The sequence below is a fragment of the Apostichopus japonicus genome, chromosome 9 (genome assembly GCF_037975245.1).
Source record: "Apostichopus japonicus isolate 1M-3 chromosome 9, ASM3797524v1, whole genome shotgun sequence".
Lineage (NCBI taxonomy): Eukaryota > Metazoa > Echinodermata > Holothuroidea > Aspidochirotida > Stichopodidae > Apostichopus > Apostichopus japonicus.
Genome location: NC_092569.1, coordinates 20,720,092 through 20,792,180, shown reverse-complemented (window position 1 = coordinate 20,792,180; position 72,089 = coordinate 20,720,092). Strand labels below are relative to the sequence as shown.

Sequence of the window (72,089 nt, the reverse complement as noted above, 5' to 3'; positions counted from 1 at the left end):
AATGACAAATATACTGTCTATGACAAACATTTTATATCGTCATCATTCTTATTGAAATTCTACTATTGGGGAGAAACTCGACATTTTCTTGTACCTGATAGCAACTAGCTTAAAGAAAGGCAATATCTCTTAATATGAACACTTTTGACGATTAACTATTTAACGAATTAACGAAATATTCCATTGCGTAGAACAAAATTAACAATGATAATGATTATACGTTGTCCGATGGTGCAAAGAAGTTTATTTACAAATTTCACGCTGGAAATTCGGGTAATATAGTAAAGAATGTAGAAAACGTAGGCACATGCACGTTTGTCCGCACTGGACAAGCCTTATAGAAAAAGGTGATGGTCTGTCCCCAGTAATTTATTTGTGAGCAAATCCATTGTTTTATTGACACCTATCTGAGGGTGGTAGAAACGTCACAAGTATTATTGATATTTCAAAATCTATCAACATATGTGGTTAACATGCTAACTGAGAAGAAAGTGTGCGAGGTCAAATGTTACTTCTATATAATGCAATATGTATCAATCTCATTGATAAATGCTCTGTATATCTATAGGAATAGTTTGCCGGTTTGCTTATTGCATTCTCATAACGTTGTTACGTTGGAATGCGAGAGGTCTCGATAATTATTTTTTAACGAGACACCATCCTGGTTCGTTTCTGGGAGGAACACAGACAAATTGACGAGTCTAGAGAATTTGAATGAGAACGTAAACTATATTGAACAATGGAGTTTGAACCAACAACAACAAGTGGTAATTACAAATATATATAGAAAATTACTCACAAACTTAACAAGATAGGATACACTTTAAAACACGCTGGTCTCTTCCAACGGCGATATCCCTCAGCGGCCACGACCTTGATGACGACGATTCTCGGTCCTTTGTACCGCGAAATTCACTGGTCCTCGACGAAGTCTCTCGCGATCCCAGAAACAGCAGTCACCTTCTTTCCGGCGATGTTCCAAAATAGAAGACGGACTTCCAGCCACAATCGAGTGAAGCACAAGTCGAACTTCTCGCCGACTAAATATTACCAGAGTCAGTCCAAAATCAGCTTTATAGCTACCAACTCCTGGCGTAACGAACTTCCTCAACGGAGACAAAAATTCTTCACCTTCTCCGAAATAAAGACTGGAAAACTGTAGTTTTACAGAAAAGTCCTCTTCAAACTTTTGAATGGAAGTGTAGAATCAATCTTGGTATCTATATCTCAATCCCTCAGAAACTACTGGCAATTGATACGATAGTAGAATGGTACAATATGTGTGGTCGCTTGTATTTGTTCAGAAACTGAGAAACTTTCCGATCTGGGGCGGGTTTTTATACGATTCGCCATGTCAAGAATCATCTAGATCTTTCTTGATACACCTGAGTAACAATTGGACCCAGTGTTCCGTTCCCGGAAGTCCCTTGCATATCTCGCGAACATTCCAGAGAATCCACGAAGATACGTGCACAGCGTACAACGGGATTTCACGTAAACCGACGGGAAACGAGACCAGCGTGCAATCATAAGGAATATACTAGAACAATCGTGTATTGCTCATTACATAAATAACATTCTGGCACTGTAACCCGACCTAATTTTTCAAATATTGATTTGTCACGTAGGCCATTTCAAATACTTTCTATATTATAACATTGGGTTCCTCACTATCAGTAACTAGCGTTAGGCTACAATGGGCCATCGTGACAACGTATAAACTCCGAGATACTGCAAATGCTAATTGTTTCATCATATGAGGGTATCAACGCCTGATCATACTGTGTTGGATGTGAGAAGGGGAGCGTTGGGTGTATGTTTTTGTTGGGGTGGGGTGTTGGTTGGGTGTGGGAGGGGGCCTTGGTTGTGGGTGGGTGGGTTGAATGGAATGGGTTAGGAGAAGAATGTGAATCTGTCCGTCTAATTACTTGATCCGATCTCCTAATCGACAATTTGAAACAGAGTAAGTCTAAAAGAAGAGAAAGAACCAGTACAAATAGTTCTTGTGTTTAGTTTTTTTAAGAATGACTTTTCTTAGAGTGGACTGGACTATTTATGATAAGGAATATATCGGACGAAATTTACAGTAACATGTTTAGTACTTTATTTTCGTTCATAATTATGAACGAATAACCAGAAAAATAGACTTGACTCAGATGATACGTGTACCGATCAATGTCATTGATAGATTCGTTGGTACACGGTTCAATCGGGCAGTGGGGGGGGGGGGCGGGGGGCGTCACACATTCAATTGCAGATTTGGAGAAGCAAACAGCAAAATTATCTCAAAACGTTCTCATAACATGGACGCTTTTATATTCTATATCGCAAATTCCAGTATTGATTTTTCCCCCACAAAACGGCACCCTTTAATTAATGTTATATTTTTTTAATTTCTTTCTAAAGTTCTTTACGTTTCAAATACTACAAGGATAATATTCATTACCAAAAATGTAATTAATTTATTTATGGAATGAGGCTACTTGAAGCTACTGATTATTTAACAAGCTTTGCTCTATTTCCGGTAATAGTTTGACTGCTTTTGTAAATATAAATATTTTGACAATGTTTCGTACAGGTAGTTGCTTGGACACAAGACTTAAAGTGACCAAATTGTACAAAAAGAATATCCAAACAATAGGGAAAGTTTGCAAGATTCTTCAAAATATATATTATTTCGCAAAGACTCAATTCGAGAGTCAATATTCATTTCCGCAGTTACATTTTACGTAAAACCGTTTTGTAAATATTCAATACCAAGGAACCACAACACCACGGAATGGTAACGATAGTTACACATATGAGAAAAGGGGTTAATATTTATAATATCAGAATCATCTCAAAAGTTCAATTTACATATGTAATCGCAGTGTTCATACATGCAGAGAATAAAGTTATTTTAGAAATTCCAATAACATATCATTATATGTATTATATTTGCTTAACATATAAACTACTTCAATCCTGAAGTACCTTCAACCTACCGTGGAGAAGTGAAGCCTAAAAGATAGCAGTATCAAAGTATGAAAACCGTCACTAATAATTATACCATACCTTGACCAGTGTTATTAAATCCAGATAAATCTTTGAGACATGTGAAAGTTCCAACACTCTCTAAATTACAGATATTCACCATGTTTTCGTCATTTACCTTTAACCAATAAAACAATTAAAGACCACAACGTTTTCTTAAGTAATAATATACATGATATAAATGCTGTGCAATAAATGTCTATATATCAAGAGGAAATTCAAGGATATTATAAAAAAAAGTAGGTATTGCGCGCTATAAGGTCGTTTAAGCCGACTCCCGTGTAAGGGTGCAGGGAACTTCGTCAGAAGAAATGTTTAGAAGTTTTCAGAAGAAAGTTAGACACATTTTAAGCCATTTCTATACACTATACATTAGCCCTTTGATACGGTGTAAAGGCAAGGTTGTGTTAATAATCATGTACGTGATATTGTATGGACAAATTGATATGGGGAATATTATCCGTGATGTCATCTTTCCTGAATTGGATCAGTTTTCATTCTACACTAAATTGTGCAGAAGCGATGCGTTTTTAGAAAACTATATCGCTGTTTTTTTTCTTTCTACAACACCAAACTTGAAATGAATATTGCAAGTGTGTGTTCATGATTAAGTCATCCATTGACTAAGTGACCATTCTTAACCACGGTTAATTATGAATGTTATTATTACTAATGTGTTAATCAACCAAACAGTTGACATTGCAAGCAACAAAGCTGAGCCATTATACCAGTTTGAACAGAGAATAGAGAGCACTTGAAGGTGATAGTAAGTTGTAATAAATCTCTGAAATGCTGATACTACACTATACCATACTGAAGAGCTTTATTATTTATTGATGACGTATGGCGTGATTATATATTCACCCTCAGCATGTACTCTTTTATCCATTACACTGCATAAACCGTTAGGTGATATTAATACCATGTATGACATCCTTATTAAATCCCTCTGGTTAAACTGTTCCGTTCGTGTTTATTCTTGCCCATAGACTAGCTGACTCGACGTTGAGTAGTGTATACATAATGGATATTTAGTGTCAAAGATAACTTATACAGACATGAAGACCAAGATGATGATTATAATAATAAAGAAGTATTAAGCACGATGTGTATTGTTGAGAGCAGATATATAATATCATGCTTTTGTCACATTTATTACTACATTTAATTTGACTTGAAAAGTCCTGAAAAAGTATTTTGCTTATTAACTGATTCATAGATTCGGGCAGTGACTTTTAATGATGGTTGGTTATAATGAGACCTATTTGTCACATTTTGCAACGAAAAATTGCCTCAGTCAACAAATCACACGTATTTATGGACGTATAATTTAGAGAGGTTTAATTTTCATTTCAGTTGTAGCAATATCGCAGTCAGAAATCCTTCGTTCCCTGTCGTAAATGCACACTCCATGATCCCAGCCATAGCCATAATTTCCATTGAAATTCGCTGTAGTACATGTTAAATCATCATTATACCCATTGTACCACCAGCCACCGAGATGATCACCCACGCAATCTCGTGATGTATTGTTATCGTTGTCAGAGTCATATGTTGAAAACTCACTACCACGATGATATCCCATGTAGTCATATTCTGTGTACAATGAGAAGGAAAAGGAAACCAGCAAAAAAAAAACATCTTTCTTCTAAATTTACTTTTTTTCTCAAGAAAAATCGAAACTAAAATAACTCTCATCATCGTCTACTGTGACGATGGGGATGACAATGACGATGAAAATGTCAATTGAACACGAAGACGAAAACGAAGATGACGATGATAACGATGGGGACAATGATGACGATGAAGATTTTGAGAAATTTTGAGAAAATTGAAGTTTGTTTTATAAATGATGCTAATGCTCCTTAAAAATCGAAAGTGCCAGTCGATCAGTTACCACAATAAACCAGGTTCCACACTGTATCATATAGGTTTACAAATATCGTTCATGGCATAAACTGTGCATTGCATTATAGGCTACGATAAAAATGTTTTACCCACCCAAGCTGCCTGTATAACTGCCGAGCTCTTCTAGTGCATAGTTGTTGACTTCTGAACCAATTCGAAAGAGATCATACTGAAGATAGTGGGTAATGTTATTACTCCGTTTTTTAAATTCCATTCTCATTGTGTAGTTCCGTTGAGCAGTTAAGTTGGTTAATCGGTCGTTTCCAAGCCAATGTGAATTAGTTCCGCGTCTAAATAAGCCAGATCTGTAACGATCCCAGTTATCGTAAAAACCCTTGTTATCGACGCGGAGCTGAAAGAACTAAACAATAACAGCAAAACAAAAATAGGTTTATATCAGTATGCTAGTTAGTTGAGGCTCATTAAGGAAATATTCACGGTCCACTTGAAGCCAGATTAGTCAAGAAAAGTACTTCTGTGATGTTTTTTTATGGAATATATAAATGGTCTATATATTAACAGAAAAAGACACTATCCCCTCACATTTCTAGGTGGATATTTGCAGCCCAGCCATATTATCAACGTTTTTTCTGCTCCTTTGAAATATATAGTTTCACTTCGTTTATATTATGTTTAGCACAAAATCACAAAATAATACTTGTTCTTCAACACTCTGTTCTTTAACGTTGAAGTAGGTAGGTTACGTAGTCCTGCGTAGTAAATTTCAGGGGCGGAGTATAGAAGTACAATGTGTAGTATGGTACATGTTATTTCTCGTACATAAAACGACAACTATCATGGACATAAACTCAAAAGAAAGACTTCTTACAGTCCATCCGTCTTTGCAATAAGCTTCAAAAGGTTCCCCTGGCCATGCAAGCGGATATATCAAGTGAAAACCTTCACTGATTACGCCATTGTCGTAAAGATCTTGGCAATCCTGTACACGTTTACATACTGTCCCATTTCCCATATAGTTCACGTTGCAATCGCACGACATATTGCCATCGTGGTTCTGGCACGTCGCATGTTCACTGCATGTATAGTTTATGCACACAAGAACGTCATTCTCACATGAGCATGTTTCCGTGCAGTCCATGGTCACGTACGATCCGCCATTCTTAATACAGAGAAAAAGTGAATAAATATGAATATAGTGTTGCCACTCTGATGATATTACGTATATTACATCTCTGGAATAGTGTTCTAGTCTGTTCTCAAGGAAAAAAATTCAACTTTAAGGAATTGTTTTCATATGACCTTTATTTAGTCCGTCCATACATATTTGAGGGCACAGGTGTTCGATTAAGTCAGGCCGGGCGTGGACGGAGTACTACTTGGAAATGTCTTCGCTTCACTTTTGATTGGCTCTGGGGAGCAATATGCTTGTTATAGTTTTTTTTTTATTGGAGGTGTGTTCCACAAAACAGTACGCTAAAATGATCCCGTCATCGCATAGTCTCCCTTGCACACACTTTCGTCAAACTTGGAATGATTATTGAATAAGAAGGGTCTCACCATGGTTTGTTTTATTGCACATAAACAGCCATTAATAATATCGCTTGACTCAACCTACTTTTTATGTTTTTAATTCAACTTCAAGATCTAAGAACAGAAGGAGAAAATGAATCATCATAAGATCAACAGGTATTTTGTGTCGTCCACTGTAGCCGTCAATGAATTTCAAATATGTGACATTGGCAACTGAAGAAACTTTCCTTTTATCTGTGTTTTGTAAAACTCTACAACTGATACTTTGTTGGGATAGAGCAGACTGGTTTTGGCGGATACGATTGTTAAGGAACGCACATGAAAAATATACTAATAACAGTTTAAGAATACCGGTATGACTCCTCCCGTGTCGTGATAACACCCACAAGCACTCTCCGGTATGCAATTCTGTCCGAGTAATGAAAAGCCAGCTGGACAAACGCATGTTCTTCCTCCAGTACAGTTTATATGGCAGCCAAACCACCCATGAGGGTCTTCACATGTACCTTGGCATACACAGTCAGCAAAGACTTGATTCAAAGGGCATGGTTGCGTAGTGGTCGCCACTGAAAATGGAATATGTCATATGTCATCAGGATGTTAAGGCAAGTTTCCCTTTGGTGTCAACTGCTTCAATCGTTCACATATTGTGGTAGTGTTATGTTGTACACGTATACTAGTAGTAACGGTGAAAATGGATTTAAGTCTCACCTCCTGAGTTTATACAGGAGGATAAGAAATGAGCTTAAAATAAAACACAGAATTTGGCCCTTCCGTCAACCGCACATCATATCCAACTCGAGATTTATCACGACGATACTTCTTATTACTAAAAAAAAAGTGGTGCCATATACTAACGACAATAGAGTTAATTTCTGCAGTTCTGAATTTAAGGTAATATTCACCAAAATTCAGTCCATTTATGCTTATCAATTAAACTTACTTTTCTATTGTATGTGCTCTATTGTACAAGACATTTTTTTATAGCTCTGTAAACGTATGTTATGCAAAGTTGATTAATTTTAGTCATACATAACTGAGGAGAACGAAGCAGAACAATGAATACAGAAATATACAATAGTGTGAAATGAAATAAATTTGTATGTCGATTAATTTTTATCCATGTAGGAAATGTAAGATGTGTGCAACTTTGGCCATACCTTCTGTAGTTATTGCTGTGGTTACCGGTGAACTCGTGGAATGCAGGAAATTCTCAGTCGACATTCGTCCTAACAGTCAAGAATATAAAGAGAGCATTATGTTAAAATGAACGGTGAATTTATTTACCAAGAACATATTAAAAGGCTTTAAGAGTAAATGGTAAGGTATGATTTTATATTGTTAGGATGTAACTTGAGAGTCCTGATGCGGAAACGGACGTATACATTCCTTCCGATTAAACCCCTCTGACTAGAATTTTCCACAGTCGGTTAAAGAATTTATATAAAACAAGAGTTTGGTAAAATAACAGTTTAATACAATGGCGAAAAGAGACAATGCCGATATTATAAAACTAATAAAAACTGTTTGGTATATTAAATGACCTTTTTCCAGACACATGATACCAAAGCTAAAGCCCTATATACCAATACATAGGTCAATCTAACTATAATCATAGTACTAAGAAAATGGTCTTCGAATAGTTGAACAAAAAGGAAAATTCTTAGTAAAGCCAGTAACTCGTGAATAAAGACTGATTCTAAATGTAATGTCTCTCGTATAGCTACATGCTAACAGTAAATCGGATATTTCAGAATGAATTTGAACTTTTTCCTTTCATTCTTTGAATAGAAACTCTACCAATGAAGCTGATAAATATAGCATTTCTAACGGATGCACTTTCAAGTAGTATCAGCATGTTACAACATTAACACATATATATGCTTTACAAATTGTAAAATGTTAATTTATTTACGCTATATAAAGTAACGGCTGTATCCTACTATAGGGATAGCTTGGATCAATGTATTACTCAGATTGCCTTAAAATACTAAACAATGCTCAAATTGAAGAGTCAAAAGAAACTGTTCTGTAACGATTGTCAGGAACAGAACAACATAAAATCCCAAAAATACATAGCTCTGATAACACAGCACCGCCTTTGGTATATGTGATTTGCACAGCGTATTATAAAACTAAATACCAACCTGTTGTGGTTATTGATTTCGTTGAGGACTGTAAAGTCGACTTGGGTGATGTCGAATCTGTAATCGAGTGTAAAATTATCTATAGTAATTTTTAGTAACGAAAGGAATAGTTCATTTGCTCCGACCTCCATCTACTACAATGTTTTATATGGACATAATGTAGAATAGCTCGTCCCGCAGCAATGCTGGTGAGTAATTTTTAGTTTTCTATCCGATTCCTTAATAGGTCCATTCATATGGGCTTGGCTAGCTTATATTTGTCCATAAATGCTGTAGGACTAAATCTAGGTGTCCAAAATTGTATACATTTGTTCTGATTCTTCTATTAAGCTCACCAAAATACTACTGAAAAACTGTTGTGTATATGAACTAAGTGATTTTGCTACAAAATCCATTAAATTAGAGTGACTTATATACGGATACCGAAACGGAACAACGCTTTATAATTGCCTCTCATACACACTATTGACACTTTGTATTATCTTTTGTAGACAACAAATAATGAGATTGTTTTGTTTGCAAAGCGGCATTTCGGTTTGTGAAATATATGTTGCAAATCGGTCACATTAAATGTTTGACTTTTTGTTCATCTTAAAATAAATTTTTGATTTTGTTTGTAATGTATTCAAATGAGAGTTTTCTGCTTTCATAGCATTCCACTTTGTTGTGAATTAAGAAAATGTCAATATTTGGCTTCTGCCGTCTTGTTTTAAATTCAGAATAATAGGATTCTGATCGACATTAACAATAATGCATAGTGTTATATACGTTTCATAGCTGACTTGTCACTGCCAGCACCGCCTTGAAACGCTGACACGTAAATGTAACCAAATCTATTGCATTTCATACACTCCTGCAATAATCAAATCAATCAATACTTGTACGATGTAGACAAGTTTAAACACGGTCGTCATCATAAGCACGGTCGTCATCATAAACATTGTCAAAATCAATCAAAATGTTAATTTGTTATTGCTTTATGATGAAACTACAAATTTCCTTTTCTTTATATAATTTATTGAGAAACTGTCTCAGCACTACTGCAACTGCATTTCACGTTTATCACAACTAACATCTGTCAATAAATTACGTCAATGTTCCAATGTAAGTGACCACAGCGTCAGATGATACTATCAATTTGAACACATTTTTTTCCTTTATGTAATTAATATGTGACTGAATTGATTTTCATTTCTCATTTCTCTTAGATTAATTATAGCTTAGCACCATTTTTTATTAGAAATTACTATACCTGCAAATTCCAGTACAATATATTAGAAGGAGAATAAATTTAACAGATAGTTGATTTTTTGTTCGTTACGTAGCAGATACCTGTCCAGAACATTCGGAAGATATGTATACTTAAGTTTTTACTCACACAAAAAGATATTACAAACTTTCCTTTTGTAAAGTATAAACGCACAAATCTTTATAATAGACTTCAGTTGAGGTTAAAATACTCTTACTTAATTTAATTTAAGAGGAACCTACCTGTGTTTGACATCATAGAAGAAACCTCTGGAGAAGTCTCATCAAACATACCGTTGTTTTGACTGTCTTCTAAAAACAAACATATTTGATTGAAGAATAAACTATAATGTTAATTTTCAAACAAAAACATGTATAACCATTTATATAAGGTACGAGTTATAGAAATTTGACTCAAAAATCATCTTCGTAATACATGTTGTATTATACAATCGCGTTTAGACACGAAATAGTGATAGAAGATAAACGAAGACTCCAATTTCATTTACATAAAATTTACTCAAATAGAATTGCAAGGACTTCCGTTTTCATTTAGTATACAAAACATGTATACAAATTACTCAAACAGATTAACAAGGACTTAGAAATACATCACTTTGAAGGGAAGTGAAAAGTCAAGTTGACATTTTTTTTCGGAAAACGGGTTCACTGATGTGGAACGGGTACAGATAGCCGCTGTTATTATTCAAATAGTTAAGAGTTTGTGTTTTTACTGAGATTAAAACATTTATATAATTGTATTATTCTTGTTTACATATTTTTCATAACACAAAGAGAAGAAAATACAACAATCATCATTTATACTGACAGAAATATTAATGAGAAGCAACTCTTCCAACTAGCTCGCATCTCGCTTGGGAGCTATCAGAGTTTAAATGTTACTTTTACAAACACGACTGGGACAAGTCTATAGATATGTATCATCTACCTATGGTTTGAACTGTCATACTATATCCTTTCTTTACTGGTAGTTTATTAACATTTTTATCCATGTAATATGGATAGGTTATGAAAAAATTATAGAATTTAAAACATTGAAGTTATTAATAAGAGTTCACGAGGTAATTGGTTTCATTGTCAAGATGTGATGTCACACTTTACATTGACACCTTGAAAAAAAGGAAAATTAGAAGAGCAATGACACCACAAATGAAAAAATGACAATATCCTATTGTAACTTTTGAACAACAGTATCTCTCACACGGAAGAAACATAACGGATAACAGATAAGCCTCATACCAAAAACCCAGCTAAACCAATTTGAATAAATAGCAGCTAAGAATGTGTAAAACATAAAATAAAGTTACCACTTAATTGGGGATTCCGATGGGAGAGACCTTTCATGTAGTTCTCGAACTCGCATATGCCTGTTTGTTTTAAAGAACAAAGGCACGAAATAAGAGAATAAAAAATGAAAACAAAGACTATCTATACACTAATCTTTATCACCTCTCATCACCAAAACTGCTTAATAACTCAGAGACGCTCATATACACAAAGAACACAGTTTCTACTATAAATCTTCAAATTTTGTACCACAGTAAAAACCGGATGTTGCTATAAATCGGTAGCATGTGCTATTAGGATTACAGTAAGTACTAAGGATATTTTTAATCCCGACAAATCCAGTTTGATGCATTTTTGGTAAAAAAAAAACTGGTAAAAAACTTGAAAATTTAAAGTAATTACTTTAATCTCTGTGTGAATCAGTTGTCAGAGAAGCTCGTTACATTTCAATCACAACAGTACATCGTAAGGTTGGTCTAGAATAATTTTATATCAGATATATTAGCTGTCATCATCACTGTGGTTAGGCCAGTAGCCCGTGCTCGCTGGCAGCAACATATTGGGCGAGATGTAATTCCAGATAACAAGCAACGCAATATTCAATTGAGTGTATTTATCTGCAAGTGTACTTATGTCTTACAACTTTCATACGAAAGTTGTTTGAGAAAGAAAAACTTAAAAATCATAGTAAATAAGTACAAGTAATATGAGCAGACAAGTTAGCTTCAAGTTAATGGAACATCTTAGTTGATACGCATTTTACATTATAAAACAGATATATAAAAGAAAATAAAAATAATCAAACCTACCCATAGCAAGCGAAATGTGGATGATATTAGCATAAAGTAAGACAGCAGTTATTGCAAGATTCCGATTGGGAAAGTTTGCCATGTTCGTGAATTTCTGGCAATGCTTTGTTATAGAAGGAAAGTCGCTATGCTATAAGTAATACAGAAATAGGTTTGCGTGTTTGCAATTTTCATTATGGCAGTAAATAATCTAGTGCACTGCTACAAAGGTTATCCGTACCTCTGTCAAACTAGAACACTAGTAAACAAATTCGGTTATATGTCAGTTTAGGCCCATACGTACTTCAAGATTAGTTTCTTGTTTTTTTCATTCATGAACATTGATCGAATGTGATCTGGTTTAAAGAAGAAATTGTGTTACGAAAACAAGATTTAATGAGTTTGCGGCGAACAAGGCTTACACCACATACATCATCAGGTAGCTTAAAACGCGATATAACAAGAAGATAAAAAGTCTGTACTAATTCTTAATAAACAATCAGATATCCAAGGCAAGTTTTAAGTTGATGTTGTAAAGTAATATTTTATAATATGGAAATTAGGTTAGATATTACTTCATTCTTATCATACTTTTGTCGATTAGATGTGCAGCTATCGACAATTATCGACTATGATCTACATAATCAAATATTCCGCTATTCACTTCATGGTTGGTTAAATATTAACTTGTGTTTATTGACTTCTGAAGCAAGCTTACTGGTCAATTTCACGTTCATTTTTTTATACCCTTACTAAATTAATATGAGTGTCATTTAAAGGGCACCGTGCAGTAAATACACAATTGTTTTCAATTTATAACTCATCACATGGAGTGGGAGTTGAAGTGTGCTATATTGCACCAAATTGCATCTGAGGCCACCTGGAAATGCAAACAAATTCCAAAGGGGAGGGGCACACCCCCTCCCCTTAGACCCTTCCCCCAGGCCGGCCATCAGTCTTCAGCCCCCCACTCAAAAGTACCTTCCTACGCCACTGCACAGTAACTATTATTAATCTTAAATATTTGTACTACAATACAAACTGGATCGTGCTATAAACCAGTATTGCGTGTGCAATAAGGATTACAGTAAGAACTAAGGATATGTGTGGTCGCAACAAATCCAGTTTGATGCATTTGCTGCGATTACACATATCCTCAGTTCTTACTGTAATGCTAACAGCACATGCCACCGATTTATCAGATTTATCACCACGATCCACTTTTAACTGTGGTAAATTACTTTAACATATACACTGTATTTACTCTAATCTCTGTTTTAATCGGCTGTTGTGTTGATAAGAGGCGGAAACATTTTAATGTGTCAAATATATTAAATTTACTATTGAAAGGCTTTGCTACCATTACGAATTCTCATCTTTAGTTAACCTGAAGATACGAACGTGCATGTTACATTGTCTCGTTAATGGATGAGTAATTAGCTTCTAAATTATTTCATATATTTTAACTTTTGTCAAAACTCCTCAGCATCATTGGCTCAGCACCTGTTCTTACGCCTATAAACATGCTTATTGATGTTGTGATAATTAATTTCCCATTAGATCTCAATCATGATCATTTAAATATCGAAGTAAAAACATTTATATTATTATTGATTCGACACCGTTGTGAACAATATCAGTTTCTTCTCTCGTAAGTGAAAATTGTCGATTTTCCACTGCGACTAAACAGAAAATATTTTGCTGTTCAGTTTAATAGGCGATCGGTATCTGATGTGATCTTACTGCTGCTGCTGACTATTTAACTATTTATGATTTAACCTGTTTAAAAGCAAAATCTGGGGCTTTTAGTATATTGAAATCAGTAGCATGTTGACATATGTCAAAACAACCATCACAAATAATGTATTAGGCAATTGAACAAGGTTAATGAATGATATAGCTTCTGTTATGAAAGAAAGCGGAAGGGCTTGAAATATTGATCAAAGCTTTGACAAAGCTTATATATTGGTCACAGTCCTCTATTAAAAAAAAACTTGTTTTTATCGTTTCTGTCAGATAGGATCTAAACAAATGCCATTTATCCCAAAGAGATACATCTTACTTAACATCTTTTTGGAACTTGCCTGTTAGAATTGCTGTAAATGACAAATTGTTTAAAGTGAATAAAAGCTTACAGCTATCCCAATCCAAGTCGAATTTCATCAATAACGTCGCCAAATGTTAGCATTCTTAAAGTAGTGTTCCTGTTTGTAACTCTAGCCAGTCTCTATAAAGAGTTGCCATGTATTGAGGAGGGTTAACTCTGGACAAAAATATCTTTATGAGCCTGTGTCTATCATTTGACGTGTTGTCATTTTGTCATTGGTGATCATCAGTCTGACTGCTTCTTCTGCTAGTGCATATCACTAGTATTTTGAGTTTCATACCATTTATGTGAATAGCTTCTAGTTTCACTGTTTCAGTTTCAGTCCATATTTTTTTTTTCTGCTAGTCTTTCAGTACTTCATATAGTGGTCACATAAGCTATTGTTTTATCATTCCATATTTAATAAGATTTTGCATATTACAACAGTCACCTGTGTCATTGGCAGGTATATAAAGACAATTGTATATATGCCATCAGTACTGACTAAATAAAACGTGAATCTTGTCGATTTGACTGAAAAGTATTTTATCTTTGGAAAACAGATTTCATCAGGAAATTTGCGGTTAAGTTTCCATGAAGTTGCAAAACATTTTTTTTAAACTCTGCATGTAAGTGATATATTTTGTAAAATTTGTTGTTCGAAGTGCTGATTGTTCACTCATACTTTTAGACACCGGTAATGATTTCACCTTGCTGAATTTAAAGTAAATGTTCCAGTGATAGTACAAACAATTTGACAATGTTTCACACAGGTAGTTGCTTATAGACGAAAGAATTAAAGTGACCAAACTGTACAAAAAGAATATCCAAACAATAGGGAAAGTTTGCAAGAGTCTTCAATATATTTATTATATCGCACAGACGCATCAATTCGAGAGTCAATATTCATTTCTGCAGTTACATTTTACGTGAAACAGTTTTGTAAATATTCAATACCAAGGAACCACAACACCACGGAATCGTTACGATCGTTACAAATATGAGAAAAGAGGTTAATATTTACAACATCAAAATCATCTCAAATGTTCAATTTAAATGTGTAATCGCAGTGTTCATACATACATAGAATAAAGTTGTATTAGAAATTCCAATAACATATTTTTATATGTGTTTTATTTGCTTAACATATAAACTACTTCACTATTAACGTACCTTCAACCTACCGTGGAGACGTGAAGCCTAAGTTGTTCCAAAACAAATTTCTCTCTCACACTCTATTTAGATACACACAATGTAAGCTTAACCGATATCTTTGATTTTCTTTGAAATAAGTGAATATGTAAAACTGGCATATTCAAAATAGTCCTATTGTGTTTGATATTTTTTATTCCGAAGGCTACATTAGTACTAGGCTGCAATTACAAAACACAGGATAGCGGTACCACCGTATGAAAACCTTCATTAATAATCATACCATACCTTGACCAGTGTAATTTAAATTAGATACATTTTTGAGACATGTGGAAGTTCCAACACTCTCTAATTACAGATATTCACCATGTTTTCGCCATTTATCTTTAACCAATAAAACAATTAAAGACCACAACGTTTTCTTAAGTAATAATATACATGATATCAAATGCTATGCAATAAATGTCTATATATCAAGAGGAAATTCAAAGATAATTGAAAAAAAAGTGCGAATTGCGCGCTATAAGGTCGTTGAAGCCAACTCCCGTGTAATGCGTCAGGGAACTTCGTCAGAAGAAATGTTTAGAAGTTTTCAGAAGAAAGTTAGACACATTTTGAGCCATTTCTATAGACTAAAGATTAACCCTTTGATACGGTGTAAAGGCAAGGTTGTGTTATTAATCATGTACGTGATATTGTATGGACAAATTGATATGGGGAATATTATCAGTGATGTCATCGTTCCTGAATTAGCTTAGCTTGTAGTCTACACTAAATTGTGTAGAAGCGATGCGTTTTTAGAAAACTATATCCCTGGCTTCTCTTTTTTCTACAACACCAAACTTGAAATAGATATTTCAATTGTGTGTTCATGATTTAGCCACTCATTGACTAAGTGATCATTCTAAACGGTTAATTATGAATTTTATTATTACTAATGTGTTGATCAACCAATCAGTTGACATTGCAAGCAACAAAGTTGAGCCATTATACCAATTTGAACAGAGAATAGAGAGCACTTGAAGGTGAGAGCAAGTTGGGATAAATATCTGAAATGCTGATACTACACTATAACATACTAAATAACTTTATTATTTATTGATGACGTATGGCGTGATTCTATATTCACCCTCAGCATGTACTCTTATATCCATTACACTGCATAAGCCGTTAGGTGATATTAATACCATGTATGACATCCTTAGTAAATCCCTCTGGTTAAACTGTTCCGTTCGTGTTTATTCTGTCCATAGACTAACTGCCTCGACGTTGAGTAGTGTATACATAATGGATATTTAGTGTCAAAGCTAACTTATACAGACATGAAGACCTAGAGGATGATTATAATGATAAAGAAGTATGAAGCACGATGTGTATTGTTGAGAGCAGATATATAATATCATGTTTTTGTCACATTTATTACTACATTTAATTTGATTTGCAAAGTCCTGAAACTTTTTTGGGGCTTAATAACTTATTCATAGATTCGGGCAGTGGCTTAATGCTGGTTGGTTTAAATGTTTCGTGACCTATTTGTCACCTTTTGCAACGAAGAATTGCCTCAATCAACAAATCACGTGATTCAATACGTGTACACGTATTGATGGACGTATAATTTAGAGAGGTTTGATTTTCATTTCAGTTGTAGCAATATCGCAGTCAGAAATCATTCGTTCTCTGTCGTAAATGCACACTCCATAATCCCAGCCATAGCCAAAATTTCCATTGAAATTCGCTGTAGTACATGTCAATTCATCATTATACCCATTGTACCACCAGCCACCGAGATGATGATCTTTCACGCAATCTCGTGATGTATCGTTATCGTTGTCAGAGTCATATGTTGAAAACTCACTACCACGATGATATCCCATGTAGTCATATTCTGTGTACAATGAGAAGGAAAACGTAACCAGCCAAAAAATACATCTTTCTTCTAAATTTACTTTTTTTCTCAAGAAAAATCGAAACTAAAACAACTCTCATCATCGTCTACTGTGACGATGGGGATGACAATGAAGATGACATGAAAATTGAAGACGAAGACGACAACGAAGATGACGAAGATAACGATGGCGACAATGATGACGATGAAGATTTTGAAAAATTTTGAGAAAAATGACGGTTTTGTTATAAGTGATGCTAATGCTCCTTAAATATCGAAAGTGCCAGTCGATCAGTTACCACAATAAACCAGGTTCCACACTCTATCATGTAGGTTTACAAATATCGTTCATGGCATAAACTGTGCATTGCATTATAGGCTACGATAAACATGTTTTCTCACCCAAGCTGCCTGTATAACTGCCGAGCTCTTCTAGTGCATAGTTGTTGACTTCTGAACCAATTCGAAAGAGATCATACTGAAGATAGTGGGTAATGTTATTACTCCGTTTTTTAAATTCCATTCTCATTGTGTAGTTCCGTTGAGCAGTTAAGTTGGCTAATCGGTCGTTTCCAAGCCAATGTGAAATAGTTCCGCGTCTATATAAGCCAGATCTGTAACGATCCCAGTTATCGTAAAAACCCTTGTTATCGACGCGGAGCTGAAAAAACTAAACAATAACAGCAACAGCCAAAAATAGGTTTATATCATTTAGTTGAGGCTCATTAAGGAAGTATTCACGGTCCACTTGAAACCAGATTAGTCAAGAAAAGTACTTCTGTGATGTTTTTATGGAATATATGAATGGTCTATATATTAACAGATAAGACACTCTCCCCTCATATATCTAAGTGGATATTTGCAGCCCAGCCATATTACCAAAGTTTATTTCTGCTCCTTAAAAATATATAGTTTCACTTCAATTAAATTATGTTTAGCACAAAAAAACAAAATAATACTTGTTCTTCAACACTCTGTTCTTTAATGTTGAAGTACGTAGGTTAATTAGTCCCACGTAGTAAATTTCAGGGGCGTAGTATAGAAGTACAATGTGTAGTATGGTACATGTTATTTCTCGTACATAAAACGACAACTAGCATGGACAAACTAAATGAAAGTCTTCTTACAGTCCATCCGTCTTTGCAATACGCTTCGAAAGGTTCTCCTTGCCATGTAAGCGGGTATATCAAGTGAAAACCTTCACTGATTACGCCATTGTCGTAAAGATCTTGGCAATCCTGTACACGTTTACATACTGTCCCATTTCCCATATAGTTCACGTTGCATTCGCACGACATATTTCCATTATAGTTTTGGCACATCGCATGTTCACTGCATGTATAGTTTATGCATACAAGAACGTTATTCTCACATGAGCATGTTTCCGTGCAGGCCATGGTCACATACGATCCGCCATTCTTAATACAGAGAAAAGAGAATAAATGTTAATATAGCTATATATATAACTTTAAGGAATTGTCTTTCATATGACCTTCATTTAGTCCTTCCAGAAATATGCACAGGTGTTCGATTAAGTCAGGCCGGGCGTAGATAGAGTATTACTTAGAACGTTCTTGGCTTCACATTTGATTGGCTCTGCGGAGCAATATGCTTAAATCATTATATGCTGGATTTATTATTGAATGAGAAGGGTCTCACCATGAATTCTTAATTATATCGCTTGATTAAATCCACTTTTTTATGTTTTAAATTCAACTTTAAGATCTAAGAACAGAAGGAGGGAATGAATTATCATAATATCAAGAGGTATTTTGTGTCGTCCATTGTAGAGTGATTACTCGTGAATTAATAACATTCGTAGCTTGATCACTAACGAATTTCAAATCTGTTCAGTAAATTTACCCGAACAGCTACTTGTTGCATGACAATTGCAAATAAATAGCAAAGGTGACATCATTTGTTTACTATCACCTACTTTAAATACATGACCACTGTCTCCGTCAATGAAATTAAAATACGTGACATTGGCAAGTGGAGAAACTTTCCTTTTATCTGTGTTTTGTAAACCCCTACAACTGCTACTTTGTTGGGACAAAGAAGACTGGTTTTGGCGGATATGATTGTAAAGGAACGCACATGATAAATATACTAATAACAGTTTACCAATACCGGTATGACTCCTCCCGTTTCGTGATAACACCCACAAGCACTCTCCGGTATGCAATTCTGTCCGAGTAATAAAAAGCCGGCTGGACAAACGCATGTTCTTCCTCCAGTACAGTTTATATGGCAGCCAAACCACCCATGAGGGTCTTCACATGTACCCTGGCATACACAGTCAGCAAAGACTTGATTCAAAGGACATGGTTGCGTAGTGGTCGCCACTGAAAATGGAATATATCATATGTCATATGTCATCAGGATGTTAAGGCAAGTTTCCCTTCGGTGTCAACTGTGATCATTCACATATTGTGGTAGTGCGATGTTGTACACGTATACTAGTAGTAACGGTGAAAATGGATTTGAGTCTTACCACCTGAGTTTATACAGGAGGATAAGAAATGAGCTTAAAGTAAAACACAGCTCTTAGCCTCAAAAAAAGTGTCTTTTCTCTCCAGTCCCCTTCCGTCAACCGCACATGATATCCAACTAAAGATTTATCACGACGATACTTCTTATCAGTAAAAAATATGGTACCATATACTTAGGCTATCGACAATAGAGTTAATTTCTGCAGTTCTGAGTTTAAGGAATTATTCACCAAAATTCATCCCATATATGCTTATCAATTGAACTTACTTTCCTTTTGTATATGTTTATTTTACAGGACATTTTTCTCATAGCTCTTTAAACTTATCTTATGCAAAGTTGCTTAATTTGAGTCTTACATAACAGAGGAGAACGAAGCAGAACAATGAATACAGAAATTATGCAATAGTCTGAAATTAAAAAAAAATGTTTATGTCGATAAATGTTTATCGAGTAGGAAATGTAAGATTGTGTAGCTATGGCCATACCTTCTGTCGTTATTGCTGTGGTTATCGGTGAACTCGTGGATTGCAGGAAGTTGCCAGTCGACATTCGTCCTAACAGTCAAGAATATATAACTAGCATTATCTTAAAATAAACGGTGAATTTATTTACCAAGAAAACAATGGTAAAGTATCATTTCATAATGTAAGGATGTAAGTTGAAGGTCCTGATGGGGAAGCGGACGATTCCTTCCGATTAAACCTATCTGACTAGCTTTTTTCCACAGTCGGTTAAAGAACTGATATAAAACAAAAGTTTGGTAAAATAACAGTTTAATACAATAAGCGAGAAGAGACTATGCTGATATTATAAAACTACTAAAACAGTATATATATATATATATATATATATATATATATATATATATATATATATATATATATATATATATATATATATATATATATATATATATATAAAATACATTAAAAATCCATTCAATTAGAGTGACCTATATACGGATACCCGACGGAACAATGTATTGAAGGTGCCTCTCATACCCACTATTAAAATTTTGTATTATCTCTTGTAGACAACAACTGCTTAGATTTTTTGTTTGCAAAACAGCAATTCGGTTAGTCAAATACATGTTGCAAATCGTTCAAATTAAAAGTTTTTTTTTGTTCATCTTAAAAGAGATTTTTGATTTTGTTTTGTTATATATTTAAATGACAGTTTTCTGCTTTTCGTTGCATTCCATTACCACATTGCATATGTTGTATATTAAGAAAATGTCAATATTTGGATTCTGCCATCTTGTTTTATATTCAGAATAATAATATTCTGATCTACGTTAAGAATAATGCATAGTGTTATATACGTTTCATAACTGACTTGTTACTGTCAGCACCGCCGTGAAACGCTGACACGTAAATGTAGCCAAATCTATTACATTTCCTACACTCCTGCAAAAAAAAAATCAAATCAATCAATACTTGTATGATGTAGAAAAGCTTAAACACGGTCGTAATCATAAAAATGGTCGACATCATAAACATTGTCGAAATCAATCAACATGTTAATTTGCTATTGCTCTATAATGAAACTACAAATTTCCTCTCTTTTTTTTTTGAAAGAAGAATGAGCGAGTTGTAATATACTGAGAAACTGTCTCGGCACTACTGCAACAGCCTTACACGTTTATCAAAACTGCAACTGTTAATAAATTGTGCCAATGTTCCAATGTAAGTGACCAAAGCGTCTGATGTTACTATCAATTTAAACAACTTTTTTGTTTGTTTAAGTAATTAATACGTGACTGAATTGATTTTATCCATCATTTCTCCAAGATTAATTAAAGCTTAACACCATTTTTTACTAGAAATAACTATACCTACAAATTCTAGTACGATATGTTACAAGGAAAATACATTTAACAGTTTATTTTCTTTCTTTTTTCGTTACGTAGCAGATACCTGTCCCGAACATTCGGAAGAAATGTACACTTAAGTTCTTACTCACACACAAATATTTTACAAACTTTCCAATTGTGAAGTGTAATTGCATAACTCTTTATTATAGACTTTAGTTGAGTTTAAAACAGTCATACTTAATTTAATTTAAGAAAACCCTACCTGTGTTTGACATCATAGAAGGAACCTCTGGAGAAGTCTCATCAAACATACCATTGTTTTGACTGTCTTCTAGAAACAAACATATTTGATTGAGGAATAAACTATCATGTTAATTGTCAAACAAAAACATCTATAATCATTTAAAAGAGGTACGAGTTATAGAAACTCGACTAAAACAAAATCTTCTTTATATAAGTTGTATAATTATGCAATCGCATTTAGACACGAAATAATGATAGAAGATAAACAAAAGCTTCCACTTTCATTTACATACAATACATATATACAAGTTACTCAAACAGATTAGCAAGGACTTCCGCTTTCAATTACACACAATACATATATACAAATATACAAATAGAATTGCAAGGAACTCCAATTTCAAACTTAATCAACTGCTTTGATGGTTTTACCTACAATATATATAGTCCATCGGTAACAATCGGTATAATATTTCAATATAAAATAGGAGGTATCCCCCAAAAGTTTATCCGGACCAGGCAATGAAATAATCGGGATTCACATTTCATGCGATTTATCATCTCAATACATGCGCATAGTCTCGTGAAGCTTCACTAGACTAAGAGACGTATGTCCACGTAAGTCTACCATGCACATTTAATGTCCACCGCCTGCTTTGCTAGAAATCCAAGGAATGCACTCATAATTTTGATAAGCGGGATTTTAAAAATATGCGTCACTGTTATTTTTCATTATTCCCACAATGAATAGTAAGGTTTTATCTCACGGAGAAATACATCACTCTGAAGGGAAGTGAAAAGTCAAGTTGACACTTTTCTTAAAAAACGGGTTCTCTGATGTTTGCCGAGAAATTTTCCGTAGAATGTTTCGATAGCAAAGTACATATTCTTAATACTTATCAGCTTGTTGCGTTCTTACTTTACGTTGTGTTGATATTTTCGCCACGGTATATGTTATGAGTAATATAGTGTATCATACTTGTATTTTGGATTCATCAATTGTAGTTTTAAAATAATATAGTCATTATAACTAATGAATTTGATAAAATCAGTCTTCGATACATGCAGTAATGATATGCAACCTAAAAACAAAAACAACTATTTCGAGCATTTCGTTTGACTCATTACCATTTGGTTAACATAGCGATATACGAAAGCAAATAATGTTGTCAATATTATTCTTCAAACATTTCATGTAGGACGTAAAGATTAACTCAAGTTGATGTCAGTGACTCTGCCTAGAAGAATTAAACTTAATATATTACTTACATTTAGTATTCGCATGCAATACTCCCGATATACAACCCGGGAACGAGAACTCATAGCGGGCATTTCGTTTGACTTATTACCATGCGTTAACATATATTCTAAACGGAGGTAAATAAAGTTTGTTCACACAATAATATATAAAAAGTGAGTTTAATATTCATACCTTCTGTAGTTACTGATGTGGTTACCGGTGAACTCGTAGATTGCAGGAAATTATCAGTCGACATTCGTCCTAACAGTCAAGAATATGAAAATAGTATCTCGTTAAAATAAATGGTGAATTTATTTACCAATAAAATATTGAGAGTAAACCTTAAGAATGATTCTATATTGTTAGGATGTAACTCGAGAGTCCTGATGGGGAAACTGACGTATAGATTCCTTCCGTTCAAACCCCTCTGACTAGCTTTTTCCACAGTCGGATAAAGAAATTATATAAAACAAAAGTTTGGTCAAATAACAGTTTAAAACAATAAGCGAGAAGAGACTATGCTGATATTACAAAACTACTAAAACAGTTTGGTATGGTAAATGATATTTTTCCAGAAACATGATACCAAAGCTAAAGGCCTATATACAAATGAATAGATCAATCTAACAATAATCATAGTTCTAAGAAAATGATCTTCGAATAGTTGAACAAAAAGGAAAAAACTAAATATAGCCAATTACTCGTGAATAAAGACTGATTCTAAATTTATTTTCTGTCGTCTAGCTAAATGCTTACAGTGAATCGGATATTTTCAGAATAAATTTGATGTTTTTTCCCTTTCATTCTTTGAATGGAAACTCTACCAATGAAGCTGATGAATAAATCATTTCTAACGGATGCACTATCAAGCAGTACCAGCACGTTACAATATTAACAAGAATATATGCTTTACACATGGTGAAATGTTAATTTATTTTCGCTATATAAAAGTACCGGCTGTATCCTATTGATAATAGCTTGGATATGATGTATTACTAAGATTGCTGTAAAATACTCAACATTGGTCAAATTGAAGAGTCAATAGAAACTATTCTGCAGAACATCAACAAATCCCTGAAATACATAGCTCTGATAACAGAGCACCGCTTTTTATATATAAGATTTGCACAGCGTATTATAAAACTAACTTCCAACCTGTTGTGGTTATTGATTTTGTTGAGGACTGAAAAGTCGACTTGGATGATGTCGAATCTGTAATCGAGTGTAAAATTATTTCTTCCTTACTTGAATATGAATAATTGTGAACACTTGGAACATTTCAGTAATTTTCAGTAACGAAAGAAAAAAAGAATGAAAGTTAATTTGCTCCGACCTCCATCTACTACAATATTTTTTATGATCATGCTGTAGAAAAGTTCGTCCCGCAACAATACTGGTGAGTAATTTTTTGTCGTCTATCTAGTATTCTATCTTCTATATCAGTGAGTCTGGGTAAAGAAACAGATAACTGAACATCTGCTGCCATAAAAAAATTAAGGGGAAAATATCTATATATACATTTCCTTCTAAAAAAAAATTTATTTGATGTCTTGGTGATTTTTCTTTCTTTCCCTTTGGGCCAGTACTCAGAGGGTTGAATGCCAAATAGAGTTTATATTTAGAGAGGATGGTTTTAAAAATATCATCACTATGACTTTACATGAATTAGCAAAGCGTTTAACTAAGATTCAGTTATTCCGGGGTTCTCTATATATTCACCAAACAGTTCATTCAAATTACTATTATGCATATGACATATACGCTTGAATATAATATGTAAATAAAGCTTTAAATGAAATCACTGTTCTTTTTGCAGTGAAAGAAAAATCAGATTTTACTTCGATACATGTATTTCTTGTCTACATTTATAACTTCTTAGATTACCTTAATAGCAACTGTTACTTACCGGTTCTCGGTATTAGCTCCATTTGATTGCTACAGTTACCACCACAAGGCATAACGGCATCTTTAATTGAGTGTGGTTTTGTGCACTTGAAAAATGCTGAAATCATAAGAACCGTTAGTTTAAAGATCATCATCAATGCAGTTGCATAACAAATATTTGCTACAAGTATAATAACTGATCCGAGTTTGCTGATTCATGCTTTTTCTTTAAATTCACAACGTCTTAGTAATGAGATGAAATGTTAGATCTACTTTCCGTTACTCTTCTTACCAACGCTTCCCGCCATCGAAGAATAAATGCAAATACCAAGAAGGAAGCAATGAAAGATACACGAAAACTGAATTGCACTCATCTTCTTTTCTCAATGTTTAGTAGAAACTAAGATTTTTTCTAGGTAATTCCTTGTCAAGCTCATCAATGTTCTAAGTTACTTTGAAAACCCTCGTGTCGCTACGCAGATACCGAAGTCTGAGGGAACACACAACCGATCACGTGATTCATGTTCAGCATTATTATTAATGTTAATATTCTACAAAAGCGAACAAGAAAACGGAAACAGCCATGCTATCGATCGAAGGATATTGAGGTCGTTTGGAATACAATATGAAGTCTACTTGTTCAGAATTATACGCAGAGACACAATATTAAAAATCTATGATATATAATCAATAAACAAACCTATTTCTTTATAATTGAATTCTTTAATTTTTATCATGTCTTAAATTTGTGATTTTTGGGATCGTGATTTAAGAAAACGTGTTTTGTTTATCAATATTTCTTATATGAAACCTGAAGTAACTCAAGCATAGTGAAACACTTTGTTTCTTCATGGAAAGTTATAATGACGATATATTTACTACCGGCCTCTCTAGATATGAACCCTATTTGGCAAACAACTCTATAGGTCATGGCCCAAATGGAAGAGAAAGAAAAGGTATCAAACAAATTTGTTTTAGAATACAATTTGTATATGCATATTTTCGGTTCAAACGTACCACTTAATTTTTTAGTGGCATTCGATGTTCTGTTATCTGTTTCTCTAAACAGACTTACTGACATATAAAGCTTACTTTTTATATTTTTATCGTGTAAACAAATTTTATTTACTTATGTTTAGTGTTTTTATATACGTTAACGAATGGTAATAAGTCAAAAGAAATGCCCGATATGAGTTTTCCTTGCTGGGTTTTATATTAGGAGCATTATATGCGAGTACTAAATTTAGATAATATTTTAATTATAACTAATTCTTTCTAGGCAGAGTCACTGACATAAAGTTAAGTTCACCTTTACGTCCTAGTTGAAAGGTTTGAAGATTAATATGGAAAAGCACAATTCGTTAAAGAAATACTTGAATTAATTTTATTTGTTTTTAGGTTGCATGTCATCGTTACATGGATCAAACTAATTTTAACAAATTCATTCATTATAATGACTACATTATTTTACAACTACCATTGATGAATCCCAAATACTATAATAATACACTACCTCAATCATGACATATACCTTGGGGGAAATATCAACACAAGGTGAAGTAAGACCGCATCAAGCTGGTTAGTTTTAAGTCTATATGCAATTTGCTATCCAAACATTCATTCGAATATTTCTAATTCTATATCTCTGACAGTTTGACGAGGTAAGGTTACATTTTTTCTTAGATATTAATGATTAAAAAGTTAACATGCATTAGAACAAAAGAACAACATCTGACACTGATCATTTCTGTTTACAGATGAGAGAATAAAAAAGGAAGCAACACTGGGTGGATTCAAATCAACGTGGATGCCCTCTACTGATGAAATGCGATCATTTATGTCAACCGGTAAAACGTCAACACCAACAAAAGGAACGTTGGAATCGGATATGAGTGACCGATCAACAACTGCGGCGCACTCAACAGATGGAATGCGAATATTACCATCAACTGATGAAAGGACAACGCGAATTAAGATTTTGTTGTCAACAACAAGGATGCCTACAACAGGTGATTTAAAAAATGTATACCATTAAGTCTACAATTATGTCAGTTCACAATTGGAGATACGATTGTAAGAAATAGATAAACATACGTGAATGCCCTACCGCCTGGCCTTCTCACATATCTATATTATATAATGTTTAAACGGTAAGACACTATTGTAACTTACTTTATTTGACTAAACAGTAACATGTGTGCATATTTGATAGCTTAGTTTCATCTCTCAATCAGAATATGTTCTAATAGCCAACCGATAGCGTTACCGCTCACAACATACATTCTTCCAATATGCTGAATTACCCTAGGTTTAATTGAACTTACAAATGTTAGACACTAACTGAAGTGGTGGAACTACAAGTAACGATTCTCTGTTGTTACTCTCATAATGATGGTTGCAATTATTTCTACAGCATTATAGAGACTTCTTCTATTTCATTTCTTGAGACTTGGAATAACTAAAGGGATGGATTTGGTGATCTCGATTCTAGTTTCTGGCTTGGAAATGAGATATTGCATGTCATAACAGCTCAGACAGATCAACAACTAAGAATTGATATTTGGTTCAACAATACCAACGATGACAGTGCATATCCTCAATACAATCGGTTTCGAATTAGTTCCGAGACAACGAAATACGAAATAACTATTGAAAGTTACACAGTGAGCTTCGGTACGTGTTGTTCCTCGAAAAGCCAAAACCACTGGACAAGTTCAATTTAGTCTGGTTTTGTTGACTGAATGTAAGACGTATAGTTATTTGTTTTTTAAGTTGCAGTGTATGTATCAGGTCCGCTTAGGACTTGTGGAAGAGAGAGAAGGTGAATTACTTATCTGTAAATGCTTAAACAAAGCATCGACAGTTACACAATCATAGGTTTCGGCCAATAATTGTTACCTTCATTCTTGAAGAGGGTAACCGAAGCCTTAGACACAATGTCTGTACCTTGTTTTCACTTAATATGTGAGATATTAACAATGGTATTTAAAAAAAATAGTAATCAACATACTATTTACGTGTCTCACATTACCTAGCTAACTATATAAAGATAATTTGGTACGTTTGACAAAAGTATTGTCATGATTTTAAAAGATGCTTATTATAGCTTTCTGTTATATCAAATAGAATATGACTACATGGATTACCATCGAGATATATCAGGACGATGACATAGCTTTACAAAGTTGTGCTAGTAATGAAAGGCACTCCCGGCGGCTGGTGGTTCAATGCTTGCTATGGTTTTATGTTGAATTGAATCTACGGTGAACCTTAGGATACAAGTATATGTTTTTCATCAAATGATTACACTCGATTACAACTTTTCTGTTGTAGCAGTAGATATGAAAATGAAAACACTGTGAGTCTCTACTAACAGTTAGTGAAGTCACAATACCCGCGGATCATTAAAACCTTGGCTTGCTGGATGTCTTATTGCTAGGAGCAAAGAAGAGGAGGGGAGAGGATTGTGACGAATAATCTTAAAGAACATTCAATAAACTTAATAATCAGGTTATATTACATAACATAAAACACTAGAAGCTTATGAAGAAGTGAAAAGATAGGCTTGTTACTCAAGGTTCCTTTCCATAAGACCACATCATGACTTAAGAATGAGGGTTGGATCTTCATATCTTCCCAAACCAGACATTTTACAAGGAACTTCTTTCATCTCGTAATGTGGATTAAAACTTTTTGATAAAAGCTGGTTACCTTCACTGTTATGCGATAATCCCAAAATAAAACCAACAAGGTTTGGCACCACATTGCTTTGTATTCTCTGTTATTATGAATTTGTACTCGAAATATATAAGACTTTTATTAAAACATACTTTTTGAATTAGTGTATCATCGTTAAGGAAACGACTAATTATGATTCGAAAATACTTGTTGCACCTTCGTTCACTAAAGGAGAGATTATGTGTACATAGGTAAGGTGCCGTAATAGGAAGCTAGATTATGCCATACTTTCAATACCACATGTTCGTTTAATGTGCTAGTTCGGTCACCAAACATATTTTCAAGGTATAAGCTGGAAGACAAAGGAGGCATTTATAGAGGAATTAAAATTAATGCCAAATTATGATGTGACAGAATGCAGAATCTTAATTTACTATATCTGTGCATAAAAGACCTTTAAAAACCGTGAATGAAATGAACTTAAGTATTGACATTGTTTTTGTTGAAGAAGAGGTTCAATAAAAGTTCTCTCTTTGAAAGATGTTTACACATAACTCAATTGGTTCCCTTCTTTTTCGGATTTTCCGCTTTCATCATCTTAATTTGCTGCTGCTGGAAATGCTCCAATTGTTTTCAATCTGTTAAGCCTACTGAAAAGCACTAAAAGAATGAAGTAGGTATATCCAGGTTAAAGTAGTAGAATTTTGCTCTAAGTTATAAACTATGATGTATTTGCACTATTATAAACACAATGATACTGATAATTGTCTTGATAAACACGACTGGAGCATAGTCTAACGGAGTGTCCCAATTACACAAAATGGCGCATGTTGTATATTCTAATAAGCTGAGTACGGATGAAGCAGATTGCTGTGATGGGCTTCTGACGTCTGCTCTGAATTCATTTTCCATTGGTAAATCCCCTGGTAACGATGGACTATTAATCAATTTTCACGCTAATACTAAGTTTTAATTGTCTGCCGATCAGGAACGTGCAATGATTACCTTAATTCCAAAGCATGGCAAGGATAAGGACTTTATTTAGAACTATCGTCCAATCTCACTCCTTACCAGATATTCGCTAAAGTATTATTAACAAGAATTAAACTTGTTCACCCCAAAGTGATTAGCAATAATCAGACAGGTATCCTTAAAAACCGCTTTATTGGGAAAAAAACATCCGCTTCGTTTAAGATTTGATTGAGTATTGTAACACGAGTAACAAAATAGGTTTACTGTTCCTCGTGGACATCGAAAAAGCATTTGACAGTGTGATATGGGAGTTTATTTTCACCTTTCTTAGATTCGTTGGTATTGGGGAAAGTGTTATTAACTGGGTAAAAACTTTGTATTCTAACAATTCCGCCAGAATCATAAACAATGGATAGGCTACTCATTCCTTCTCACCCCGCGGGGTACGCCAAGGTTGTCCCTTAAGCCCTTATATATTTAATATATGTGCTGAGGTTATAATAGCGATATATAATGCGCACATATCCTCCCTGCGGGATACTCAATGCTCAAAATAGAGAAAACAAAAGATATGGTAAAAGAACAGAAAAACTTTAATCAAATCTAAATCACTGAAAGTTTTACGTATGAGATGAGTTTTAAGGAGTTCTTTGAAAGTCAAAATGCTGATGAACGACTTCAGTTTAAGTGGTAGTGCATTTGAAAGACGAGGGGCAGCAACCTCAAAGACCTATCACACCATTATTGTCTGGATCTCTGTTCCCGAAGAAGAAACATGTTGCTGGAAAAAAGTTTCCGTGATGGTGAGTAAAGCTCTAGTAACTCAGAGATGTAGATTGGAACCACTTTGTTCAGTGATTTGAAAACAATGATCAGAACTTTGTAGATGATTATTCAGGAAATTAGTAGCCAATGAAGTTCTCGAAGTATAGGTGTTATATGAATAGGATTTTCTTCACAAAGTAACAATACGTGCAGCAGTACTTTGAATGCGTTGAAGTCTGGAAAGCTGGCATTGAGGTAGACCATACACAACTGAAAAACAAACTTCCTGAATACACCTTTCCATGGTTTCAATTGATGAGTCAATGATAATATTGCTATCTATGGTATATCCCTATTTGACAACAACATTAACATTTTACAATATGCGGACGGTACGACCATCTTTGTAGACGGTAGTTATTATTCTTTAAAATAAACTGTTAGTACTTTTTAGTAGTTTTTGAGAAGTCGTTGAGTCTAAAAGTCAATATGGACAAATATTCCCTTTTTTCAGTAGGTAGAAAGACACAGAGGGGACCATGGTTCCGTAACATATTTAGGTTGCACTGGTCTAATGGTCCTGTTGCTTTATAAGGCCTCTCGTTTACCAATAACAGATCAGACCTTTTTAGTTTGAATTTCACTCCTAAGCTTTCGAGGCTCAAACGTTTACTGAGTGTCTGTTCGCAGAGGGACCTTACTCCAATTGGAAAAGTTACCATTGTTAAAACACTCGGTCTTTCACAGTTGGTTTATCTCTTTCAAATTCTTTCAAATTCCCCACAGGAGTTTATTAAAGAAATAAATGCTATTATTTTTTCGTTTCATTTGGAGTTGGAAACCCAAAAAAATCACCGTTCCTCTATGATTGGTACTATAAAGTTTAGGTGGACTAAAAGTCACACATACTCATTATTTTATATATAGTCTTAAGTGCACGTGGGTGAACAGATATAACGACAGTAGCGATAACATCTGGAAACTGTTTTTCGATTTTCATTTGAAAAAGTAAGGCAAATCTTTTTTTGAACTGTAGTTATAAAATTCATATTAGTAATTCATTTATTTATGACGTCTGTCATGCATGGTCATTGCACTCTTTTATTAGGCCTTATTCCAATTATGGTGTATAGATAACTTGGAGCAACTCGTTGATTAAAATTAACAATAAGATGGTATTTTACAACTCAATGTTCCAAAAAAGGATCAGGCAGGTGAAGCATCTGTTTGACAATGACAATCGTCCATTGTCAATGCTGCGTTTCAAAGAGAAGTATAGATTAAATTATTGTCCATTTACTGTTTACTATGGCATTATTTCCTCTATCTCTAGAGCATGGAAGGATGGACTTTTGGAGGTTAACGGGGATATTGTTGATAGCTCTAGTGATTATCCCCAGTTTATTCCCTCTGTGTCTAGACACATTTATATTAACCTTATTTATCGTGTCAATGCTCCTCCTGCGGCTGTAGCCAAATGGAATCTTTATTTCAATAGCACAGCTACCCAATGGGAGAATACTTTTCTAGCCCCGTTTCACTCTGTCAAAGATTCCAAGATGCAATATTTCCAATTTCGCTTCCTCCATCGCATTATTGGAACAAACCACTAACGCCCTAAAATAGGGCAAATCGATAATCCGCGATGTCACTTTTGTGGTCGCTATGATGAGACCCTGTTACATTTGTTTTGGGATTGCCCTATTAGATCGAAATTCACTTTACATGTGGAGAAAGCTATTGTTGGCAGTCAGTTTATATTTTCGAAGAATGACGTATGCTTCGGGTATCATTTTTCTGTGAATCACCCAAATCATTTTTCATATTTCATCTCAAGTACTTCATCTTCAGTAAAATATTACAAACACGGAAATGAGATGGAGGAAAAGCTTTTATTTCTTACGAGCAGTTAAAAGACTCATTTAGTAATTGCACTATAGTGGCCTAGCCTAGGCCTTAATCCATTCGATTTCAACTAATCAAGGTTAGATTTGGCAGTTATGAATCCATTCTGTCAAGGTAGTAATATGCGAATTTGCAGTTTTTCAAAATTGGCGAGCCCAGGCTAGGCCTGAATCGATTCAACTTTGGCCTAGCAATTTTGTATACAGGCTACTGGGGTTAAAGCTCTGACTTGTTTCCCATCATGAATCCATGCAACTTTCAAGGTCTCAAGCAACCCGCCATAAATACATTAGAAGAGACTCATAGGACTAGAAAAGGCTGGCAGCCTTCTTGATTTTCCCAGCTTATATAACAATATGCTTTATCGATTGCTCATTTCTGGCTCTAGGAAAAAACACGAATGTTGTTTATGCTTTCATTTATAATGATCTTTTTCAATACATTCATTGTCGTTCAACATCAAGACGATCTCGTGACAATCTTAGAAATTTGAAAAGATATACACAGCAGGCCACACTATAATCGATTGCAAAAAGTGTTCCATGTAAAAGTAACGACTTTATTATTACTTGTTATCATTGCCTATCATATAAAACCCCATTTTATAATGCTAATTAGGATAAGTTAATATCTGAGGCACCTATCATAACATGTTTTCATTGAAAACAAAACTATTCGCACGAACTTACAAAGGCATTGATTTTAAGAGAAGTCTCTGATCTGGCGAAGTTATACAGATGTTACCATAGGAAAGGAAGGTTTGACCTTTCTTAACTGAGACGGTAAATGCTTTATTTCAAGTTTACTGATTTAAAATGATTAAAAAAGAAAACACACACCTTACTTTCGTAAAGTATTAAATCGCCAGCGATGTAAACGGCTTCGTCAACGTTTATAGTTCTCGCTTTCGTCTTGACATTTTCTTAAATCATACGCTAGTGGATAGCTTTTGTAAGTTAACACAAATATAATATATTAAACTTTATCATTTAACCACTTATCATGTTTTCAAGCGAAAAAAGAAATACATTTTTGACTACGGCATGATTCGAACATGTGACCAGGGATCAAGCCCTACTTATATTTGATACGACGGATAAGTCATCTATGTCACTAGTCCAATCTGTTAGAGACATCTGTGTAATTGTTCCTTTTCAGTCTGTCTACTGTAAGTTCCAGCATTCAGTTTTCTTACCTTCATTCTGACATAAATGGGTAACATATATTAAACTTATAGCAACAATAGTGAGAATATATGTAAGGCAGTTTTACACCATAATTTTTCTATCCAACAGTTAAGTCTTCACAGAAACTAAACGTGTTAGAAGTTTGTTTTGCATTTAAATGATTTAAAATATGTAATATTCTAACAGGTAACAACTGTTCTTAGTCTGTTACTACAGTGATTCATTTTGCAGTTAATGAACTTCACACCATTTGATTTGTAATAGTAAAGCTTTCAAATGCACCATCTATCTCTAGATTTGCATATCACAAGGAAGTTTAATTTAAAACTAATGAATCTTTACATTATAAACAGCTGTGATTTACGTCGACCCTCGAAACGGCAATTAAAGTATTTTAAAGATCCCTGCTATCTACCAATAGAAGGCAACCTACGAGTTGGAACATAGAAATGTATAAGATCTTGTAGTCTGGTGCAATAGTATTGATTGTCATCCAAGTAAAGGTCATGTTTCTGTACTACATTATTCGTGGACGAAGCGGCAAACAGCTAGGTCGCAAAACTGCGTGTTGGTACTAGGGGAGAGGAAGGATTATAAGTTAGGTAATCGATGAGAGTAGTGGCCCCTGCTCTTTGAGAAAGTTCGGTTAGCCGAAGGGTGCTTTGATGCAAAAAAGGGTTAGAGTGAGAGGGTGGGCAACCATTGAGAGCTTGTGCCTTAGTTCTGATCAGAAATGGCCCTTGCCATTATTTATTCAAACTGACTATCAGTTCATTGCATTACAATCTCAACAATACTTATTTTTCGAGTAGCCCTTTGAATGTGTAGTACTTGTATTTTCTGTACTAAAAATATATAAATGGTCTCAAGTATGGTAAATGGTATCAGGGTATAACCCTCAATCATAGCAATTCACGTCACAGCGGGGAAAATATTTTTTTATCACATGAAATGACCGTATTTTAAATAAAAAACGTGGAATAACGAGTGCTACAGCTTAAAAACGATTGTTGAAGTTGAATATTAAAGACGAAGTGTAGTTTCGCACCCCCTTCCTACTAAACAATGTGAAGAGAGATAACAGGCAGGTCGACCACGAAAGGTAGAGGTTACATTAGAAGGCATTAATAACACTCAAATCCGGCGATGTAGCATCTGTGGAATAATCTTACATGAAAAAATATCATAAGCTGCATTTAAGTAGGGAATACAATTTTCGTATTTAAAGTTAGAAAGAATAACAGATGGAGAAACAGCCGAGACATTTTTTTTTGTAGAAAGATAGCCTTCGAAGGTACCTTCGACGGTGTCGAACCGACAGTTTTCCTTTGACCTTCGACGAACGTACCTTCGACTGCCGACCGGCATTTTGTCGATATAATTGTCGCAATCATCGCCTCCGACTCGACGATTGACAGGTAGCAATCAGCTTTGTAGTAGAACATATAGACGTATTTATCAGACGGCCTATGCATGCTTCTGTATAGGTTTTGGCAACAAAGGCGGTCGTTCCATATACATAAATTAAGAAAAGTTGGCGAAGACAGAGTTAGTAAGTATTGAATTTGCAGTTGCCTGGCAACAACTAGTACATAAATGACACTGGTAATGAAGAACAAAATACTTAAGAAGCTCTTGAATAATTTAGTTGAGAAATATAGCATGAAAACAACAATTGACAATAAAAACCCACACAAATGGCTTTCCTACAATTCTCTCTTCAACAGTTTGATCTGACATAAACGCCTATGAAACGTGTGGACCATTGTTTCCTTACTACAAGATAACGCTTATTGAAACTAAGAAATATACATTATTGTGTGGCTAAAGTACATACTATTATACAAAATGTTGTCGTTACCCATGCAAGTAGCTATATTACAAGAAGAAGGAAGAACTAAATTGAAGCAGTCGTCCTTTCTGCAGATTAAGTTACCAGGGACCAACTAAACAAAACATCATTGAACAAATCACACTGAGTAATTCATGACTTGTAAAAATCTCGTAAAAAATAATTATAATCTCGTAATAAACCTCGTAATGATATGTGCAAGTGTTTTATTGTGTGAGGGAGGCATTCAGTCTATGTTGATTCAGAAACATAGAATGACTAAACACTGCGGTTGCCCCGATGGGACATTGGCAATTTCCCTTTTTGTTCTTGAAATTTATACCACTTTCTCGAATTTCAAGCAGTCTGTAAACGATGGGTTAATGTAGAACTTACAATTAGTCAACAGATGCCGTGCAGTGTATCCTAAGATAGAAAATTGACAGGCGGGCAAAAGACACGTTCTTGTTCCACTGCACCTGTTCTACGCCTAGTGATATGCTTATTGATAATGTGTCAATGCCAGAAGTTCATTTCATATCATCATTGAGGTATACTTTTTAACTTATTTTTTGCGGGCCAATATCTGATAATTACCCAGTAAATCTCAATCATGATCATTTAAACTATTGAAGTAAAAACAAGATCATATCAGATTTAACTTGCAATAGTTTTGTGATACGGATTCGACACTGTTGTGAACAATATAAGTTTCTTCTCTCGTAAGTGAAAATTGCCGATTTTCCACTGAGACTAAACAGAAAATATTTTGCTGTTCAGTTTCATAGGCGATCGGTATCTGTTGTGATCTTATAGCTGCTGCTGACTGAGTAACCATTTATGCTTTAAACTCCTTATAAAAAACAAAATCTGGGGCTTTTAGTATATGGAAATCAGTATCATATGTTGTTATAGGTCAAAACAAACAATCACAAATAAGGTATTAAGAAATTGAACAAGGTTAATGAATGATATTGCTTCTGTTATGAAAGAATAGCGGAAGGGCTTGAAATAGTGATCAAAGCTTTGACCAAGTTCATATATTGGTCACAGATTTGACCAAATTCATTAAGCTCAATTGACTGACCAGAGTGAACATCTCCAATAAATTCGTAGCATATTATATTAAAATGATGGATACTGATATGTGGTTCTATATGATATATTGCATTATTCTCAAATTTTTGATCCATTCATCGAGAGTAGAAGGTTAGGGTAAGTAAATATATCTGTGAGATAATTAAGTAGATGTGCCCTGGGGTTTTGTAATGACCTCATAGTAGATATATTCTTATAGGGAATATTTTTACACCCTCTGTAAATAACTAGTCAAAACTACCTTTCCCCGAATTTCCAGGAATTTCATGTTTAGCAAGCATACTTTATTTCCTCCAATGTGTATTCTGGCTTGATTTGATAGCAGTCAAGTCCGAATGCATCCATGTTCTCTTTTTTCAAAACTTCCCGAGCTAGAAAAGTGTTTCGGAAGAAAAATTGTGACTACATATTGCCTTAGTTATCTTGAACGGCGCATAGGAATTGTATGTGATGAAATTCAATAGACGTCACGAAACAAGCGGCTTCACTTTTTTTCAAGCATTCTTGTTGCTTCTGTCGAAAAGAGTAAACTGCAGAAAGGTATTCTCCATGCAGTAATGTCTAGGATATATTTCTCTTTTAAGTATGTTAATGTAGCTCACTTAAAACAGTCTTTGTATTTCAAAAAGACGTCAAAAACGCTATCATATTATTTATGTATCAATAGCAACGTCTCCTGAATAAATAATTGTGCCAAGATGTTTGAAACGTAGCTACTTTAAAACTGATGATGACATGCGTTCACATTTTTTGCCCTGTTATTTTTACACTCAAAGTAACGCTTTTATTCCTGCACAGAGTTCTCCAACTTTCCATTGAGGATTTTGAATGAAACGAAAAACAAGAATATCGATTTTCTTTTTATTAAGATTTAAAATGATGCTGGATTGATTGACGTATGCGATGTTATCTTTACTTCTACTGAACCTTTGCATCATTACTTCGATAGTAAGAAGTTTGGTAAAGTAAATAATCGACATATTGTATCAATTTTATTTAAGCTAAACATATATTTCTAAGGTTTATTAGTATTTATTTAGCAGTTCGAAATATCATGTATAATACACAAGTTTTAACATTACATAACAATGGACTATGTTTCGATTGCAGGTGTTTTAAAATGTACCAACCAAATACACTATGACAATGGCACGCCTTGTCCTGGTGTCTGTGGCGAGCAAACTTTAGGTAAGTATATTGTTACGAGGGCCCATTGTAGCCTAACGCTAGTTACTGCTAGTGAGGAACCTGATGTTATGTGATAGAAAGTATTTAAAATTGCCTACGTGATAAATCAGTATTTGAGAAATTAGGTCGGGTTACCGTGTCAGAATGTTATAATACACGATTGTTCTAGTATATTCCTCATGATGACGCGCTGGTCTCGGGTTAACGTCGGTTTACGTGAGATCGCGTGTAAGCTGTACACATCTTCGTGGATTCTCTGGAATATTCGCGAGCGATGCAAAGGACTTCCAAGAATAGAGAAACCGGGTCGCGTTGTTACTCAGGTGTATCGAGAAAGATCTAGATGATTCTTGACATGGCGAATTGTATATAAACCCGCCCAGATCGGAGATTTTCTCAGTTTCTGAACGAATACAAGCGACGACACATATTATACCATTCTACTATATATCGTCAGTGCTCAACTACCAGTAGTTTCTGAAGGATTGAGATATCGATACAAGATTGATTCTACACTTCCATTCAGAAGTTTGAAGGGGACTTTGCTGTGAAAGTACAGTTTTTCAGTCTTTATTTCGGAGAAGGTGAAGAATTTCTGTCTCCGTTGAGGAAGTTCGTTACGCCAGGAGTTGGTGGCTATAAAGCTGATTTTGGACTGACTCTGGTAATATTTAGTCGGCGAGAAGTTCGACTTGTGCTTCACTCTATTGTGGCTGGAAGTCCGTCTTCTATTTTGGAGCATCGCCGGAAAGAAGGTGACTGCTGTTTCTGGGATCGCGAGAAACTTCGTCGAGGACCAGTGAATTTCGCGGTACAACGGACCGAGAATCGTCGTCATCAAGGTCGTGGCCGCTGAGGGATATCGCCGTTGGAAGAGACCAGCGTGTTTTAAAGTGTATCCTATCTTGTTAAGTTTGTGAGTAATTTTCTATATATTTGTAATTACCACTTGTTGTTGTTGGTTCGAAATCCATTGTTCAATATAGTTTACGTTCTCATTTAAAATCTCTAGGCTCGTCAATTTGTCTCTGTTCCTTACGGAGACGAACCCAGGCTTGTGTCTCGTTAAAAATTAGTTATCGAGACCTCTCGCATTCCAACGTAACAATATCATATTGAACGATTATCGTAGTATCAATACTAAGTTAACGTCGAAGATCAAATTATAACGATATTGTGGACTAGGGTATGCAAAGGGGAATGGAAGATTCAAAACTGACCAATATCTGTACTTATCTTTCAACGGTAATGACGTTGATTGAATTATTGTATACGGTATTGTGTACTGAATATCTACTTATTTTCATATTAACCATATAATACACCATATTCGTCATTATATAACTCCTTCGCTCTTTGCCATTGGATCGTAACCAAGACATTTCGGTTAACGTGCTGAAACATTTTAATATAAGTGTGTTATGGAAACATTCAGTACAACTACTAATTAACTTCCAGGTTAATGCATGTGCTTGCATTGACATTACCTTTCTTTTCGAACCTGGGCTTGTTCTAATTCTGCAACAGTTTAGAACTGCTTTCTGTTAGAGTACCGGACGTCATTTATGTTTTAACTTGCCAACTTACAGGTCAATTTTTTATCAATTATTTAAGGTAATAAACAATAAATACACGCTCTCATATCAATGATTGATTTATTGAAACAGGCTGTAAGTTTTGTGGTTACCTTAGACGTGTATTCTATCCCAAAGGGATACACATTCTCGTAAGTAATTGCCAGAACAGCCTGATATATATATATATATTGGTCAAATAATTCTGTCTACAGATGAACCACAAAGGTTGAGCTCTACAGTAAGTGGACTGCCAACAACATGGACGACCTCAACCGATGAGGTACAATCAGTTCCGCAGTACTGTGGGTTCGTTAACTTGGTATCTTGGTTGCCTATCCTGGACTGATTTCCGATGAAGTGTCTATGCAGGCAAAAAAAGTGGGAAAGATAAGATGGCACCTATCGAGCAAAATCTTAAATTAGCCTTTACTATTGTCGATCATTAAACCCCTTATAGGTTACGCGAGGTGAGGATGTACCAACGCAGTAATATCCCTCGGGTTACATCTAAATGAACATTGATAGCACGAACGAGATATTTAATAGAGAGCGTTGTAGGATTCCATATATGTTAACTCATCATGCTGTAATTTAAATTTAAGTTCCAATTCACAAGGTTATCTGCAAATAAAGTTGGCATATTGAAATGCATGACATCAGTTAACATAGCTACGTAGCTAAAAACAACTAACGTTGGTATGGAGTTTGATCCACCAATTTGTTCTAAACCTACAAAGCATTTCTTCCATAACAACTCCCTGCTTCTACAGCCTCTGAAGCAGAGACTTTTACACATTCTCTTACACAGGATTTTTATGGGATTAGCAGTTTCCTTACAGTTTTTTTATTTTTTTATATTGAATGAAGATTCGTGTGTGCGTAACTTGGTACAAATGCAACTAGACTACCAATGCAATAAATCTGAGAAAAGTTCACCAAGAGATTGAAAACGAGCATGACATTAATAAGAAATCTGTGGGCGACGATGTCTCTGAATATGCGTAGTGGTACAGTACTGCAAATGTAAGCATTAGGCTGATAAATAATGAAACTGCGGTGCATATGTATCTCCGTACCTAAAATAGCTGACGGCATCGAGCTGCGACTCACAACTTACATGTAAGGTACAAATGAATCAAGAAAATTGTGTGGTTTAGTTATAATTTGCATATAATATCATTGAGAAAACATAGCATCCCATCCATCGTTACATACCCTTCCTCTTCAAACCATCCCATGAGAACAGAAAGCTATTGATCTGCTCCGAAGTTTCTCAAAAAAAAAGAAAGAGATAATGAAATGTCCGATAACATAGTAACAGGTGAAACCTTGCATATAGTACGTTTCTCATGTTTCCTCCAGTGTATGCGATGTTCCTATGAAAGGCGTGTGGAACAAATGAAATACTTTGGTCAGAAAGGTGGCTAAAGGACTATGATGTAAGTCGCTGGTTTCTAACTGAGACATTTCAGGATGGCCGACCCCATTTATTCATGAAGAAGGTATGATTTGGCAGGAAGAAGGAACTTTTTAAAACATTTTCTTTTTATGAAGACGATCAAATTCGGTAAAAAAGTTAAATTTTAGGAATTGTGTCTAATTTCGGACAATAGTATTAAGAGTATTTGGTTAAAGTTGAAACCAAGAATAATGTACCTTTAACTCTTTTCTATGCCACGATTTGACAGAATTTTCAACAGTTAACAGCAAGTTTCACCAGCACATTTACAACTCTGTTAGTTTTTGGCCACCTACACTTAAAGTCCAATTATGCGTTTGGATACAAAAAAAGGAATGGTTCAAAACAGCCGAATCATATCTTTCAGTGGTGATAGATTGACTAGTCTATCTAATTCTTTCCCGATTTTTTGGCTTTTGCACAATGCATGAGCAAAATTTAATTCATAATGACATCAAAACAATGTGAACCGTTGCCCCTGTTTACATACACAGACCAGCGGAGAGTGTGGCCTTCAGCGCATGCCCACAGAGAATGATTCTTTGAAAATTTCAGCTCGAATCTGCATGTAAACAGAGAGACAGGTGGTGTTTGTTTTGATCGTATTATTTAACTAGTTGAAACTGTGCGAGACAGCTAAAAATTGGGGAAAAGGAGTACATGAATGTAAAGGTGTGATTGTAGGCTACCTTTCAGCAATAAAAACAATATTTCCATCAAACGCTTCATCGTCCTCTATTAAAAAAAAATGTTTTTTATCATTTCTGTCAGATAGGATCTAAACAAATGCCATTTATCCCAAAGAGACACATCTTACTTAACATCTTTTTGGAACTTGCCTGTTGGAATTGCTGTAAATGACAAATTGTTTAAAGTGAATAAAATCTTATAGCTATTCCAATCCAAGTCGAATTTCATCAATAACGTCTCCAATTGTAGCAATCTTAAAGTAGTGTTCCTGTTTGTAACGCTAGCCAGTCTCTATAAAGAGTTCCCATGTATTGAGGAGGGTTAACTCTGGACAAAAATATCTTTATGAGCCTGTGTCTATCATTGGACGTTTTGTCATTTTGTTATTGGTGATCATCATTCTGACTGCTTTTTTCTGCTAGTGCATATGACTAGTAGTTTCATACCATTTATGTTAATAGCTTCTAGTTTCACTGTTTCAGTTCCAGTCCATTTTTATTTGTTGTCCTAGTCTTTCAGTATTTCATATAGTGGTCTCTTTAGAGACTGTTTTATCATTCCATATTTAACAAGATTTTGCATATTACAACAGTCACCTGTGTCATTGGCAGGTATATAAAGACAATTGTATATATGCCATCAGTACTGACTAAATACTAAATACAACGTGAATCTTGTCGATTTGACTGAAAAGTATTTTATCTTTGGAAAACAGATTTCATCAGGAAATTTGCGGTTAAGTTTCCATGAAGTTGCAAAACTTTTTTTTTTTTAAAACTCTACATGTAAGTGATATATTTTGTTAAATTTGTTGTTCGAAGTGCTGATTGTTCACTTCTATTATTAGACACCGGTAATGATTTCACCTTGCTCTAATAAAAGTAAGTGTTCCAGTAATAGTTTGACCGCTTTTGTAATATAAACATGTTGACAATGTTTCACACAGGTAGTTGCTTAGACGAAAGACTTAAAGTGACCAAATTGTACAAAAAGAATATCCAAACAAGAGGGAAAGTTTGCAAGAGTCTTCAATATATTTATTATATCGCACAGACGCATCAATTCGAGAGTCAATATTCATTTCCGCAGTTACATTTTACGTGAAACAGTTTTGTAAATATTCAATACCAAGGAACCACAACACCACGGAATGGTTACGATCGTTACAAATATGAGAAAAGAGGTTAATATTTACAATATAAAAATCATCTCAAATGTTCAATTTAAATGTGTAATCGTATTGTTCATACATGCAGAGAATAAAGTTCTTTTAGAAATTCCAATAACAGATTTTTATTTGTGTTTTATTTGCTTAACATATAAACTACTTCACTCTTAACGTACCTTGACCTACCGTGGAGAAGTGAACCCTAAGTTGTTCCAAAACAAGTTTCTCTCTCACACTCTCGTTAGATACACACAATGTAGGCTTAACCGATATCTTTGATTTTCTTTGAAATAAGTGAATATGTAAAACTGGCATATTCCACATAGTCCTATTGTGTTTGATTTTTTTATTTTATTCCGAAGGTTACATTATTACTAGGCTGCAATTACAAAACACAAGATAGCGGTACCATCGTATGAAAACCGTCACTAAAAATTATACCATACCTTGACCAGTGTTATTCAATCTAGATACATCTTTGAGACATGTGGAAGTCCCATAACTCTCTAATTACAGATATTCACCATGTTTTCGTCATTTACCTTTAACCAATAAAACAATTAAAGACCACAACGTTGTCTTAAGTAATAATATACATGAAATCAAATGCTATGCAATAAATGTCTATATAGCAAGAGGAAATTCAAGGATATTATACAAAAAAAAGGTGCGTATTGCGCGCTATAAGGTCGTTGAAGCCAACTCCCGTGTAAGGCGTCAGGGAACTTCGTCAGAAGAAATGTTTAGAAGTTTTCAGAAGAAAGTTAGAGATATTTTGAGCCATTTCTATAGACTAAAGATTAACCTTTTGATACGGTGTAAAGGCAAGGTTGTGTTATTAATCATGTACGTGATATTGTATGGACAAATTGAGATGGGGAATATTATCCGTGGTGTCATCGTTCCTGAATTGGCTTAGATTGTAGTCTACACTAAATTGTGTAGAAAAGATGAGTTTTTAGAAAACTATATCCCTGGCTTCTCTTCTTTCTACAACACAAACTTGAAATGAATAGTGCAATTGTGTGTTCATGATTTAGTCATCCATTGTCTAAGTGACCATTTTATACGGTTAATTATGAATTTTATTATTACTAATGTGTTAATCAACCAATCAGTTGACATTGAAAGCAACAAAGTTGAGCCATTATACCAGTTTGAACACAGAATATAGAGCACTTGAAGGTGACAGTAAGTTGGAATAAATCTCTGGCATGCTGATACTACACTATACCATACTGAAGAACTTTATTATTTATTGATGACGTATGGCGTGATTCTATATTCACGCTCAGCATGTACTCTTTTATCCATTACACTGCATAAACCGTTAGGTGATATTAATACCATGTATGACATCCTTAGTAAATCCCTCTGGTTAAACTGTTCCGTTCGTTTTTATTCTTGCCCATAGACTAACTGACTCGACGTTGAGTGGTGTATACATAATGGATATTTAGTGTCAAAGATAACTTATACAGACATCAACACCTAGACGATGATTATAATAATACAGAAGTATTAAGCACGATGTGTATTGTTGAGAGCAGATATATAATATCATGTTTTTGTCACATTTATTACTACATTTAATTTGACTGAAAAATTATTTTTATAGATTCCCGCAGTGACTTTTAATGCTGGTTGGTTTTAATGTTTCGTGACCTATTTGTCACCTTTTGCAACGAAAAATTGCCTCAATCAACATATCACACGTATTGATGGACGTGTAATTCAGAGAGGTTTGATTTTCATTTCAGTTGTAGCAATATCGCAGTCAGCAATCATTCGTTCCCTGTCGTAAATGCACAGTCCAGCTTTCCACGGTTCGCCATACCTTCCATTGAAATTCGCCGTAGTACATGTAAAATTATCATACCCATTGTACCACCAGCCAGCAATATGTGGTACCGTGCATTTTCGTGATGTACTGTTATCATTGTCACTGTCATATGTTGAAAAACCAACACCACGATGATATCTCATGTAGTCATATTCTGTGTACAATGAGAAGGAAAAGGTAACCAGCAAAAAATAAACATACATATTTCTTCTAAAAAATTTTTTTTTCCAGAGAAAAATCGAAACTAAAAGAACTCTCATCATCGTCTATTGTGCCAATGGGGATGACAATGACGATGAAAATGACAATAGAAGACGAAGACGAAAACAAAGATGACGAAGATAACGATGGCGACAATGATGACGATGTTGAGAAATTTGGATAAAATTGACGTTTTTTGCTTATACGATGCTAATGCTCCTTAAATATCGAAAGTGCCAGTCGATCGTTGACCACAACAAACCAGGTTCCACACTCTATCATGAAGGTTTACAAATTTCGTTCATGGCATATACCGTGCATTGCATTATAGGCTACGATAAAAATGTTTTACTCACCCAAGCTGCCTGTATAAGTGCCGAGCTCTTCTAGTGCATAGTTGTTGACTTCTGAACCAATTCGAAAGAGATCATACTGAAGATGGTGGGTAATGTTACTACTGCTGTTCTTAAATTCCATTCTCATGGTGTAGTCCCGTTGGGCAGTTATGTTGGCTAATTTTTCGTTTCCTAGCCAATGTGAATTAGAATCGCTTCTACGGATGCCATTTCTGTATAAATCCCAGCCATAAAAAAGACCGTGGTGACTGACGCGGAGCTGAAAAAACTAAACAACAACAGCCAAAAAATAGGTTGATATCAGTATGCTTGTTAGTTGAGGCTCATTAAGGAAGTATTCACGGTCCACTTGAAGCCAGATTAATCAAGAAAAGTACTTCTGTGATGTTTGTATGGAATATATGAATGATCTATATATCAACAGGAAAAGACACTCTCCCCTCACATTTCTAAGTGGATATTTGCAGCCCAGCCATATTATCAAAGTTTTTTCTGCTCCTTGGAAATATATAGTTTCACTTTGTTTACATTATGTTTAACACAAAAGCACAAAATAATACTTGTTCTTCAACACTCTGTTCTTTAAAGTTGAAGTACGTAGGTTACGTAGTCACACGTATTAAATTTCAGGGGCGGAGTATAGAAGTACAATGTGTAGTATGGTACATGTTATTTCTCTATATAAAACGACAACTATCATGGACATAAACTCAAAAGAAAGTCTTCTTACAGTCCATCCGTCTTTGCAATAAGCTTCGAAAGGTTCCCCTGACCATGTAAGCGGGTATATCAAGTGAAAACCTTCACTGATTACGCCATTGTCGTAAAGATCTTGGCAATCCTGTACACGTTCACATACTGTCCCATTCCCCATATAGTTCACGTTGCAATCGCACGAAATAGTGCCATTATGGTTTTGGCACATCGCATGTTCACTGCATGTATAGTTTATGCAGACAAGAACGTTATTCTCACATGAGCATGTTTCCGTGCAGTCCATGGTCACGATCCGCGATCCGCCATTCTTAATACAGAGAAAAGGTGAATAAATATGAATATAGTGTTGCCACTATGATGATATTACGTAGATTACATCTCTGGAATAGTGTTCTAGTCTGTTTTCAAGGTAAAACATTACAACTTTAAGGAACTGTTTTTCATATGAGCTTTATTTAGTCCGTCCAGACATATTTGAGGGCACAGGTGTTCGATTAAGTCAGGCCGGGCGTGGACGGAGTATTACTTGGACAGTTCTTGGCTTCACTTTTGATTGGCTCTGGGGAGCAATATGCTTGTTAATAGTTCTTTTTTTGGAGGTGTGTTCCACAAAATAGTTAGCAAATATGATCCCATCATCGCATAGTCTCCCTCGCACACACTTTCGACAAATTTGGATTGATTATTGAATAAGACGGGTCTCACTATGATTTTTTTTGTATTAAACATGAACAGCTATTAATATATCGCTTGATTAAACCTACTTTTTATGTTTTTAATTTAACTTCATGATTTAAGAACAGAAGGAGAGAATGAATTATCATAAGATCAACAGGTATTTTGTGTCGTCCATTGTAGATTAATTACTTCGTGAATTCACAAGATTCGTAGCTTGATCACTATCGAATCTCAAATCTGTTCAGTACATTTACCAGAACAGTAAAAGCTACTAGTAGCATGACAATTTCAAATAAATAGCAAAGGTGACATAATTTGTCTAATATCACCTACTATGTCCACTGTCTCCGTCAATGAAATTCAAATATGTGACATTGGCAAGTAGAGCAACTTACTTTTTATCTGTGTTTTGTAAAACCCTACTACTGCTACTTTATTGGGACAAAGACGACTGTTTTGGTGGATAAGATTGTAAAGGAACGCACATGATGAATATACTAATAACAGTTTAAGAATACCGGTATGACTCCTCCCGTTTCGTGATAACACCCACAAGCACTCTCCGGTATGCAATTCTGTCCGAGTAATAAGAAGCCGGCTGGACAAACGCATGTTCTTCCTCCAGTACAGTTTATATGGCAGCCAAACCACCCATTAGGGTCTTCACATGTACCCTGGCATACACAGTCAGCAAAGACTTGATTCAAAGGACATTGTGGCGTAGTGGTCGCACCTGAAAATGGAATATGGAATATGTCATATGTCATATTTCATCAGGGTTTATAAAGGCAAGTTTCCCTTCGGTGTCAGCTGCTTCGATCATTCACATATTGTGGTAGTGCGATGTTGTACACGTATACTAGTAGTAACAGTGAAAAATGGATTTAAGTCTGACCTACTGAGTTTATACAGAAGGATAAGAAATGAGCTTACAGTAAAACACAGAACCTGGCCCTCCCGTCAACCGCACATCATACCCAACTCGAGAAAAATGGTACCATATACTTAGTCTAACGACAATAGAGTTAAGTTCTGCAGTTCTGAATTTAAGGAAATTTTCACAAAAATTCAGTCCATTTATGCCTATCAATTAAACTTACTTTTCTTTTGTAGGTGCTATATTTTACAAGACATTTTTTTTTATAGCTCTGTAAACTTATGTTATGCAAAGTTGCTTAACTTAAGTTATACATAACTGAGGGTAACGAAGCAGAACAATGAATACAGAATTAGACAATAGTCTGAAATCAAATAAATTTGTCGATTAATTTTTATCCATGTAGGAAATGTAAGATGTGTGCAGCTTTGACCGTACCTTCTGTAGTTATTGCTGTGGTTACCGGTGAACTCGTGGATTGCAGAAAATTGGCTGTCGACATTCGTCCTAACAGTCAAGAATATAAAAAGAGCATCATGTTAAAATACACGGTGATTTTATTTACCATGAAAATATTAAAAGGCTTTAAGAGTAAATGGTAATGTATGATTTTTTATTGTTAGGATGTAACTTGAGAGTCATGATGCGGAAACGGACGTATACATTTCTTCCGATTAAACCCCTCTGACTAAAATTTTCCACAGTCGGTTAAAGAAATTATATATTACAAGAGTTTGGTAAAATAACAGTCAAATACAATGAGCGAGAAGAGACAATGCCTATATTATAAAACTACTAAAACAGTTTGGTATAGTAAATGATCTTTTTTTTTCAGAAACATGATACCAAAGCTAAAGGCCTATATACAAATACATAATTGAATCTAACAACAATCATAGTACTAAGAAAATGGTCTTCGAATAGTTGAACAAAAAGGAAAAAACTTAATATAACCAGTAACTCGTGAATAAAGACTGATATTAAATTTATTGTCTGTTGTCTAGCTACATGTTTACCTTTCTTTTGTATGTGCTATATTTTACAAGACATTTTTTTTGTATAGCTCTGTAAACTTATGTTATGCAAAGTTGCTTAACTTGAGTTATACATAACTGAGGGTAACGAAGAACAATGAATACAGAATTAGACAATAGTCTGAAATCAAATAAATTTGTATGTCGAATATTTTGTATCCATGTAGGAAATGTAAGATGTGTGTAGCTTTGGCAATACCTTCTGTAGTTATTGCTGTGGTTACCGGTGAACTCGTGGATTGCAGAAAATTGGCTGTCGGCATTCGCCCTAACAGTCAAGAATATAAAAAGAGCATCCTGTTAAAATACACGGTGATTTTATTTACCATGAACATATTAAAAGGCTGGTTCTAAATTTATTGTCTGTCGTCTAGCTACATGTTTACATTAAATTGGATATTTTCAGAATGAATTTGAACTTTTTCCTTTCATTCTTTGAATGAAAACTCTACCAATGTAGCTGATGAATATAACATTTCTAACGGATGCACTATCAAGTACTATCAGCATAGTACAAAATTAACACAAATATATGCTTTGCAAACAGTGAAATGCTAATTTATTTACGCTATATAAATTACCGGCTGTATCCTACTGTGAATAGCTTGGATCAATGTATTACTAAGATTGCTGTAAAATAATAAACAATGCTCCAACTGAAGAGTTAAAAGAAACTATTCTGCAACGATAGGCAGGAACAGAACCAAAAAAAAATCCCGAAATACATAGCTCTGATAACACAGCACCGCTTTTGATATATGTGATTTGCACAGCGTATTATATTATAATACCAACCTGTTGTGGTTATTGATTTCGTTGAGGACTGTAAAGTCGACTTGGGTGATGTCGAATCTGTAATCGAGTGTAAACTTATCTATAGTTATTTTCAGTAACGAAAGAAAAAGTTTATTTGCTCCGACCTCGATCTACCACGATTTTTTATATTAACATTATGTAGAATAGCTCGTCCCGCAACAATGAGTGCGTGAGTGCATGAGTCCCGCAACAATAGTGAGTAACTTTTAGTATTATATCCGATTTCAAATATAGGTCCATTCGTATGGGCTTGGATAGCTTATATTTGTCCATAAATGTTGTAGGACTAAATCTAGGTGTCCAAAATTATATATATTCGTTGTGATTCTTGTATTAAGCTAACCAAAATACTACTGAAAAATTGTTGTGTATCTGAACTAAGTGATTTTGCTAAAAATCCAGTAAATTAGAGTGACTTATATACGGATACCCAAACGAAACAACGCATTGAAAGGTGTCTCTCTGCACACTATTGACACGTTGTATTATCTTTTGTAGACTACAAATACTCGAATATTTTGTTTGCAAAGCTGCATTTCGGTTTGTCAAATACATGTTACAAATCGGTCAAATTTTATGTTTGACTTTTTGTTCATATTAAATTAAATGTTTGATTTTGTTTTGTTATATAGTTAAATGAGAGTTTTCTGCTTTACATCGCATACCATTACCGCATTGCCAATATGTTGTGAACTAAGAAAATGTCAATATTTGGCTTCTGCCATCTTGTTTTAAATTCAGAATAATAGTATTCTGATCGACGTTAAGAATAATGCAGAGTGTTATAAACGTTTCATAACTGACTTGTCACATGTCAGCACCGCCCTGAAACGCTGACACGTAAATGTAGCCAAATCTATTGTATTTCCTACACTCCTGCAATAATCAAATCAATCAATACTTGTATGATGTAGAAAAGTTTAAACACGGTCGTCATCATAAACATTGTCGAAATCAATCAAAATGTTAATTTGTTATTGCTTTATGATGAAACTACAAATTTCCTTTTTTTTTTGAAAGAAGAATGAGCGAGTTATAATATACTGAGAAACTGTCTCAGCACTACTGCAACTGCCTTTCACGTTTATCACAACTAACATATGTTCATAAATTACGTCAATGTTCCAATGCAAGTGACCAAAGCGTCAGATGATACTATCAATTTAAACAAACTTTCTTTCTTTATGTAATTAATATGTGACTGAATTGATTTTATCCATCATTTCTCTAAGAATAATTATAGCTTAACACCATTTTTTAACAGAAATTACTATACCTGCAAATTGCAGTACAATATATTAGAAGGACAATAAATTTAGCAGATAGTTGAGCGTTTTCGTTACGTGGCAGATACCTGTCCAGAACATTCGGAAGATATAAATACTTAAGTTTTTACTCACACAAAAAGATATTACAAACTTTCCTATTGTAAAGTATAAACGCACAACTCTTTATAATAGACTTTAGTTGAGTTTAAAACATTCTTACTTAATTTAATTTAAAAGGAACCTACCTGTGTTTGACATCATAGAATAAACCTCTGGAGAAGTCTCATCAAACACATTGTTTTCACCTTCTTCTAAAAACAAACATATTTGATTGAAGAATAAACTATAATGTTAATTTTCAAACAAAAACATATATTACCATTTATGTAAGGTACGCGTTATAGAAACTTGACTCAAAAATCATCTTTGTAATACATGTTGTAATATGCAATGGCGTTTAGACACGAAATAGTGATAGAAGATAAACAAAGACTTCCACTTTCATTTACATCAAATACTTATATACAAATTACTCAAATAGAATTGCACGGACTTCCGTTTTCATTTAGTATACAAAACATGTATACAAATTACTCAAATAGATTAACAAGGACTTAGAAATACATCACTTTGAAGGGAAGTGAAAAGTCAAATTGACATATATTTTTTGGGGAAAACGGGTTCTCTGATGTGGAACGGGTACAGATAGCTGCTGTTAATATTCAAACAGTTAAACAGTTAAGAGTTTGTGTTATCACTTAGACCAAAACATTTATATAACTGTATTATTCTTGTTTACATATTTTTCATACCACAAAGAGAAAAAACAACAACAATCATCATTAATACTGACAGAAATATTAATGTGAAACAGCTTTTCCAACTAGCTCGCATCTCGCTTGGGAGCTATCAGAGTTTAAATGTTACTTTTACAAACACGACTGGGACAAGCCTATAGATATGTATCATCTAACTACGGTTTGAACTGTCATACTATATCCTTTATCTACTGGTAGTTTATTAATATTTTTATCCATGTAATATGGATAGATTATGAAAAAATTATGGAAGTTAAAACATTGAAGTTATTAATAAGAGTTCACGATGTTATTGGTTTCATTGTCAAGATTACACACTTTACATTGAAACCTTGAAAAAAAAGGTAAATTAGAAGAGCAATGACATCACAAATGCAAAAATGACAATGCCCTAATGTAACTTTTGAACAACAGTATCTCTCACATGGAAGAGGACTTTCGTTAGATTGTTGTCTGAGTTGTCTATCACTATGATTTCTCATACACAAGTTATATTTGACAATTGTGTTGTTTTTGCTTCATAACGTATTTATCAAGAGCAATAACGGATAACAGATAAGTCTCATATCAAAAACCCAGCTAAACAAATTTGAATAAATAACAGCTAAGAATGTGTAAAACAATAAATAAAGTTACCACTTAATTCAGGATTCCGATGGGAGAGACCTTTCATGTAATTCTCGAACTCGCATATGCCTGTTTTGAGAACAATGGCACGAAATAAGAAAGTTGAAAAAAATGAAAAAAACAGGAACGTTTACACTAATATTCATCACCTCTCGTCACCAAAACTGCCTGATACCCCAGAGACACCCATACACACAGAGAACACAGTATCTACTATAAATCTTCAAGTTTTGTACCACAGTAAAAAGCGGATCGTGCTATAAATCGGTAGCATGTGTTATTAAGATTACAGTAAGTACTAAGAATATGTGTAATCCCAACAAATCCAGTTTGATGCATTTATTTTGGATTACATGTATCCTCAGTTCTTACTGTAATCCTAATATCACATGCTACCGATTTAACCGATTTATCAGCACGATCCAGTATTTACTGTGGTAAAAAACTTTAAATTTTACAGTACTTAATGTAATCTGTGTGTGAATCGGTTGTCAGAGAAGCTCGTTATATTTCAATCACATCAGTACATCCAAAGGTTGGTCTAGAATAATTTTATATCAGATATATTAGTTGTCATCATCACTGTGGTTAGGCCAGTAGCCGTGATCGCTGGCAGCAACATATTGGGAGAGATGTAATTCCAGATAACAAGTAACGCAATATTCAAGGGAGTGTATTTATCTGCAAGTGTACTTATGTCTTACAACTTTCATAAGAAAGTTGTTTGAGAAAGATAAACTTAAAAATCATGGTACATTAATACAAGTTATATAAGCAGACAAGTTAGCTTTAAGTTAATGGAAGATCTTAGTTGATACGCCTTTTACATTATACACCAAATGTATAAAACAAAATAAAAATAATCAAACCTTACCCATAGCAAGCGATATGTGGACGATATTAGCATAAAGTAAGACAGCAGTTATTGCACGCTTCCGATTGGCAAAGTTCGCCATTTCCGTGAAGTTCTGGCAATGCTTTGTTATAGAAGGAAGGTCGCTGTGCTATAAGTAATACAGGAAGAGGTTTGTGTGTTTGCAATTTTCATTATGGCAGTGAATAATCTAGTCCACTGCTCCAAAGTTTATCCGTTCCTCTATAAAACTAGAGCACTAGAAATCAAATTATGTTATATGTCAGTTTAGGCCCATATGTACTTTAACATTAGTGTCTTGTTTTTTATTCATGAACATTGATCGAATTTGATCTGGTTTAATGAAGAAATTGTGTTACGAAAACAAGATTTAATGATTTTGTGGCGAACATCGCTCACATCAGACACATCATCAGGTAACCAGAAGATAAAAAACCTGTACTAATTCTTAATAAACAATCAGATATCCAAGGCAAGTTTTAAGTTGATATTGTAAAGTAATATTTTATAATATGGAAATTAGGTTAGATATTAGTTCATTCTGATCATACTTCTGTCGATTAGATGTGCAGCTATCGACAATTATCGACTATGATCTACATAATCAAATATTCCGCTATTCATTTCATGGTTGGTTAAATATTAACTTGTGTTTGTTGACTTCCGAAGCAGGCTTCCTGGTCAATTTCACGTTCATTTTTTTAATCGCTTACTAAGTTAATATGAGTGCCATTTAAAGGACAGCATGCAGTAAATACACAATTGGTTTCAATTTATAACTCATCCTCTATTAAAGTGCAATCATAGCTAACAAGCCGCCATTAACCAAAGTGAAAACAACTATGGCTGTATAATATACTTAAATGTAAGACAGATGAAATTAAAATTGCCTTAAAATTGCTAATTTGTACTATTAAACTTGGCATGAAAGTGCCAATTTTGTACTATAAAATATGCCATGAAAGTGCTAATTTGTACTATAAATATGCAATGAAAGTGCTAATTTGTATCATAAAACTTGCCATGAAAGTGTTAATTTGTACTATAAAAAGTATAGAGGATCTAGATGTATTCAATGTGTTGACACTAATACATCATACTTAGGTCTATGCATTTTGTAATAATGGGTTTTGTTTTCAATTAATCATGTGGAGGATTTGTAAATTAAAGTGTCTCGACGGCACATGCAGCCAAACAGTCAATTGTTACATTAATTATCGATGTAAGCATTTTGTTCTTTTTTTTGTGTGAAGCCTCGTCAAAAAGAGGATCAATGCTCTGGTAAATACGAGTATAACGAAGCGACGATGTTTGTTTTCACCCGATACATACAAATAACACAGTAACTATTATTAATCTTAAATATTTGAACCAAAATAAAAACTGGATCGTGCGATAAACCAGTAGCGTGTGCAATAAGGATAACAGTAAGAACTAAGGATATGTGTGATCGCAACAAATCCAGTTTGATGCATTCTTTGGGATTACACATATCCTCAGTTCTTAGCACATGCTACCAAATAATCAGATTTACCAGCATGATCCAGTTTTAGCTGTGGAAAAAAATACTTTAAAATATACAGTAGTTACTCTACTCTCAGTGTTAATCGGCTGTTGTGTTGATAAGAGGCGTGAACATTTACTGTGTCAATATATTAAATTTACTATTGAAAGGCTTTGCTACCATTACGAATTCTCATCTTAAGTTACCCTGAAGATATGAATGTGCATGTTACCTTGTCTCGTTAATGGATAAGTAATTAAGCTTCTAAATTATTTCATATATTTTAACTTATGTCAATACTTTTCAGCATCATGGGCTCTCATTCGAACGATAAGTGTACTATTATTGTGATTTAATCGTGGCCGCTACGCTCGTCTGAGTAATATATTATACATTGCTTGCAACAGACTAGAACGTTGAAACATAGAGACTTGGTAAAAACACCAAAGCGCTAACCGTGGTTAGGGCATTATCAATTAATCAAACGGTGTTATCAAACATAAAAATAGTTTTGATAGTATTTTAAGTATGCAAAACATGAATGAACATCTGCTATGGATATTCCAAATTTCGTTTACTCGCTTTCCCTGTTGACTGATGAAAGTAATATTACAGCTGAACAAAACATTAACAAATCAGTACTTTTATTGTAATATATGTAGATGGCAATTTCTCCCATTGCTGCATGAAAATGTTCAATTGCGAGAGCCTAAAAAAATACCAATACAATGCAATGTAACACGGATTCTTAAAGTCATTTACCTTGTATCGCGTAAACGGAATGAGTGTCATACGTGAGATGAAGTCATATAGGCCTATGCATCGACAAAGCTGGTATTTTAAATTTGGCAACCAGCCCTTCTCTTATATATCCCCCCTCACTCCGATCGTCGTTACGTCTCAACGTCTAATTCACAAAGGACACACACACATCATCTAACAATATTTCTATAAACACGCTTAAACAAATTTAATATTATCTATTACTGCTACATGATGTTCACATCAGAAAATATATGACAAGGTGTTTCTCCTTTGTTCTCATGTTACTACATAGTTTTCGATGTTTAAATACTTTTATTGATCACCGAAGTTAAGGAAATCAACAAGTTTAAACTCATTTCTGTTTTCTTAATGTCACAGAAGTGTTCATTGTTTGCTCTATCAAAAACGCATACTCCAGTTAGGTCAGATGGGTTGAAATCTCCATTCAGGTTAGTGTCGAAACAATATTTATACCACCAGCCACCAAGACAACAATTCACACAGCACTGGAAGCAGCATAATTATCGTTGAGAACGGATAGCCTCTATGGTAGTCTATTGCATTGAATCCTGAATGAGCAAGTCCAAAAGGAAATCAAAATTGATATTTTAAAATGTTATGTTCTTGATGGGCAGCAGGGCCCGACAACGTAGCCAGTGAGATGGCCAGGAAAGCACCACAATTTTACGAACAATGATTTTCCACTCGGCCTTGGAAGAAGCGGCGGCCTTTCCACACCACCGGTCTAACTTCTGCCACACCAGGCATAACATCTCACAACTGTTTCATGTTCGTGCATAAAGTGATACCGTATATCCCACCCATATATCCCTCATAATGACGAAGAACTCAATGAGTAAAAAGATTTTATTTAATATAACACTATTGGTTATATGATTTTGGTTGGTACCATGACGGAAGTAAAATATTCCAAATTTAAGTGTGAAATTCACCAAAGGAAATGGGCACTGTTTAGACTTGCCATGTAAGAATTTACTCAACCTTGACACAGGGAAGCGTTCTTGGAATGGGTGGGTAACATTCCTTACCCCAGCCTAACCCTATTCCCCACCTATTCCCGCATCCTACGTCTGGATCACTCTCTGATAAAAAGAAATACATGCAGACTATCGCAAAACGAATTCATTTTTATTCTTCTTTCATGTCATGAATTTTTAATAACCCTTATTTGATCATAGCCCAAGCTTCGTGGATGCTATACAATGAAAACAAATGAATAATCAAGTAATCTATAGCAACTCGAAATTTCGAACTACTATCATGAAAATATCACGAAATAAAATATTTGTAGGTACAATGTCAAAAATTTTGAGATGATCGGTAGACATGAATAGATAAAAGGGTCAAAAGTTCGACATGATATTCAGAATCTTATATAATTATCTTAAATCATGAAAATGATAAAATGTCGAAATTGTGTGATAAAATGCCGAAATTCTGAGATGAAATGTCAACAAATTCGACGGAGATAGAACATCCAATGTTTGACATAAACCATAAACATTTTGAGAAGAAGATAGCATAGTTTCTATGTAAAATATGTCGAAATTGTAAGATAAAGAGTAAAAAGCTTGAGATGAAACGCTATCATCTCCAGAAAAACGCGGAGATTTTGCGATAACATGTCGAACTTTCGATATGAATAATTCACTATCCGCAAAAGTAGAATTCTTTTCCGTACGGCAATTATCTACACGACAGACGAGGATCATCGCCCTGAAGAGGTTATAGAAGTTTTACACAAGTTTAGGATTAACCCCAGTTAATCCCGACTAACGTCGCTTTGGCATGACAGAAAATAATTTCTCTGTAATGTTGCAGCCCCCCCCCCCCAAAGAAGAGGCTCCTCTGACCACCCTGATTAGATGACGACCGTCGGAAAATACTTTCTGAGGAGTGGTTTCCCCTGCCACAGAGACGCCCCTGGCTAGGGTAAACTTGCTTACGAGATCTTTGTAGTATATATAATTACCCAATTGTTTATAACTTATTAACAATCATCCAGTAACTACAAAAAGCAAAGCTTATTTGCCAGTGCACTGTAAGCCAAACATGTAGGTGCATACCGTATGTATAGCAGTTACCACACGCATTGTATTCTGGGGGTTGAGGGATTTGATTTCGAGATTTGATTGCAAGTGCGTCGATGTAACGTCGTTAACACACAATGTTATGTGTAAATAAAATGCTCAGGAATGTATATATTATACGGGCAAACTATGGTGGTTATTTAAAAAAACCAGCCTTGTACATACATGTCTTTGTAAAAAGATATACCGTACTCACTGGTACTACGCCTGTCTGGTAGTCGTAAAATCCGCAACCCTGTGAGGGTACGCAGTCGATATAACCGTATAGACAAACCCATATGGGCAAATACATTGTGCACCATTTGTGAAGTTGCTACAGCAACCATATCGTCCTTCTGGATCTTGACAAGTGGCTTGACAAGTGTAGTTCATCTTAACCATATTAGATGGACATATTGATGGTGATGAAAAACGACATGGCATCTGTGTCATTCTTTGTAATAAAAAGTATACATTAAGAAATATACACACTCTTTGCATCGTATCAACGAATGTGCATCAGCCATTTCTCATTAGAAGACACATACATTTGAAAGGTGTCTAAAATAGGTGTTAAAATAGAAAAAGATTAATAATTATTGCAAGTTCATTTCACTAGCTGATAATTTTCACTTTAACTGTAGTCACGGCTGAAAAAGTTTACAAACTTAGTTACACATTTTTTCATTAACACGAGAACGATTGAATAAAAGTACGTCCGCAATATGCAGCAACAATATCTTGTAACGCAATGTTATCCTCACTACATCCTTTCAGAATAACTGCAATAATAACTTAAATGATGGTGTTTGTATCGGTCCTGAAACAAATTATGGAACCTTTCCTTCTTTTGATTAGCATTCAGTCAACCAAATTTCGAATAAGAAACACGATATTGAAACGGGGATCTTGACCGATAGTTTTACATATTTTTCTCTTACGGTTGGTGTAACAGTTTTTATGCCACTGGAATACTCCTTTAATGGTTCGACTCCCGCGGTATCCAAAAACATCCTTATTTATATTTTCTCAATCAGTATTCTGAGCTCTGCTTGTCGAAAATATAACAGTCCGACGGGTATGTGCAATGGAAACGACCAGCGTCCTCAACTCTTTACCGGAACTGCCCGATACACTTCACCGATCTATGGTGTGCACGACTAATGCAGTACAGTGATTGTGTCAACAAAAAAGTTTTCATGTATTACCGGAACTTTTTGGTGTAGCTTCGCGTTAAAAACAGTGCTTACCGTACATGTTTGTGGGTTCTTGTTCTTAGTCAACGGAGAAGTTGGATATCATTTTAGCATGAAATACCCACATGTGTCAGTCCAAGGATACTTCGCTAAGACAGTTTATGTGCATTATTGCAGGAATTCGACATGAATTTGATGAGAATTTGTAATTAAGTCATAATACGACTTCAGAAAAAAATAGTTGATTCAACCAGAGCATTTTGGTGAGTGATACGAAAGTGGAGTTCAGGATATGGCTAGGCATACATAAGCCTAAGGTAGAATATCTTTAGCTAACGTTAGGAATAACAACCTACCGCAGTTAGGGTCCTTTGTCAATTCCACCTAACATACACTAGGCCTAGACGTACTGTCACTGGAAATGCCAATTGTAACATGGTACAGGCCCAATGCCTAACAGTAGAGCACAAATTTGACTGCTACAAGTATGCCTAACCTATGACGTGTACTTTTGTGATGCTGTTTTAGGGTGCTATGAACTTTTTTGTCCTGTACATAATTTAAGATATAGACTGATTACTTAGTTTCAGAAGTTGAATGGTCAGAACATCACAGTTCATTAAGAAACGTACCACTAGTTTACACGACATTTTTTGCTAGGGAACATATTACTGAATGTAGCCTATAACAAAATAATCAGCATTCATACTTTTGAATCGAAGTGAATGAGTTTGTATGATGATTGATAGGTCTTAACATTGTAGACTCTAGCTAGGCAAGCTCTACGAGATAACTAGCTCGCTGTAACAATCAGAAATGGCTACTGTGTGTGTGCGGTGCTGCGGCCGATATATATATATATATATATATATATATATATATATATATATATATATATATATATATATATATATATATAAGTGTGTGTATGTGTGTGTGTATACTTATATATAGGCAAATATGTCACCAAAACAGAAATACACCAACATCGACCCATGTGGCGGCGGTGCTGGTCCCTGGCCTGCCGACAGGAATAGGAGTTCCGACGGATCGAAAAATGTAATATTTTGTTTTCCTCGTGCATAGTATACCCAAGTACGTTCAGGCTGGTCTCGGTATGGCTTTGAAAGGCCCAGCTTTCCCAATCTCAAACATGTGTACGTCAGATACCGTTAACATATCTAGGCTAGTATAAGTTAATCTAACACACTCAAACCTGTGTCGAATGATATGATAAAAACGACAGTACTTACCATGTGCTTCAAAGGACATAATCAGTCGCCACAACATGACTTTTGAATATCATTTGACTACCTATTTAATGATTTCTTGTTTCCCTCACAAGAATCTTTAATGATGTTTCACAACACAGGTATTACAGGAAGTCGTAGGAGTTCCTGATAATTCCTGATAGCATGAACAAATTGTTGATTTCATCAAATATTGAATAAAAAGTAAAATGGCTTGTCATACGCCCGGTGGAATGAAGCAAGGACAGAGTCACTAAAACAGAAAAAAACGAACCACGCGACACTTCACTTCTTTTCGTTCTAATAAAAATATCCACAAGGGGATATGGTTTGAGTGACAGTTACCTGGTGCTCTAGTGTATTGGCTCTTGATTTCATGCTAAAATTTCACTAATCACACATTTAAAAATTAATAAATATCAAATTATTTCAATTGAAAAGAAATAGGTCTAATTATTGATTTTATATTATAAAGAGATTGTTGATAATGTGTCTGTGCTCATAGTTCTATAGAAGAAGACCTCATTCTCTATACGAAAAAGGACATCATTTCTTTTCAATCAATAACGCTTTTCATTTTCTTTCTCGTTTTTGGCGAATCGACTCTAAACAATAACGCTGAACGTTAACTATGTGAGTTGTTCCTTCAGACGATATTGATGTGTAGCCACACGAAGATGTTTAAAGTTACTTAGTACTTTGATGAAATTAACAAGGAGTTATGCAGAAAATATATTACTGTATAAATACGTTGTACTAAACATTGAGGAAAGATGAATGAAATTAAGTTTTCGTCTATCATCAATTGTTTCCTTCTTGGTATTTGTATTCATTCTACGATGGTGGAAAGCGTTGGTAAGTAGAATAACTGAAAGTAGTTCTAACTATTCATCTCATTTCTTTGACATTGTGGTTCAGTTATTATACTAGTAGCAAATATTCGTAATGCCACTGCTTTGATGTTACTCTATTAAATAACGGTTCTTCTGGTTTCAGCGTTTTTCAAGTGCACAAAACCACACTCATATAAAGATGCCGGTATGGCTTGTGTTGGTAACTGTAGCGATCAAATGGAGCTAATACCGAGTACCGGTAAGTAACAAGTTGCAATTTAAGTAATCTAAGAACTAATAAATGCATCGGAGTAACAAAGGCCTTTTTTCAATACTAAGAAACAATGATTTCATCTTCATTTACATATGAAATTCAAACGTATATGACATTTTCATCATAATAACAACTCTTATGAACTGTTTGGTGAATTTATAGAGAATCCTGGAGTAACTTAATGATAGTAAAACGCTTTGTTAATTCATTGAAAGTTAGAGTGATGATACAGTTTACCCAGTCTCTCTATTTGACATACAACTCTTTCGGTCATGACCCAAAGGAAAATGAAAGAAAAGACAACACGATATCAACTAAGAATGAAATGTATGTATATGCTTATTTTCGGTTCAAACGCAGCACTGATTTTTTTTTGCATCGGATGTTCTCTGATCTGTCTCTTTATACAAATGCACTGACATAAAGCTTACTTGACCTTGATTTTCTGCAAGACAAATATGAATAATAATTGTTATTCACTTCCCTATAGCGTTGTATATATATATCTGATATACGTTCTCGTTGTTGAGTTGTGTATCAGAAATATTGTATTCGAATACTTAAATTAAGTAATATATTAATTATACCTAATTCCTTTAAAACAAAATATTTATTTCATCCTTATGTCCTGCATGCAATTTTTGGGATGAATAATGATTGAAAACAATATATGCTTTTGTTTATCGTTATCATAAAGAAATGGTAATGAGTCAAACGAATTCTCGACATGATTTCATTGTATTTAGGTTTCATATAATTATTGCATGTATGGAACACTAAAAGTCACGACAACATTAATTATAATGATTTTATTATTTTACAACTACAAATAATGAATCCAAAACACTAGTACAGTACACTACCTTACTCATGACATAACTCATGCTAGTAATATCAACACAAGCTTGTTAGTATTAGGCCTATGCAATTTTCTTTCGGAACATTCATTCGAATATTTCTGGGCAAGCATATCTCATATTGTATCTCTGACTGAATGCCTACTGACACCTGGCACTAATCATTACCGTTTACAGATGAGACAGTTAAACAGGAAACAACAATGGGTATAATCAAACCAACACGGATGCACTCTACGGATAAAATGCGATCATTTACGTCAACCTTTGAAACGTCAAGAACGACAAAAGGTACGTTGGGAACGCAATTGAGTGACCGAACAGCAACTGCGGCGCAATCAGCAGATGGAATGCGAATATTACCGTCAACTGATGAAATAACAACACGATCGGAGAATTTGTTGTCAACAACTGGGATGCGTACAACAGGTAACGTGATAATATATGGTATGTTTTTTCAGTATTTGACTCAGTCGTAAAACAGATTGATACTTACCATTTGACAAGGTGAACGTCAACAAGTATTTGATTTAACGTTGTTTGAACTAATTACAAATTAAGAACGTTGTTTGTTGTCCTTATTTTACAAACGTATGCTCACGTCCAATCATTTGTACATTTTGTAGATATTACGGGACCAAACGTTTACTACCGCTCCACTTAATACTTAGTGTTATCATTGGAAATATCAACAAATGTGATATTTTATCATTCAGTCATTAGATTCAATCAATGAAATAGCAACAAGACCTAGTAAATTACTAATTACAAATATGAACTAAACAGATGAAATTACATTGCTTTAGTCAACCGATACAATAACAACCATCAACAAAAACGACTTTTCGACAACACAAAAGGTCTCAACAGATAACGTGGTGGCTTAATGTAGCTTCGTTTTCTCTATATGTTTTGACTAATTCTTTAATGTTTAAATGATAATATCAACATCAATTCAATCTACAGCAGCTCTTTCTGAAACTTTGGTTCACATGCACCTTCACAAGCTGATACATTATGAATGTTCGCCTGAGCAATTAACAGAGCACAGTATTATGTCTTTAGTCTGTATACACTTTTTCATAGTAAACAAGTTTATACAGGTTTATCTTAGCTTAGATGGTTTTAAAGGGTTAAAATTTATTTAAAACAATTGAAAAACACAAATTGATGCTGATCATTTCCCTTTACAGGTGAGAGAATTAAACAGGAAATAACACTGAGTGGAATCAAGTCAACATCGATGCCCCCAATGCTCTCTACGGATGAAATGCGATTATTTACGTCAACCTTTGAAACGTCAAGAACGACAAAAGGTACGTTGGGAACGCAATTGAGTGACCGAACAGCAACTGCGGCGCAATCAGCAGATGGAATGCGAATATTACCGTCAACTGATGAAATGACAACACGATCCGAGAATTTGTTGTCAACAACTGGGATGCGTACAACAGGTAACGTGATAACATATGGTATGTTTTTTTTTCAGTATTTGACTTAGTCGTAAAACAGATTGATACTTACCATTTGACAAGGTGAACGTCAACAAGTATTTGATTTAACGTTGTTTGAACTAATTACAAATTAAGAACGTTGTTTGTTGTACTTATTTTACAAACGTATGCTCACGTCCAATCATTTGTATATTTTGTAGATATTACGGGACCAAACGTTTACTACCGCTCCACTTAATACTTAGTGTTATCATTGGAAATATCAACAAATGTGATATTTTATCATTCAGTCATTAGATTCAATCAATGAAATAGCAACAACACCTAGTAAATGACTAATTACAACTATGAACTAAACAGATGAAATTACATTGCTTTAGCCAACCGATACAATAACAACCATCAACAAAAACGACTTTTCGACAACACAAAAGGTCTCAACAGAAAACGTGGTGGCTTAATGTAGCTTCGTTTTCTCTATATGTTTTGACTAATTCTTTAATGTTTAAATGATAATATCAACATCAATTCAATCTACAGCAGCTCTTTCTGAAACTTTGGTTCACATGCACCTTCACAAGCTGATACATTATGAATGTTCGCCTGAGCAATTAACAGAGCACAGTATTATGTCTTTAGTCTGTATACACTTTTTCATAGTAAACAAGTTTATACAGGTTTATCTTAGCTTAGATGGTTTTAAAGGGTTAAAATGTATTGAAAACGATTGAAAAACACAAATTGATGCTGATCATTTCCGTTTACAGGTGAGAAAATTAAACAGGAAACAACACTGAGTGGAATGAAGTCAACATCGATGCCCCCAATGCTCTCTACGGATGAAATGCGATTATTTACTTCAACCGTATTAACAGCAACGGCAGCAACTGCAAGTACAGTTGAGTTATCAAAAACACGGATGCTTACAAAAGGTGATATGAAACTTTTTACTATTAAGCCTACAATTATTATTATTATTATTATAATTATTATTATTATTATTATTATTATTATTATTATTATTATTATTATTATTATTATTATTATTATTATTATTATTATTATTATTATTATTATTATTATTATTATTATTATTATTATTATTATTATTATTATTATTATTATTATTATTATTATTATTATTATTATTATTATTATTATTATTATTATTATTATTATTATTATTATTATTATTATTATTATTATTATTATTATTATTATTATAATACATATATATGATGTGGAACGGTAATTCGAAATTCTTGATTGAACACAAACATGTCAACATATTTGATATCTTAATTTCATGTCTCAATCAATAGACACACCCAATAGCCTCACCCATTACCGCTGATAATACGTTCTCTTTGAAATGTATTGAAGTACCATCGATTTGAATGAATTAACACATGTCAAAAACCCACTCAAAAATCAAATTAAGGTGGTGAAACTACAAGTAAAGATGTCAGATTGTTGCTAATCACATGAACTCTCATACTGATACTTACAATAGTTCGTACAGCATGATAGAGACTTCTTCTAGGAATGTATAGCTCTATTCGGAATTTCAAATTGTGTACACATTTTGCACGGTGAGCATTTGAAAGAACCGTCACGTTGTTGAATCTATGGTTAAGAGCAATTACTGCGACTGCCGACTTGAAAATTTCATTATACTTCAGAATCCTGTCCTACCAACATGATATGGATGAACTGTTCATGCCAAACTACGTGCGATGATCCCGAAGGACTCCATGGGTGTTTTAAGAGCTGTAATGATGAACCGGGTTATACGTGCGTCTGTCCAGATAGATTCCAAATCAGAGATGGAGCATGCATACCGTTGGAAGAATGCGGGTGTTACCATTCGCCCACAGGAGTCATTTCGGTATTTTCACACAACTCGACAGTTGTGATTTTATCCTGATATGTCAAGACTTCCTTAACTACGAAGATGTGTTTGAGAGCTTAAATATCATCACTACCAACAAATAAAATAGCAAGCACATGTTTTGTTCATGAAGCTCTACAGATTGCGTTGAAGAAGTTCCCTTTAACCTTTTGCGATATAGATCTAAGAAAAGGAGATTCATTTTAAACGTAATTGGTGTAAAAGGTTGTTTTTATTCACATTTGGAGTTCACTATTATGATACTTTTAGAAGGGTCAGAAAAATTAACTTATATAGGAGATGCAATAAAATTACAAATATGTTTTCTCATGGTTTTGTGTGACAGTCCCAACGTTTGGTAAACCAGAAAAGATTTTTACAATTTCATTTAGATTAAAAAAGACAATTAATATGAAATTACGTTTTTTTCGCTGACGTTTTATTCAATATCAGCCGTTGAATAAAATCCCGTTTCAGCACAGCTTTATCTTCCCATTGCTTGTAATTGTTAACATTTCTGCACAGAACGGATCATCGCATGTTAACTTAAACTGCACAAGACGTTGCACATGTGAAAATGATGTTCTCCACTGTAAAGAATACTCCTGCAGTCATAATGCAACATGCCAGAAACAAGTTCAAAGTTCATCTTGCGAGTGTAAAGAGGGCTACTGGGGAAATGGTACGACTTGTCAAGTAATCACAAACTGTCAGGATGTTTATAATGGTTTATCCACCAAAGAAGGCATTTATTCGATACATCCGCCTTCTTGGGCACATGAACCATTCCAAGTTTATTGCAAAGGTGGTTGGATGGTAAGTTTTCTTCACGAAACCAAGACACTTGTCATTTCACATTTCCCATAACTCGTAAATGTTCTTTTGCAGATGCTTTTTCTTTTATATTATTAAATATTATCCCATACGTCTGTAACACTATTGCTGGAACACATTTTCAGTATACGTGGCTGCACGCTGTTATGTTCCTGTCCTCTTACGAATCAAACCGTGGCTATTACCATGTGATCATGCAAACAAGAAGTTGATGTTGATTATATTCCACTTAATCTAACATTCACTTATATTTCGATCTTTAACTACCATCTTAGATTGTTCCCAAAGCTTCTACTAGCCGCTCATTTTACAAACAAAATTCTTCACTCAATGACGGCATAAGTCCCTTTATATTACGCTCTTGGTCAAATTTCGACCAGCGATACCAAACGTTCGTCACTTGAGTAAATTCTGCAAACCTTGTAGTTTACATGAGATATGCCATCATATAGGTAACGTTCATATAGGAAGCAGACAAGAAAGCACAGTTTATATAAGTAACTAATTGCATAATAGTAGCAACTTCAGTATTTTCTTAATTATAATGAAGTCTTCCCAATTCTTTCGTCGTCGCATAATCTCATTTCAGCAATTATGAGATCTCTTCCAGAGGCAACTGTTGGCACCTTCAGTTAAACTGTACATATTCAACTTGTGTATCGTTCTAAAACAAGCGGTTATTTTTTATACAGCTGTTTCAGAGGCGAGTTGATGCTTCTGTGTCATTTTTCAATGATTGGATAACCTACAGAGATGGATTTGGCGATCTCAATTCTAGTTTCTGGCTTGGAAATGAGAAATTACATGTCATATCGGCTGAGAGAGATCATCAACTCAGAATTGATATTTGGTTCAACACCACCAATGACGCCAGTGAATATCTTCATTACAATCTTTTTAGAATTAGCTCCGAGGCAACAAAATACGAGATAACGCTTGGAAATTACACAGGGAGCTTTGGTACGTATTTTTCGGCGAATATCACCTGCCTCTGACAAGTTCAATTTAGTCTGGTTTTGTTGACTGAATGTAAAATGTATAGTTGTTTGTTCTTAATGCCATAGTATATTTGTCAATACCTCTTAAAACGCTTGAAAGAGTGCAAAGGGGAATTACTAATATGCAAATGCTAACGAAGTTCTTGGGATACTTCAACTAAAATCGAAAGGTACACAATGCTAAATTGAGGTTTCATGCTTTTTTAGGCTACAGGGCGCTTTAGACTGCATCCGCAAAGTATACGACATATCTGTATTTTTTTTTCAGTTAGCCTGTAACAATAACTGTAAAATGAAATGGATAAGTTAGTAAAAAGTCTTCACATGAATTTTCAAAGCAGCTTAGTATAAAAACTCTATTTTTATATTAAACAGATTATGACTACATGGATTACCATCGAGATATGAAATTTACTACCTACGATCAGGACAATGACTTAGTTATTCAAAATTGTGCTATTAGTGAATTCCATCCCGGCGGCTGGTGGTTCAATGGTTGTCATGCTATTACGTTAAATGGAATCTACGGTGACCCTTGGGATACAGGAATATGTTTGTTTCAAAGGAATAATCTCTATTACAACTGTTCTGTTGTAGCAGTGGATATGAAAATTAAGCCGTTGTGAGGCTCTACTTACAGATATTCACGACCATTTCTTCTGTGAAATCGTGATACCCACGGATCTAAAAAAAAAATATTTTGCTTGCTTGAGATTGTATGTTAAGCGGTGAGGGCGAGGAGGAGGAGGAGGAGGAGGAGGAGGAGGAGGAGGAGGAGGAGGAGGAGGAGGAGGAGGAGGAGGAGGAGGAGGAGGAGGAGGAGGAGGAGGAGGAGGAGGAGGAGGAGGGAAGAGGATTGTGACGATTTGGCCTTCAGAACATGCAATGAACTTGATAATCAGGTCATATTATTAAAACACTAGAAGCTAAGATTATGAAGAACTGAAGTGTGAGTCTTATTACTCAAGTTTCGTTACTATAAGACCACATCATGACAGGGAATGAGGGTTGTTTGTTCAATTTTCCCAAACCAGCAGATTATGATATTCAAATTTAAACTTGTAGTTGATAAAGATACTACACCCTCCTATTCACAAGATGAGGAATGTAATAGTGAATTTATCGATTGTGTTTCACCTACACATTTTTGGTATCAGAAGTCATATGTAAGGAAACAATTTGCGAACATTTGAGAGGATTTGCCTCGTAATACAGATTATAACTCTTATATGAAGCAGATTACCTTCACTGTGATGGGATCCTCTCAAATATCAAACGAAAAGGTTTTGGCATCACATAGCCTTGTTATTCTATGTTATTTTATTGGACCTCAACATACTAGTTTTATTAAGAAAGTATTTTTTGGGATTAGCGTATCATCGTTAAAAAAATGACTTATTAGCATACGAAATTTATGCGTAGCACCTGTTCACTATTTGCTTGAGGAGATTCAAGGAAATGTGCAAAATAAGGTAAAGTGCCGTAATGGAAAGCTGGATTGTGCGATACTTTCAATGTCACAAGTTTGTTAAATTTGCTAGCTCGGTCAACAACATATTTACAAGGTATCAGCTGTAGAGCAACATGATGCTTTATAGGTAATTAACATTAAGGCTAAATTATGATGTGCTAGAATTCAGAAATATTAATTTACTAATAAAAAGTTTAGTTAAACAGTGTGTAAGACTTACATTTGTAAATAAAGAACTTTAACAATCTTTGGATGACAAATATTTGTTGTTGTTGAAAAGAGGTTCAATATTATTTTACTCTTTGTTAGATATTTACACATAAATTAATCCGTGCCCTTCTTTTTCGGGTCTTCTTCTTTCATCATTGTGATTTGACACTCATCACACCACACACATACACAAATATTCAGATGTTCACTTCCTGCTGCAAAAGTGTTAAATACATGGAAGTAGAACAAGTACATTACATAGTATACTTATACGGTAACCTACAGCATGTTGTCACACGAGTTTCATGCCTGTAGCCATAGCAACAAACCGCACAACCGTGCTAGGAAGAAATTAAGTTACATTCACGACTGTTGTCGACCAGTTGTCTGATATATATACATACAAATATACATATACACACACATATATATATATATATATTTATATATATATATATATATATATATATATATATATATATATCTCATACTAGTTGCTACATATTCATTTCTTATATATACATATATATATATATATATATATATATATATATATATATATATATGTAAATATATATATATATATATATACATATATATATATACATATATATATATATATGTATATATATATATATATATGTATATATATACATATATATATACATATATATATATATATATACATATATATATATATGTATATTTACATATATATATATATATATATATATATATATATATATGTATATATATATATATATATATACGATTGAGTTGCTATTAAAAAAAAATCGGTCAGGGAGGGGTCAAAGGGAAAAAGTGTGATAAAATATGGAGGCTGCTTAGTTAAAAGGAGTGCAGTATTTGCAAACTTTGAACAATATGTTCACCAGGTTAGTTTTATATATTGCTAGAATTAACGTTTGGAAATCTGATGGCTTTGTCAAGGAGGGGATTCGAGCAATATTTTTATTTGTTCAGGCGGTATGATTTGCATTAAACGAATAAACATGATCTTTGTTTTGGAATTACAATTTTTCAAGGATTAGGTCACGAAGTGTAATCATGTAAAACCTACCTATATGGAATGTTTTAACAATTAAGTTTTACTTATTTATTAAAGTTGGCTGCATACGTGTCGCAATGGTAAACAGGATGTATTGGTGGCCGCAGTCATTAGAGGTTCCATTCACGGTCCACTTGATGAGGTATCCTACCATAGTTTGACAGTCGTTAGGATTTATCTTTGTTCCTTCAACGTTAGCCGGTTGATTGATATATACGGTAATTACTTCAAACTATATATCTTGGGATGTGATATATATGACATGGCATGGCATATGGGCATGGCATTGTGGAGTGTAAGCTCAGTGGTTAACGCCGGTGCCTTTCAATCATAAGGTTCCGAGTTCAAGTCACTTCAAGATTAATGTATGACGTTATAGAGTTGTTGGCAATTTACAATTCATAATCATGGACGTTCACTATGAATCTAAGAGACTGACTTCGGTCAGCTTGTGGCTTTGATAAGCCAATGAGGCTTCTTTGCGAGTCCCTGCTTGCAGGAGCTTTTAAAGTTCAAATACATTCACACATGGTGGTACTTTAAAACCTCTTGCCGAGTAATCATGTCTTGTTACTACTGTTACATATCATTCCCTATATGTTGTATATGAACTATGCATAATTAATTTTTTTCATAGTCTTACCAAAAATCAATATAACTGAATGAAATTTATACTAAGATGGGATTCAGATCGTACTTCAGCAACCAAAAAACGTTATAAGAACATTCGAAGTAATTTCTAGCTACATTTAACCATACGAGCTTTTGTAGAATTTGGTGTTTACAAACATTTTCCAACAGTTGTAAACTATGGATTATAAAAATGCAGTAAAGTTGTTCAAACGTAATTGTTTATTGTTTTATAGTAAACGTTACACCTTAGCTAAGAAAAGATATTTATGGTCTTTGTCGGTTATTAATTAACATTGTAACCTCGCCCGTTCGCAAAAGAAGGATGCATTTTCCGATTCATCTATGTTAATTTACTGTCATTTGTAAATACTAGTGCAGATCTTAAAATCTTGAAATAAATTGTGTGTAGCATAATCATATTGCTCTTTTATTTCTTACCAATTTTTGCGGAAGATTTTTTCGTCTGCGGAAGTTAGACTAATCTAATTTACCAATTTAACTGCAAACCATTGGTATTTGTACAAAATTGTTTTCATGATATATTTTAAGATCATAAACATGAGTGATTTCGTACACGATAAGTTATACATAATTAACAAGAATCTTAGGTCGGCTGTGTAAACAACAACCTTCGTTGATATTACAAATAGTGAGTTAAATATACGTCTTGGAAAAAACTCATTTTCTTAAATCACGATGCAAAATTTATACATTTAAGAATGAATAAATCATAAATTGTTTCACTTTAAAAGAAATTGGTCTGTTATATATATATATATATATATATATATATATATATATATATATATATATATATATATATATATATATATTTATATATTTAATATTGTGTCTCTGCGTATAATTCTATAGAAATACATTTTTATACTCTACACGAAACGACATTAATACTTTTCGATCAATAACACTTTTTATTTTAGTTCTCGATTTTGGCGAAAACTACACTTTACAATAACGCTGAACTTCAATCACGTGATTTTTTGTGTAAACGGTAAATTTCTGTATTTTATAACAATACTTAACGTGTACAATAGCCTTTATCTTATATATTTGATAGTTTAGTTTTATTTCTCTATCAGAATAACTCCAATAGTCAAACCAATAAAATTACCGCTCATAACACGTATTCTTCGCAATATGTTGCATTAATACACATGTTACAAAAACCCTGAGAAATCAAATGCTACAAGTAACGATATCCTGATTGTGCTAATCATATAATCTCTCATAATGATACTTAAAATAGTCCTTACAGCATGATAGAGATTTATTCTACGAAATTATATCTCTCTTCGGAATTTGTAGCTTTTATCTCAATACATTACATGTATAGAGACATTGTAACATTAAGTGGGACTCTGTCTTCTCTTAAAAAAATGTCTTCATACAAAGTCTTCATACAAAGTTCTTTTTCTGTGGAATTTCCAGAGCAAGCATATATCATATAGGCCAACAAAAGTTACTATTTTTTATTCGAGAATTTTATCTCATTCTATGACACCGATTTATGTCCAAATCGGGCCAAATCGGGATGAAATTCAGTTGTGCAAGCCTTTTTTGCACACGCTCCGAAACTTGTGTTATTGAGCAATCGTTAAACACTTCGCAAAAGCGGTGAAATGCATTGTGGGAGCTAAGCCCATCACTATATTTTAGTACACTGCGGCTTGGATATCGTCTGAAAATCCGTTTTAATACGTATTCATAAAGCAGCAATCGAATTGCTTCAAGCAAAACTTTGAACAACAGAAGTTGGATATTCATGAAATATCTGTTTGCGACAATACGGACTCACAATGTGGATGAAATTCGGAAATTTCTTTGCCTCGGCTTGAAAAATAAAAACGAAACGTAAGTAAAATCCTTTATCTTTCGAATTGCACATTTTCCGTTTTCAAGAGAGTACCACCTCCATCGTCCGGTCGATTGTTTAAAACAAGTTATACAATGGTTTAAGGCAAAATTCGGAGTTGTTCCAGCATTCTGGGTTGAATTAAAAGGACCTTTTTAAGGTTGCACTTGTTAACGGGCATCAACGTATCCTATCGTAGTTAATTGCATATGTACATGTATATGCACGTTACCATAGTGTGTAGCCTAGTAGTATAGTTTTTAGTATTCTATAGTGCAGTGTATTCATATTACGGGACCGTGTGTTTATGATGAATAATGATGTTTGATTTCAAGACATTGTTTACGAATACAATGTCGTTGCCTTTAATTTTGGAGGACCTAAGCACTTAGTAGAAGGGTAGTGATAGTACAACTACACAATACTAAGCCTATGCTGGTATTATTAGTGTCCTACAGACTAGAACTGTCACTAGTGGTTTTCAGCACTGGCAATACCTTCATGCCTGGTACATATATTAGTACTTGAAAATTAAATAAGC

The 72,089-nt window shown here is 34.3% G+C and overlaps 5 protein-coding genes across 7 annotated transcripts in view; 3 read left to right on the top strand and 2 right to left on the bottom strand.

The window, feature by feature from the left end:
* The window catches only part of LOC139973724 (microfibril-associated glycoprotein 4-like), a 6,967-nt gene extending 5,163 nt beyond the window's left edge, over window positions 1-1,804 (top strand). For both annotated transcript variants that reach the window (XM_071980573.1, XM_071980572.1), the window contains exon 5: window positions 1-1,804. This exon is cut by the window's left edge and continues 1,038 nt beyond it. The gene's annotated coding sequence lies outside the window, so the exon portion shown is untranslated.
* A 14,682-nt stretch (window positions 1,805-16,486) lies between these two features.
* LOC139973085 (uncharacterized) lies at window positions 16,487-25,132 on the bottom strand. 2 transcript variants are annotated; one of them, XM_071979483.1, is made up of 10 exons: window positions 25,012-25,132; window positions 24,742-24,837; window positions 23,991-24,047; window positions 23,028-23,096; window positions 21,615-21,683; window positions 20,025-20,093; window positions 19,177-19,391; window positions 18,174-18,464; window positions 17,449-17,716; window positions 16,487-17,046 (listed from the first exon to the last, which is right to left on the bottom strand). In XM_071979483.1, exons 1-10 carry the CDS (start codon window positions 25,091-25,093, stop codon window positions 16,778-16,780), a joined length of 1,485 nt encoding a protein of 494 aa, XP_071835584.1. In that variant the 5' UTR covers window positions 25,094-25,132; the 3' UTR covers window positions 16,487-16,777. The 2 variants fall into 2 exon arrangements, with proteins under 2 accessions (XP_071835584.1, XP_071835585.1); XM_071979484.1 differs by having other exon boundaries at window positions 21,615-21,680.
* An 18,839-nt stretch (window positions 25,133-43,971) lies between these two features.
* On the bottom strand, window positions 43,972-52,428 carry LOC139973935 (uncharacterized). Its single transcript, XM_071980826.1, has 9 exons — window positions 52,347-52,428; window positions 51,482-51,541; window positions 50,273-50,338; window positions 48,143-48,211; window positions 47,348-47,416; window positions 46,551-46,765; window positions 45,368-45,661; window positions 44,638-44,905; window positions 43,972-44,234 (listed from the first exon to the last, which is right to left on the bottom strand). The coding sequence occupies exons 1-9, from the start codon at window positions 52,426-52,428 to the stop codon at window positions 43,972-43,974; spliced, it is 1,386 nt and encodes a 461-aa protein (XP_071836927.1).
* A 7,361-nt stretch (window positions 52,429-59,789) lies between these two features.
* LOC139973934 (uncharacterized) lies at window positions 59,790-63,412 on the top strand. Its single transcript, XM_071980825.1, has 5 exons — window positions 59,790-60,006; window positions 60,148-60,243; window positions 61,293-61,544; window positions 62,309-62,569; window positions 63,354-63,412. Exons 1-5 carry the CDS (start codon window positions 59,925-59,927, stop codon window positions 63,410-63,412), a joined length of 750 nt encoding a protein of 249 aa, XP_071836926.1. The 5' UTR covers window positions 59,790-59,924.
* A 597-nt stretch (window positions 63,413-64,009) lies between these two features.
* LOC139974554 (fibrinogen-like protein A) lies at window positions 64,010-67,026 on the top strand. The gene is made up of 4 exons (XM_071981770.1): window positions 64,010-64,457; window positions 64,986-65,276; window positions 65,987-66,254; window positions 66,668-67,026. Exons 1-4 carry the CDS (start codon window positions 64,269-64,271, stop codon window positions 66,916-66,918), a joined length of 999 nt encoding a protein of 332 aa, XP_071837871.1. The 5' UTR covers window positions 64,010-64,268; the 3' UTR covers window positions 66,919-67,026.
* The last annotated feature ends 5,063 nt before the right edge of the window (window positions 67,027-72,089 follow it).

What these genes read in the sequence shown, in the direction of transcription:
- LOC139973085 (XM_071979483.1), bottom strand. Translation starts at nt 25,093, where the DNA reads ATGAGTGCAATTCAGTTTTCGTGTATCTTTCATTGCTTCCTTCTTGGT. An exon ending in AAACGGGAGGAGTCATACCG is followed by an intron (nt 18,465 to 19,176) that starts GTATTGGTAAAC and finishes CTCTGTATTAAG; the next exon opens with AATGGCGGATCGTATGTGAC. An exon ending in CAGTTATACAGGCAGCTTGG is followed by an intron (nt 17,047 to 17,448) that starts GTGAGAAAACAT and finishes CATTGTACACAG; the next exon opens with AATATGACTACATGGGATAT.
- LOC139973935 (XM_071980826.1), bottom strand. Translation starts at nt 52,428, where the DNA reads ATGGCGAACTTTGCCAATCGGAAGCGTGCAATAACTGCTGTCTTACTT. An exon ending in CCACATATCGCTTGCTATGG is followed by an intron (nt 51,542 to 52,346) that starts GTAAGGTTTGAT and finishes TTCTCAAAACAG; the next exon opens with GCATATGCGAGTTCGAGAAT. An exon ending in TCGGAATCCTGAATTAAGTG is followed by an intron (nt 50,339 to 51,481) that starts GTAACTTTATTT and finishes GTTTGTTTTTAG; the next exon opens with AAGAAGGTGAAAACAATGTG.
- LOC139973934 (XM_071980825.1), top strand. Translation starts at nt 59,925, where the DNA reads ATGAATGAAATTAAGTTTTCGTCTATCATCAATTGTTTCCTTCTTGGT. An exon ending in TACGATGGTGGAAAGCGTTG is followed by an intron (nt 60,007 to 60,147) that starts GTAAGTAGAATA and finishes TTCTGGTTTCAG; the next exon opens with CGTTTTTCAAGTGCACAAAA. An exon ending in AACTGGGATGCGTACAACAG is followed by an intron (nt 61,545 to 62,308) that starts GTAACGTGATAA and finishes TTCCCTTTACAG; the next exon opens with GTGAGAGAATTAAACAGGAA.
- LOC139974554 (XM_071981770.1), top strand. Translation starts at nt 64,269, where the DNA reads ATGATATGGATGAACTGTTCATGCCAAACTACGTGCGATGATCCCGAA. An exon ending in CGCCCACAGGAGTCATTTCG is followed by an intron (nt 64,458 to 64,985) that starts GTATTTTCACAC and finishes ATTTCTGCACAG; the next exon opens with AACGGATCATCGCATGTTAA. An exon ending in AAATTACACAGGGAGCTTTG is followed by an intron (nt 66,255 to 66,667) that starts GTACGTATTTTT and finishes TATATTAAACAG; the next exon opens with ATTATGACTACATGGATTAC.